Here is a 72,089-nt window from a genome sequence, read left to right as displayed (position 1 = left end):
TATAGATCCTACTAGGCCTAGGCTGGAAACGTTTTGGTAGATGTCCTTAAGAAATATATTTCATTTTATAAAATCACGGCATAACGTGTTTCTCAGTATCAAATATATTAAGTATATAATTATATAAATTAAAATGAAACGATATTTATTATTTATTGAGATTACTTTATATTTAAAAAAATCAATGTATTAAGTAATAAATCACTGAACACAAAATATTCATATCATTTGTAAATTACTCATAATTCACATAAAATGATAAGGGTTTTAATTTTTTCATGACAATTAAAATGAAAAATATTTCTTAAGGACATCTACCAAAACGTTTCCAGCCTAGGCCTAGTAGGATCTATATCGGAAAGTAGTGTGCGTTGTAATCAAATAGTATTCGCGTACGCGTCATGGCTTTTCTTTATTGCCACAACGCGTTGAGATCGAATAGCATGTAAGCCACGACACGAATTTCGCTATTTGGTCTTTCTTTGATTGCCACAACGCGTCGTGCGCGTTTTTATAAGAGCCATAACACGAATTTCGCTATGTGGATGTTTTACTGTGACCACATCGCGTTGTGAGCTATTTTTCCGCTCAATGAGCGTTTTCGATTTTTGAGCGTAACATATATAATTTGAATCGATCAATTGAAAAAAAATCGATTTCTCTCGAGTCTCAAAGATAAAAATCTCGCGTGACCTTTTAGTAACGCTTAAAAGTATCTAACAAAAATACATTTAATTAAACCGAATTATGTTTTTTAATTTTTTGTCACCTAATTAAAACATATTTATATAACTCTTGTAATGTATTTTTTTTTTTTTATTTAGGCAGGTACATCCCAAATGAAATGTAGATAATTTTACATATTCTTGTTCTTTCTTACACTCAAAAACGTTTTTAGTTAGTCTAAATAACATTTAAATACGTAATATATAGGTTTTCTATCTATATATTAGAGCCAAGTAATTAAAAAAGCCGTTCAATTTGGCTATCCCTTTCATTAGCCAACGCATAGTTTTTAAAGAGTATATATTTGTAATCAAATTATCAGATCATTTAAAACATTCAACATCACGCCAGATAGAAAAAGTTGTCTCAGCATTGAATCAGCATATTTTCCGCGAACGGCATCTCATTTATAATTATTTTTCTAATATTAAAATTACGTTATAATAAAGTTTTACTCTGACAAGCAGGATACTGCTACGAAACGCTTACTTTAGTCGCTCAACAAGCCTCCTAAACTGATCAAATACCGAACCAATACAAGTTTCGTGTTAGCCAATATAAATATATTTTTGAAACGGATTACACATTATTTTTATAACTACTAGGTAAACTTGCAATTTTATGTGTTAAAATAAAAAAATACATTCATAATTGATATCTAAACGTCCATTTAATGCTATTGAAAGGTAAGTAGGTCCATCCATTTGCTGCGATTCAGCCTGTAATATCAGCACATTGTCACTGGTCTCTTTCAGGTTTCGGGACGAGATGATGAGGGTGTGTTTGGGATGGTGAATATTGTCCGACTTCGGTATGGCGGCAACCTGAGCGAATGTGCGTGGACCGTTTTTGGGAGTGAGTCTCGTCACCCCCTCTTTGATCGAGTCCGGGGTTTGTTTAACCTCCTGGGCTACTATTTATGTATGGAGTGACTGTTTCATTGGAGAGGCAGTGGTCAAATTAGGTTTAACTTACGCGTTTCTTATGAACCATTAGCGCTAGCTACAGCACTAACTTCACCATTAACCTCTTTGCTAACGCTAGCCAGCCTGTAATATCCCACTCCTGGGCATAAGCTTTTCCCCATGTAGGAGTAGGATCAGAGCTTATTCCACCACACTGCTCCAATGCGAGTTGGCGGATATATTCACAACTATGAGTAACGATCGCTATCAGGTGTACATGATAACAACTGGGACCGAAGGACGGAACTCTCCGAGGCACAGTGAGGATACCCACAGACTGCACAAACACCCAGACCACAGCAAACATGTATGGCCAATAAAAATGTTTGTCATGTACGGGGATCGAACCCGCAACCGCCGGTTCCATTTCGCCAAAGCGTCGTCAATCCATCCATTCGGTTAACCAAAATTAGGAGTTTGGTTATTTGTTACTAAATATCAAAGAAAGGCTTGTTATAACTGTACGGCAATTTCAAGCGATTAACAGTGACTTACTACACATATAATTATTAAAACTAGTTATCGCCCAGAGATCGAAATTCGATCATAATTAAAAATTTAAATTAAATAAAACCAAAAATAATGAAACTAAAGAACTTTTTTTTAATTTTTAAATTTGATTACAAACTTTGACAATCAACAAAAGAGTATAATATGCTTATGTGGGTCAAAATGCATGGTAGTGTGTGTAATGTTTTTTACTGATTTAATATATTTTTATGCATAATTAAAAAAAAATAGTATTCTGCACTCCTTCTCTATGTTAACTACAATACAATATAAATAATACAATTTCATACTCCTCCGTCCGCGTAATTTTTGTAAAAAGGGGTACAAAGTTTTTGCTTCACGTATTAATATATAGATTCATTAGTAGTCAATAGTACCATATTTAGTAGTGGATCCTTTTTAGTACATTAAATATATTTTTTTAAACAATGTTTGTTAGATTTTGTAAATATTAATTGCGCTGCTTAGGATAAAGCAAGGGTGTCTGTTTATATATCATACAAATCTTAAAAACTACTGAACCGTACAATAAAACTCACTATTCTAGATTCTTACTTGATTTATATTATAGGCCATATAAAATAATATTATGGTTATCAAAGGGCTTATTAATGTTAACGTATTTAAATATATTGGTGCAATTGAAATACTTAGAACATTGCTAACCAAACCACCATCCAAACCTGGTAGATTAAGTTCCAAATCTTTTCACTCATGGGATAATATACCAATCATAGTATATACTCGTACTTTTCCATTAAATATCGTTATAAAATTGCATATTATTCACATATTATTATCAGTTAAAGATTTAGAAATAAATTGATTTTGACCATAATTTCACGGATACGAAAGTTTGCATTAATTTGGAAGATCTCGTTATACATCTAAATCAATTATGACCAAATAAGGTATTAGGTGTAAACGATACTTAACGATTCACAAGTTCTGAGACGTTCAACTTTCTCATAATTTAATACAAACTTTTATTATAACAGAAATCTCTATAGTTCGATTTTTTTAGTACATGCGATAAGCAGTACCTATGACATTTAAAGAGATGATAATTATAAAAAAGTTAGGAAAAAGAAGTTGTAAAAAGTTGTTATTACGAGTAAAAAAAGTACACATAACAACTAAACATACTACATATAATATGTAGTTACAAATATTTTATCATTGTTAAGATAATTGCGTTTTGTTAGTAAACGAAAAAAAAACCGACTTCAATTGCATAGATGAGTAATATAACGTAGGTGGGTGAAAAAATAGTCAAGTCAATGCGCACTATTATAGATAACACAAAAAGTACTTGTTAGACATAGACCACATTTAAATGAAATCACACGACAAGTATCATCTTTCGATGAAAATAAGAATTATTAAAATCGGTTCACCCACTCAAAGTTCTGTGGTAAAATACATTTAAAAAAAATATAGTCAAATTGAAAACCTCCTCCTATCTTTTTAAGTCGGTTAAAAATAAAAGCGTCATGAAATATAACTAATTAAGAATAATGTTATCAAACAAACTTGCTTAACTTATTTTTTGTTAGGGCATTATATCTTATTAGTTTCAAAACATTATGAAACATTAAACCTTTCCACCCAATCGACTGTTCAATGAACTTTGCTTGGCAACAAAAAAGGTCCTATACTAAATATACTATTTAAAATACCCATTCAACTAAACTAATCGCTAGACAAAGTCATAATATCACTCAATGGTGTGACACCATCAATTACTCTCGACCTTTAAACTACGGTTTCACCTTTCTTCGCCTGTGGACACAGACGACTAGTCTTATGAATAACCATACCACCTTTTCATTCCGTCCTTTGTGCATCGAGGGCAGGCAAACCCGTTGCTGCTGTGTGAATAAAAAAATTAATGGATGTCTGGACAATAGGAGAAATTGCGATAGCCGAGAATAATCTTTTACGGCCAGTGACAATTCTTGTTCTTTTTATTTTTCACAAGACCCCGATTTTTGAGGTTAAATAGGGTCACGATTCCACGATCCGATTCGAATTTTTGAATTGTAAATTATTTTTTTCGTCGTTATCGCGTTTAATGTTTAATTTTTATGATTATGTCATTAATATTATAGCTGGCCAGTTAGATGGGGGAACAACGACGTCTTTTTAAGCCGATTATGTAGGTTTTATTGTGTTTGATAATACGTAAGGGGTTATAGGGTATTTATACAGAAAAGGTGTTAGTATTTTTTAGTTAAATGTTTCATTTTTAACAATCAAAAATTCCTTACACTTTTTAACACGAGAAATTTGAAAGCGAAAATTTATTTCTGGAAGTGTTTCAATCAACAATTACTATGTATGAAAAATTTAACCCACCACGTGTGTGCAGATCTCCTCCTGGGTAGGGCTAGATAGGATCGCACGAGCAATGAAAAGTTTAATCGTGTCAACTTTCCTAATCCAAAATATAGGTCAACCTTTTTATGAAGTTCATGTTTCTGTATAAATTAAAAAAAATAGGAACTGTACGATAATACTTTTTAGATAATTTATTAAAAAAATTACAAATAGGCATGTACGTAAGTAAAAAATTCGTATAATTTGTTTGTCTTGATGCTTATAATTACTAATTACTTGATGCTTACAATGCTTATAATTATGTTCTCTTTTATTAAAGATGATTTTTATTTATAATTATTTAGGAGTTTTAAGTTATACCACCAGAATCCTCTATCAGAACAACACTATATTTCTTCACTTAAACAAATAAGGAATTTAAATATTGGGCTAACAAATTCTGGCAAAACGTATCAACATATAAAAACGTACAGTCAAGTCAACTATAACGTCATGATCTTTTTACAAAAAAAAACTGACTTTAGAGTACGCTTCAGCCTGTAATATCCCACTACTGGGCATATGCCTCTTTACCCATGTAGGAGAAGGATCAGAGCTTAATCCACCACGCTGCTCCAATGCGGGTTGGCGGATATATTCGCTACTATGAGTAACGATCGCTATCAGGTGTACATGATAACAACCGGGACCGACGGCTTAACGTGCTCTCCGAGGCACGGTGGGGAGACCCACAAGTACTGCACAAACACCCAGATCACGGCAAACACCTGTATGGCCAATACAAATGTGAGTCATGTGCGGGGATCGAACCCGCAACCGGCCGGCGCCACAGGTAGATACAATCCATGGCTATAACCGTTGCGCCAACGCGGCGTCAACTTTAGAGTAAACATACATTTTTCAAAATTCTTTTTGACGGTAAGGGTTTGTGAAGAAAATATTTTCAAAAAAAATTATGAGGATTTTATACTAAGAAAAGACTTTAAAAATTAGGTTATATATTTCAAACCACAATTTAGGTACTCCTATTGTACCAACATCAAACATCTGTTGATCTGATAAGTTGTGTAGCAATATCGAAAAGGATTTTCGTCATACTCGTAGACCTCGACAAAGCGTTCTGCAAACGATATGTATCGCGGAGTGTCCTAAAGGTTATATCAATTTAAAGCCATCCTGATAGCTACGCTTGCCCCGAAACGAGATCTCTGGCTGACTAATATAATAAAAGGCGGTATACCAGAAGTGTGTTTTATAAACCTCGAGAGTATTACAAGATTTACAACGTTAATATGTGTTGATTATTGATTCTATTGACTATCAAGATGACGGTTAAGATATAAGTTTTTTGACTTCACGGGGAACACCTTTTACTACGGGACTTATCGTTCTTGTCATTTTGAAACTCCCGATATTTTGGCGACGTTGATGGTGTCTTGGGAGCAAGTGAAAAAGTAAAGGTTGATCGAATTCTTCGATTATTCGATGCGGACGATAGGTACGAAGATCCTTGCCCAGAAGTCAATAGTCTATAGGTTATTTCAGTAAGTCCCTTTAAAGGTTGCCAAAGGAAACCCTATTAGTAAGTCTCTGCTATCCATCTGCCCACCTGTAATAGAACTGTTCTATGTCTGAATTATGGCAGGTAGAAACTTGAAATTTTCAGTCTTTATTGGCACTGGCACTTACGAAAATAAACAGAAAACAAAGATAAATTTAGTGTTTCACTTACAAGAAAAAAGATTTATCATATCGTTGCCAAGATATTAAAAATTATGTATGTACTCGTATAGTTAAAATTTTAAGCATTAGGTACTACTGTAATGTTTAAGAATTTAAACATGTACGTGTAGGAACACACACCCACACACTTTCTTAATTGATAGCAAATCTCTTTATGGCATAAAACTGGCTCAAAATAGGGTCACATTTAATAATAAATAAAATTAAATAATTTTAGAATTATAGGTGATATACCTACAGAATTCTATTATGATGAAGACTTAAAATTTGTCGGAATATAAATAGCGGCAGTGCGAATTTATCATTAATAAAAATAGTTTCACAAAAAAGTTTCACGACAAATAGGCGTTATAATACAATTGACTTATAACACCACCACCCCATCAATAATGTACTACAGTACCATTCGTAAGCGCGGTAAACCACAATTTTGAGAGCTCTTATGGTTTCCTTTCGTGTATCAAAGTACAGTTACATAGATAAAATTTACGCACGCTACACGCTATATTAGGTACATGCTGTTTGAGGGGAGTTATTACCAAATAATTTTTATCTCATTGTATACTTAGATATATAATTTTTCTTACTGCTATTATAAATGCGAGAATTTAAATGAATATTTATTACTCATTTACAGCGGAACAGCTTAACAGACAAGGCTTTTTGTCCTGAAACATTGTACAGTACTAGACTATGCGATAGATATGTTTGTGGTATTCACAGGGAAATGAACCGAAATGGAATTTGCAGAGTGACGGATTGGACGACAGAGAACACTCTCTTTCTCCATTAATCGTATAATATATCATACAAACTAAGCGTTGCTATACCAGTCGGTAATCGCGGAACTCACAATGCTTGTGCGATACCTGTCATAACAATTAACTAAGATAAAAAAATTCTAAGTCAATTTATTAAATAAAACACCTGGTCTTATATATAAAATTCTGGTGTCACAATATTAGTTAAGATACTCCTCCGAAACGGCTGGACCGATTTTTATGAAATTTTGTCTGTATATCGAGCCTACCAGATATGCAATGAAAATAGATGTTGGCCGATTCTCAGACCTATCTGAAAATTGGCCAGCATCTATTTTTCATACCCCTAAGTTATAAGGGGAAAGGGGATTAAGGGGGTTAAACGTATACGGCAAAACAAAGTTTGCGGGGTATAAATATTGACTGTATTAAATATGTTTTTCGGTCCAGCTTCATGTAACGTACTTAATTGACATTTGCTTACTGTCAAAAAAAAAAAAAAAAAAAAACAAATTACAGTTATTTTTATGCATATATATACATACTATTTTGTGACGACTATAATATATGTCAGACGTTAATAACGTTATATTAAAAAAGAAAACAACAACAAAACGCCTTTTATTGTCACTATCACTAAGTACACTATACAACACTTCTATACGAAGCACATATCATTATGACCCGTGTGAGAAGTTTATCAGTACAATATAATGTTGTATATTTGAAACAATGCACGCTATTATTGAGTAAAGAGTACGAACAAGGAACGCAACGTAAGTTATGAACACTGAAAAGGTTTCCCTTTGTGTCTTCTTATGAGAAATTGATACCATATTTTCTAGTATGACCGAGGATATCTTACATGCAGTGTCGGTTACAGTAAATAAATAAATATGTTTAATATGTACAAACAGCTTTCTTTGTAGACAGGCAATTTAATACCTGTTTTCGGCTCATATAGATAGATACACATTTAAAAAAAATATATTATAATAACATCGGAAAGTATTAAAATTATATTGTATTGAAACAATCGCTCTGGCGTGGTGGAGCGAGTAGTCGCCTAAAATATCGACCGTTAGCGGGTTCGATTCCCGCTCGGGATGGATATTTGTATTTGTACAAATATTTCTTTTCGGTACCGATGTCTGTCCTTGTGGGTCTCCCCACTGTGCCTCGGAGAACATGTTAAGACGGCGGTCCTGGCTGTTATCATAACAACCTGATAGCGATCGTTACTCATACTATAGGAACATATTTTTATTGTTTAACATTTTGATATAATATTTTATTTTATATATAACTAGCGACCCGCCCCGGCTTCTAATGGATGAAATGCTGATACTAAATATACTACAGAATGTTTTTGTATACAACATTCACGGCTTTTTTGTCATTAGACAATACAAACATGTTTTCTTTAGAGATTACTCTTGAATTGATAAATTATGGTTTTAGTCTAATCCTGTCCAACCTAATGTACCTACTTACTATAAACGCGTTTTAAAAATTAACTTTAATACCGACTAAAGTACGAATATACTATATCGAAACAATTGTCGCACCGGTCCCTAGGCCGGTACCGCCGCAACCGTTATGTCCCTGCATTTTAAATCTGTAATATTTTCGAAAATATTAAGTCATATTGATCTATATTAATGCACAATGCATTTATGGTATTTAATCAGATAAGGTTTAATGTTGTTTCGCTTAAAATTGCTTCGTAAATAAGCCATTATTTCTCGTATAAAGTAAAGGATAAAAAATGGTTATTGTGGGTTATTCCTAAGAGCTAGATATATAGCATCGCGGACTTTTTTGTAGACCCTTAATACTGTGGTAGGTACATTATTTTGATCTATCTCGTAGGGTTCAGCCAGCGTTTGCAATGTAAGCGCAAAAAAATGTATTTATTTACGACATCATATTAGAAACCTAAAAAATTATCAGTGTTTCTCTATTACATAATATTATGCATGTATTACAGGTGGGCCTTCTAAAGTGGAAGCATCGTGCAAACCTATATCTTTAACATTAGTTGTCAGATTGATTAATGACATACAGTATTGGAAGCGTCATTTCAGTAGAGTTTTAACCATGGAGCAGTACACACCAAAAGAAGGCGTTGAAATTGTTCAGCTGTGCATTCAAAATAACTTTTCAATCGTGAAAACTAAACGTGCGTTTTGTAAAAAAAAATAAAGAGAAAATTGCTCCACTCCACACTATCAGACGTTTATGCGCAAAATTGGTGGATACCGGTAGTCTTAGTAATGCCTGACACGTATCCAGACAACGAACAAGACGTTCTGATGAAAATATCGAAGCCGTACTAGACAGTATTGAAGAGACTCTATTAACATACGGTATCGTCAATGGTGAACGTTATCGGGCTATGATAACGGATTTTCTGATGCCAATTATTCGTGAAAATGACAAGGACGATTACTGGTTCCAAGAGGACGGCGTCATATGCCACAAAGCTCGAGTAACAATCAATTTATTGCGACCATTGTTCCCTGGGTGACTGATATCGAAAAAAGGTAATTTTACTGGCTACCGAGATCACCTGATTTGACGCCACCAGACTTTTTTTGTGGGAATATTTGAAATTCAAAGTATACGCTAACAAGTCAAGAACTCTAGCTGCCCTCAAGAATATTCAATCAATTCAATTCAATTCAATATTCGTCAAGAAATTGCCGCCATATCCGCCGAAACATTGGCCAACGTGATTGAAAACGCCGAAAAAAAGACACATTTAGTTGCCAAGGCCAGAGGTGGCCATTTGCGCGATATCATTTTTAAAAAGTCATTAGAACAAATCTCCTTAGATCAAAATAAAAATATTTTACAAATGAATGACAAAAAACAATATATTTTTTAATTTTTTTCAACAAGCAATTGCTTCCACTTTAAATGGCACATCCTATATATATATATATATATATATATATATATATATATATATAAACCTTCCTCTTTAATCACACTATCTATTAAAAAACACTGCATCAAAAGCCGTTGCGTAGTTTTAAAGATCTAAGCATACATAGGGACAGACAGACAACGGGAAGCGATTTTGTTTTATACTATGTATCTAAGGTGTTTGGCTATGGCATTAGCCGCCCCATCTCTTCCCGTGGGTGGCATGATGATGATGATGACACCTCCTATATTCTACATGATATTGGCCATAATATCGACGCTATTTTAGCATCGTTCATCTAAGCGTTCATCTAAATGAATTAATAACTTGATTAAAAAATAATTTATATTTTTAAAATTAGGTTTTATCGATAGCTTTGAGGTACAAACTAGTGGTCGCCCAGTGGTCGCAATTCGACCATAATTAATTTATAATATTATATATTTCATTGTTATGGTTCTGTTATTTTCTATAATAATAAACAAAAGAGTATAAGATATTATTTATATGCGTGTGATTGTCAAATACATGGTAATGTGTGCATTTTTTTTATTTAATGTATTTTTCATGCATAATTAAAAAAAACATATTAGCATTCTGCACTTCTCTATATAAAACATAAGTATGCGAAATTTCACACTCCTCCGTCCGCGCAATTTTCTTAAAAAAAGTTTATTTTTAATTATACTTGTAACTAACTGTGACCGCGACTTCGTCCGCATGGAATTTAACAAAAAAGTTAGTTCAGTTTGCAGAGTTATAAAATAAATAAATTTCTAAAATAAAAGTAGCCTATGTTACTCATTGTTACATCGGCTATCTGCCAGTGAAAGTCCCGTTAAAAACGGTCTAGCTGTTTTAGAGATTAGCCGGAACAAACAGACAGACAGACAGAGAGACAGACAAAAATTATATAATGCACTTAGTAAAAAGCGATTATTTTAATTCTACAAACAGGCACTCCAATTTTATTTATTTGTTTGATGTCATTTAATTACTTGAATATAAAATACAATAAAGAACGCGCGCACTAAAATGTTTTTAGTGCTATGTATTTTCCAAAATTATTATGTTATATATAATAGAAAGTTACACTTTTAAAAATGACGTTTTAAAAGTGCTTCTGAACCCACTTGAAAAAAATATAGATTAGATTTTGATTATTCTATTGGTGCGTTTTAAGTGTTTTGTTGATCACTCAGATTTTATAATGAACTCAGACTTTTTCGGATTTTATGGCGCTATATTGGGTTTTTTAGATGCCCGACGTTTCGGATACTTTACACCAACTATGGTAATTGAAGGACTCAAGGAAAGAGTGGTTTCGTTATAATGAGGGAAATTCGCGTAAACATTAGAAAATACTCAGACTTGTTTTGCATGTTAGGCTATAATACATAAGAATCATAATATAAAGTAATTGAAAAGATTTTTAATTGATTATTTTCTTCTAAAATGAGGAATCATTTATTAACCGACGACTTTTTTTGTTGGAAAGGAGATATCGAAAATGTGGTACTATGATAAAGAAACCAGGATCTGATGGTGGAATCCCAGAGAAACCGAGAGAAACTCTAGAAAATCGTACTGACGACTAGTGTACGTAGTAAGTAGTATTCGTTAATTTTTTTCGTCGTAAGTAACGTTGTATTATTACTTGTCGATGTAATCAAATATTGAAGTCGCTTTTTTTTTCGTTTGCTAGCAAACACAATTATTGCTTATTGAAATTTGTTATATCGTACATTAAGGACAGATAATTGCAAAAATTCCTACTACTACTATGTTTTGTCAAAAATAAATGTAAATCTGAATTTGCTAATCGTAATGACCATTGACTATATAAACGATCAGGACTCCTAAAGGATAAGTTCTTAAAATAAAAGTAAATGTAGGTATCTACGTGTGTTTGTAATACAGGCAATAAAAACAAATTTACGCATTATAAAATGATGTACCTTCCTGTTTCGGCCGAACAAATGCTTCTGCCATATGGTAGGAACACAGGAACTTATTCATTACTAGGCATCTTGTAAGTACGACTTTTAATCAACGCGGTTTCTCTGAACATGTTTATAATAAGAAAAGTTTGCATATTAATGTGGTACAGTTATTACTTATTAAGAAATAAGCATAGCGAAATAGTTGTTTTAATATTTTTGTTCAGTTTTTAGATGGCTTAGACTCCTGGAAAGAATTTACACACTATCTTTAATATTATCTGGACATAGGTAAAGGTAGAAAAGGTGTTCCAAACTCTTAAAAACTTATAAAACACGTTATATAAAATCCAATTTCATGTCAACAGTTAAGTTTGAGAATAGGCAATTACGTATTATATTATTTTATTAAGTTCTAATCTTGCTAAATAATTGCTGTGTGGTTAAGGCAGTAAATAATATAGCCACCGCCTCTCTTCCCGTGGGTGTCGTAAAAGGCGACTAACGGATAACACAGTTCCACTACCACCTTGGAACTTAAGAAGCCGACCGATGGCGGAATAACCATTTTACTGCTGGCTTTAAATTACACACGCCGAAGACGGGCAGCAGCGTCTTCGGTGCGACAACGCCAGCCCTGCGGTCACCAACCCGCCTGTCCAGCGTGATGGCTATGGGCAAAACACTTGAGTTCACTTCATTTTTTTGCGCGAACTTGGGCAGGCCTATGTCCGACAGTAGACTGAGATAGGTTTAAGTGATGGGTGTGATTCAGTTCTAATCAGATATCAGTATTGTACTTGATAAAAATGCTGATTCTAGTACGTACTACTGTTTCTTGTCGTGAAAATATACGTTAGACATTTTTGTTTTCATAGGTATAAAATATTTATTATTTATTTATTTTATACTTTATTGTACACCACAAATATATTACAAACAAAGCATAAAGATAGTTACAGACAGTGAAGTACAATGGGCGGACTTATGGCTAATTAGCCATTTCTTCCAGACAACCCATGTAATATTGCAATTGTTGTCCAAATATATATTTTAAACTGTATAATTTGGAATCGTTTCACAAAAAAAAAAAATCGTAGCCACTAACTATTTTAACAGGTTACAACGAGCGATTTTATCATTCAGTCTTTACAGTGTTTTTGGCAACGAATAAAATATTCTTAATAACCAGTCTTTTTAGTGGAAGATGAACCTATGATGATCATCATTGGGACGGTTAATGACGAAAAATCTAAAAATTAAGTCAGATGGTGAAAACAATAATAGATTAACATCAGAAAGTATTAAAATTATATTGTATTAAAATTATTGAAACAACCGCTCTGGTATAGTGATGCGAGTAGTCGCCTAAAACATCGACAGTTTTGCGGGTTCGATTTCCGCTCGGGATGGATATTATTGTATTAGATTATTTAACTTATGTTAAATAAAATTACGGTAAAAATTAAAAGTCAAAATATGTCTAAAAATTTAGCTATGCGAAAATCAGAGACAACAATGTGAACAATACGATGGAAGCAAAAAATAATTTGAAGCTTTGTGTATTATAATGATATGTACTCACTTGTATTGCTATTTGTATATCGCTTCAGCCTGTAATATCCCACTACTGGGCATAGGCCTCTTTTCCCATGTAGGAGAAGGATCAGCGCTTAATCCACTACGCTGCTCCAATGCGGGTTGGCGGATATATTCCCTATCAGGTGTACATAATATTTTTTATACTTGTATTTATGTTATTTGTATGACAATTTGTATAAAATGTCAAAATTCATAAACAATAATTAAAGTTAATATTTATAATACAAAAGCCTTTAGAATCGCGAGTACAAAACAAATCGAAAATTCGCCATTCCGTCAACATTTAGCCTATGACACGCGCAGACGCAAAAAAAAATCTAATACGAATTGAATATGCGGCGCGCAAAGGTCGAGAACCTCGATGACAATGGGATGAGATGACTCCACGACTTAATTGCGTTTTAAAAAGTTTGTATAACTTATGAAAAGAATTATTACTCTGTGGAAGGTTATATTTATAGCTAGCAAAGTATTTGCTAACTATACTGTTGAAAGATAGGTAGCTATTTTATTTAAAAAAAATACATGTATATTGACTTTAGAACAAAGAACATAACTTTTAAGACTATAAAAAATTAGGTTTATATGTAAGTATAATTATACATTTAGTAACTTTTTTAATATTAAATGAATAGCTCAGAGACCTTGATTTGTGTTATACGTTTCGTTTAAGTACCTATTCATTTAAATGATCGTTATATTTCAAGGACTTATAAGAAAAGCACAACGAATGTATTACTTTGTTTACAATCAGAAGTAATATTTATAGTTTTAAATAACACTACACAAACATCTTTACCCTTGAATTAAAAAAAAAAAACAAATAGCAATGACCTCGACACACATGTGTTTCGCGATTAGAACTACTACTTTACTATTCATAACGACAGGTTAGATTAGGGCAAGTATTATAATTCATAGTACGCGTTTTGTGAATATCGTATTATATTAACTAGAACTAGAAGTACCGGCTAGTTGGATTCGGAAACATGACGTCATCGTCATCTGGGCCCTCCATTTGACGTCAGGTAGTGCAGTGAGACGTCGTCGACCCACAAATCTACAGACACAATAAATTCGACAACGTACGGTGCGAAACGGGGCGGGTCAATGAACTGTTGACGTATTTAAAATACGTAAGTGCCTTATCGCTAATGTAGTACGCCGCGCGGCCACCGCGGTCTTGCGAAGCTATGTATATTTGCAAAATGGATATTTATAGACGTCCGTGACGGATGATTCGAGCTATTTCTAAGGTCCTTACGAGAATCGGTGAGTAAGAATTTTTCAGTCTACTGTATTGTGCGCTTAAATTAATTAAAATGTATATAATTATACCACAATAATTGTAATGTATAGAAATTATAATTTTAAAAAGTTTTTAGTTATTTCAAAATATTATTTATTATCTTTATTAATGCCAAGAATAGGTCGAATACATGTAAATTAAAAATAAAAATAGTCAAGCTGTCAAATTTCGAAGATAGTGATGTGCCGTTTCGAATTCTTAATTTTTTTAGAGCAACTCTGAAGTATGAACGAACAATGGGCTATACTATTCATCAGATATGAATAAAACAGACGTGTGAGGTGAGCGAAACCTTTCTCAAGAAGACTTAACCCGCCGGAAACTCGGGGAGAGTTCGTTTTACAGCTTGTATTTTAACGCTATTGATATCAAGAAAATGTGAGAAAGGAAGTGTGTCTGTCGTGCCGCTACACCATACATACTACACACGACTCTTTGTGAAGCGAGTCTGTCTTAAGTACTGAGCGAATCTCGACGCGACTTATGCCTCGTGTAAGATTCATATTCGCGGTAAAAGGGCCGCTTTGGAACTCTGTCCACACAAAGCGAGGCACCCGCAGTAGCCGCTCTATCTAAGTATCTACCCACATATGTATTATGCGGCGGATACAGATCCAAGTTTCTTACACATACACGCGAAATACGAAGGCCAGTTTTGTGTATGTGTCGCGAATACATACGGCTTCAATAATCAGCAGGTGAAGCGAACTAAAGCAAGGGGGTTATTGCGATTAACTCTTTTATCCCTTCGTTTCCATATCAAAGAGTAATGAACCTTGTTCCACTATTGGACGTTGTCGATTAGTAACCGTGTGATTTTTTAGGTCGTTTGTTACATATTTTGCTCGGTAGTTTATTTAGAACATTTACGATTTGCACAAATAGATTTGATATATTGACAGAGATTTGATATGATATAAAATTAACGTTTTTAATATTAAATTATAATGTTACATACTTTTCTTATGAGTAAATTTATATGATATATATAGTTAAATTTCTAGTTAGAAAGTTACTCTCGTTGATATCAGTATCGAATAGGTATGAAAATCTGATATATAAGTGTATAAGAATCTTACTGCATATAATTAAAGGTTATAACTCGTAATGTAGACGTTATGAGTGCTAAATTAGTGGTTGAAAATTTGCAATACATAATTAAGTTACTAGTGAAGTTTCATGTTTTACTTAAAGTTTCTCAGAGAAACTATATGTAACAAAGGTAAAACTCTTACACTGAATCGATTACGACTTACAAGTAACGAAGGTCAGAGGGTTTGCAAGTGTGAGTGCGTATGCAAGTATGCAAGCGAGCTCGGTGCGGCGTCGTCGCTGCTGCACGCCTGCACCGCCGGTTGCAACACCCTCCCCCCTTCGCTCTCGGCTTCTCACTCGTCGCCGTCTTGCCGCTAGCCTGTCTCACCTCGCGGCCGGCAGCCTTGCGCGACGCGCCGCGCTCTTTCGCATTCAAAATTATTCGCAATCATTGCAAAAACTCTCTGTGCAATAAAAATATCTCATCACTCGCTGCGGTCGCATTAATTCTGAAAACAGAGAGATATCCTCATAATTTTTGAACACATTACTTCTCTTTCAAAGTTTGAATGCACTCCTCGTTGCATGTCCCGCGCGCGTCGTTATGAGAACCCCGTACTGGCGGTCACGTTGACGTCGCGCGGTGCCGCCATATCTGTCTCGGCCACCAACTAGCAAAATTAATAGGTAATTATTTTCGTGTTCAGTGTTTCAGGTTAATTATATTGCAAAGTGATTGTGTGTTATGGTGTTTTCTATCTTCTGGCATCGTATGTGCTTATTCCAATTGGATTCTTATTGGAAATAAAGGCGCGCGCCGGCCGGTTCTTATCGAGTGCAATGCAGTTGCACTCTAAACTTATTGCAGTTTCTCATTTGCCAAAGTTTTATGCGCGGAAAGTTACTTGTGTTTGTATTTTGAAACCAAAGGATTTTAAAAGTGTTTTTACAGTGATTAATCGTTAAAAAGTGCTGTGTGTAACAATTTAAAAAGTTGTCTTCGCGTATACTCTGTGTTATTTCGGTCATTGACCGCCGGATTTCGCATCCTTTATGTTTAAGTGTAATTGTTAACTTTTTTATATTTTAAATTTTTATTTTAGGCTCAAAAAATTGTTTCACATCACTAGAAGAATGCGATGACCCACGCATTCGCTTTTTGAAATTACGCCTTACCCGGATGGAATGAGGAGTGCACTATCCTATTGTTTCACAGTTTCTTATGTTTGAACATCATTTGTTTTTTTGTTTTTCGGACAATTAGAGAGTTGTCATTTTCTTCCAAAATTACAAAAAATTGTAAAATAAGGTAAATATCCTTACTGTTCTCCCATAATTATTTAAGCATTTATATTTAATGAGTTGTTTGGTGATGTATGTGTAGTATCGTCTCGTATTTGTTGCTCCCTTCATGTGACATCGTTAGTATTCCGTAGTACGTTCTCAGGCCTCTGATCCAGAACCAGCTGGTTACTTTAATTTTGTTTGAAAGTTTTGAAATTGGTGCGTAGCTGTGCAAGAGTGTAGTGCGTGTTCAAAAAGTTAATAATTGTGCAGAATGGCGGAAGGTAATGGAGAAATATCCTTAGAAGAGGCCCCCGGGAAGGACTCTGATGTTGGCCGGACACCAGATTACCACAAACTCATAGAATATGGCTTGGATTCAAAGGTGAGCGTTTATGTAGCAAACTTATCTATTTTACGAAATAAATAACACTTTTAGAATATATTAACTGAATATAAACTTTACATATAGTCAAAATTTTTGTCAAAAATTTCATGCCGCTTGCAGTAGTCTGACTTGATACATATATTTCATAGTTAACATCAAACGATCATAAGGCTTTTAAGATTAATATATATTTAGCTACTATATTTATTAATATTAGTAGTATACAACTAAAATTATTTTGAAACATTAATATCCATGTGCAAAGCCATACATGGATTGACCGTCTGTCTAGCTTGAACCTCTGTTCAATATGGTTAAAATAATATAAATAATACTCAGAAATGTTGAAATTACCACAAAACTAGAAAAATTATTATTTACTTGAATTTGAAAAAAATACTTAAAATAAAAATATTAGAAAATATACATATACATTTTTTTTTAATTTTTATGCAATATTTCTAGAATTTTAATATTTATTACAAAATTTGCATTATATATACACAAACAAATATATTAATTTTAAATACTAACAAGATTCCTATAAGAATGCAAAACTTTGTTTATAATCTGTGGTTTTATTCTTATAAGAATTGTATTGGAAAGAGTAAGATTTCGGAATTTTTATAGGATATTATACAGTTAAGTTTTAATCTATTATTGTATTAAATTACTAGAAAGAGTTATTATTTATGACAGAAAGCAAGAAGTATTTAAGGGAATTACTTTAGTGCAGAAAGTTGCCGCACCTGAAAATGTCTAGAACATTCTCATAAATGAAATCATAATATTGTTTTAATGTGACCTACCTGACTTGATTGGGATTATCTCGAAATGGATTAACTAGCAGTTTTGACCCTTGATATGAGTATTATCTCTGTTAATAAAGATTTTTAATATTGTTACCATTGGTAATTCAGATACTAAGCTGTATTCAACAGTCATGTACATTAAACTTGGTTTTTTTTTATGTATTTATAATGTAAATGTAGTCTTAACTAGGTTACTTATTTATTGTTTTATTATTTTTATTATTATTATGTGACTGGATGTCACTCCACCCGCTTAATATATAATAGATACATGTATTATAATAAATACTTATATAAATAATATAATAATAATATAGTAAATTTACTTATACTTACATATATAAAAATAAGCGAGTAGAGGATTACACCCTATTATTAATATTATTATTGTTATTATTATTATTATTATTTATTTTATCAATTTATTTTTAACATTGTGTGTATTCACAAATTATCTTATATTTATATGTGTGCATTGAAGTATACTGTATGGTTGATGAGTATGTTTTAATATATATATATATATATATATATATATATATATATATATATTTGTATGTCATAAATGACTGTCATACATTTAGTCCAGTATAATATAAAATCATGTAACTCCATCCCTGGTGCACAACAGCTTGTCTGGTTAACTGGTATTTAATCTTTGTACTGGTTCACCTTCGCTCACGCCAGCTTCCTGTAATGTTAAAAAAAATAAGCCTCTCGACGGTGACTGTATTTATTTCGTCTTTATATACTTGCGATCTCGCTCTCACTATTACTTTTCATGTGTATAACAAAATTTCATGTGTTTATATCGTAAGATACATAAAAGGCTTCGAGAATACCTCGTTGTATGAAAATAAAGCTCTCGGCGCACTGCACGAGGCTTTGATAACTAATTATGAACTTTATTGAGGACGCTCTCGATCGCCACTATCTCGGAGACACGCTACACGTCTCTTTATCGTCGACGATTTCGCGCTTATCGAGTTAAGTTGCCACACTCGACTTGCAAACTTAATCAGCTAACCAACGAATAACTGAGCAACTTAAGTTCCAATTTAGCCAAGCAACCAATCGTTAACCGACCAACTTGACTTTTGGATGTAATTAGATGTGTTAAGGTAGTTTGTATTGTCTTTTCCAGGTAGCGGCCAAGCTCGACGATATTTATAAGACTGGAAAGCTAGCGCACGCAGAGTTGGACGAGCGTGCGTTAGATGCCTTAAAAGAATTTCCATCCGACGGTGCTTTAAGTGTTCTTGGACAATTTTTAGATTCAAATCTCGAACATGTATCTAATAAAAGTGCTTATTTATGTGGAGTCATGAAGACCTATAGGTGAGTTTGTTTTTTGTTTATGTATTTTTTTTTCAATCGCCAACCCTATCTGTTATTGGATGATAGCCAAATTGTCCGATCAGTATCTGGGTCATCTTGAAAAATTGATTTGACACTTATCGCCGTGTTGCGGACTGCAGCATTTTGAAATGATGATTTTTATCAACTTGTGCTGCCATCTAGTTGAATTGTAGATTACTTTCCGCATTGCATTTTGCGAGTGCCGCAGTACGCGACGACGAAATTCTTTAACAACTTCGAATAGTTGTTTGCTCGCAAACGAAAAAAACCGACTTCAATTTTAATCGACAAGTATTATAACGTATAGTAAACGGTAAGTAACGGTAGTCGAAAAAATAATCAATTAAATACGCAGTATCAGGAATAACTAAAAAGTATTAGTCAGCTATCAATCTTTAAATGGGACCACAAGGCAAGCACCAGCTTCGAATAAAAAAAGAATGGTCAAAATCAGTGCACCCAGTAAAAAGTTAAGAGGTAAGACACATAAAAAAATACAGTCGAATTGAGAATCTGGTCTTTTTTTGACTAGTTCTCAGTCATTATTGTGACAATATGGCTAATTTATTAGTCAATTTAAAACGGAAGCTTTTATATAAATATATGGTCAATCTTTATTAATTTGTAAAAGAACGTAATAAAATATTATTTGTTAAGTTGCGGTACTCGACTACGATTCGTATTGTTCAAGATTAGATTACTTGTGGTCGTTATCCTCTTTAAAGCATGACGCATATTTGAAAATTCCTATAGCATATAAACGCGACCTTGTATAAAGAGCTGCAATGAATGACAATGCAAACAAAAAAAAAAAACATGGTATTGCTCATTAATTTTACAAACTCGAAATAATATATTACCCGAGCCTCTATTTCAAATAATAAAAACCTCAAAGTTTATATCAGATAAGTTTGTCACTTGAAAAGGGGAAGAACCGGAATATCACTATTGAGAAAACCCTAAAAAACATACTTAAAATTTAAATCAGTATTCTTATTGGATTCTTACAAGAGTTTTAGAAACAAATTCTAATAGACGTCATGATTTCGTCGTTTAATTTTATAAGTTGAAGATTTTTTTGGTTGAATGCGCTTATCTTCGGAAGTACTGGTACTAATTTGAAAAAAAAAAGTAATATAATACATTTATCGATAAAGGCGATAGTTTATATAATATCGCGCTACGAATAATAGAAGCTGAGCAATTATGAAACATTTCTCAAAACGGAAAATTTTCTTCCCATAAATAATCAAAACATAACATATTGGACTATATGAAAATTTCTACGCAAATTTATTAGTTGAAATAAAAGTAAAAAGAAAAAAATGCAACTATTAAATATAAGTACCGAAAGGAAATTGCGTTTTTTAAGAGCACGTATGCAATGAATACTTAAGACTGTGTTTCCCAATTAGCGGAACGCACACCCTCGGGGTCTGGCGAGGTAACTCTTAAGGGGTAGACGAGCCAAGTGTTTTCATATTTTAAATCTATTCTGCCTTGCTTTGTTAGAAAACTACTTTTATTTCAGTCTTGTCTTTTTAGTATTATACAGCAGGGACGTGGAGTTTTCGTGGGGTTTTTTCCTAATTTATGTGACATGACGATACTTCCAAGAAACGTTAGCTGAATTTTAGTTATTTTTGGTTTTTAAGGGTAAAATCACATATAATTCTTATTTTTTTATATTTTTTTATGTCACTAGGTCGGCAAACAAGCGTACGGCTCACCTGATGGTAAGCGATTACCGTATCTTATAGACACGTGCAACGCCAGAAGCATCGCAAGCGCGTTGCCGACCCAATCCCCAATCTCCCCAGGAGCTCTGGTCACCTTACTCACCAACAGGAACACAATACTGCTTGAAAACAGTATTATTTTGCTGTGATCTTCTGTAAGGTCGAGGTACTACCCCAGTCAGGCTGCTCCATATTTTGAACAGGAAATTCCTGCTGTGCCCTACCTCAGTTAAAATGGATTAATGCCTTGTTTTTTTAATATTTTGACTCAATATTGAGTAAATAAGAAGTTGAGGTTTTATCTAACGCCTACTAAATCTACTTCTGTGAAATAGTACGAAGTATATGTCGCTTACTAGTGTTATTCCTTTAAGCCGACGATTATCAAGTTGGTATAAGTATTCCTTGGATGTTTATTAGTTTACAATATTAGACAAAAGGATTGACTGTTTTAGTGCATCAATGTGTAGTACATATAAATCTCTCAAGAATGAAAATAACGTTCATACATTTCACTACTGTGCCCTACGGTTATATTGTCACTCACCACGGGTGTGCCTGGAAGAGATCTCTCAAAGATAAGTTAGCCCTTGTTAACTGCCATTGGGCATCCTACATAATGGCATCCTAGAAATCGAGTGTTTTTGTTACGTGAAAGAAGTATATCAGTATACACAAAGCTAAATTTGAAAATAACGGTTTTACTGATAAAAAGCTAATTCACGACGAGAATGTACTTGTAATAAAATGTCCCATATCTTTAATATCATTACGTGTGAATAATGGCCGCTTATACAATCACAAAAAATGTATTAATTAACCGAGTCGTGTCTCGACTCATAAGGGATAAAAAGCAAAGAAACTAACGGCTATGGTTTTCATTTATATTTTAAAGTCGTAATAAAACTGTATGGCTTATGTTTCCCTCTATAGAAATCTGTATCCGAAGTGTATTTAGTATAATGATTTTAAAAATGTTATTGTGTCAGACAATTTCGTTTATTGAGTGGTTGTAGGCTTAGAAATATCATGATGTAACTCGTAGGAGGTAGTAACAAACGATGCGAGTATTGTAGCAACGTGTGTTGCTGTATGTATCGTATTTTTAACCGACTTCAAAAAAGGAGGTTATTCAATTCGACCGTATATTATATATATATATATATATATATATATGTGTGTGTGTGTATGTATGTTCGGGGATAACTTCGTCGTTTATGAACCGATTTTGATAATTCTTTTTTTGTTGGATAGGAGATATCCCTGGTGTGGTACCATGATAAGGAAACCAGGATCTGATGAAGGGATCCCAGAGAAATCTAGGGGATATTCGAAAATCCCCATAACTTTTTACTGGGTGTACCGATTTTGAAATTTTTTAATTTAATAGAAAGCCGAAGTGTATTATGTGGTTACATTTAAATTTCATCGAGATCTGATTACAACTTTTGGTGTAATCTCTGATAATGCGTATTTATATTCCGTTTTTTGGAAGAGTCTTATTTGGTAAACAAACCAACACACAGACAGGTCAATTGTAATTCACGTTTTATCCGCATTTATCACTCACTTTCACAACATATTAGCTTTGGGACACTTGTAAAACTCCATTTACTATTTATTTCACTAAAAACAAATATCAATTTATCATTTTAAACACATAAAAATTATTAAAATACGGATTTCGAGCGTACAGATACTTAATTAATATTTTCGAAAATGACATTTTAATATCTTTTTTTGTGACGCAAATAGGGATGTGGTCATAATATTTTTAGAGGTGAATGAGTATAAGAGAATGAACGACATGAGCGATAAAATGGTCCGTGTTTTTTACTTATATTTTAAATTTTCACGAATCATAATTTGATAGTAAGTTATAAAACAATGCTACCGTAAAGCGATTTGTTATTATGTTTTAGACCTTGTTTTTTTTTATTTATGTTGAGCGTAAAAAATGCTGACAAAATATTATAAATTTCAATCTTTTATAGTAAAGTGTTTATTGTAAGGGTTTTATTTTATATTATGAATATTTCTGAATATCAATTTCACTCTGAAATTTTTTAACGCTATCCCATATAATATAAAAGCACATAGCATTGGCATAAAAGTTTATTGTAGTTTACAGGAAAATTTTGTGGGACTTTAGTATGAGACTTAGGATTACCCAATGAGAGCTATGTGAGCAACAGTGTTATCAATCCTTTTGTTTACATGTTATAGTGTGCCGCCGGCGCAAGGCTTTATATTTATAGTGAATACAAATAATGTGACAATAATACTAATAGGGTCGACTTTTTTTCTAGACATAGGCGGTTCTATTTTGTTGTAAATTTTATTTTTGACGTCCGTTTTACCGACCATTTTACATAAACGCAATATAAATTTGTTGTCTTTTATGCTCGATGCTCGATTAATATACATTTTTTTCGTAATTATGTACCTCCACTAATTCTTAGAAAAAATATTTAATATATTATTAGGTTTTGAAACAATTTTAGCAATATGTTAGCGTTAAATATTTGAACATAAAATGAATTTTACTTTCGTCTATGGCTTATTAATATTGTTCATTCATTTGCTCTTTATGTCACTTTACTATACTTACAAAATTATTCTATTGTCTGTGGTCGGAAGTACGCCATATTTGTTTACTATTTAGGACTCTTCCAAAAAAATAGAATATACTTGACTATTTTTTCGTCTACCTACGCTCTATTACTTATAATATATTACTATATATAATTGAAGTCGGTTTTTTTTCGTTTGCCTGCAAACACAATTATTCTGTAAATGTCCCACAGCTGTGCAAAGGCTTTGTGACCAGACTCAGGGAAAATAATCTGAAGAGAAAAATATTAGTAGTATAAAAGTGTATAATTTGATATTCCAGACAGAAAAGCAGAGCGGGAGTGCAGGGTGCGCCCGCGCTGTCTACCTCTGTCCAGGCAAAGGGACCCGATGAAGAGAAAATCAAACAAATACTAGCGCGGACCGGCTACACGTTAGACGTGACGACGGGTACGTAAAGCGCACGCACATAAACATACACGTACATAAACACACCCACATAAACACACGCACACAAACACACGTACGCGGTCACGCATGCACACAAATATACACGTTCGCGTTCACGCACATACAGAAACAATTAAACATACTCGTATGCGTTTATGCATGCACACATACGAGTAATCTCGTATGTCGCATTACGTGTGCTCATCCAGACACACGCACACAAACTCACACGTGCACATAAACACATTCAGGTTTTAAGAAAAGAAAAACTTGGAAGTTTGAAAATTATAGACATTACTTTTGAAATGCTTTCGTGAAATCAAGAAATTGTTGCCATTTGTTAAGGAGTACGTTTGTCTGGTTGTATGTATAAACAGATGAGGGTAATTTTAGCTTCAAAATATTTCTTATATATTTTTTTTTTTATATAATAACTACAAATATTTCTAAATTAATTAGAAATATTGACCTAAATCGGAAATTTAAAAAGTCTGTATTAAATGTCTAATAGTTCTTTATGTTTTAAAATAAATGTCCAATAGTTCGTCAGTAATTTGCTACATATCGCTCGCTTCAGCCTGTAATATCCCACTACTGAGCATAGGCCTCTTTCCCCATGTAGGAGAAGAATCAGATCTTAATCCACCACGCTGCAATGCGGGTTGGCAGATATATTCCCTACTATGAGTAACGATCGCTATCAGGATTCGTTACATATTATTGCTTAATACAAACTGTGTAGTGCAATTATTTTCATAAGAATCCCTTATCATATTATCAGCGCTTAGCTAATTCTTAAAAAAAATAATTGTACTAATAAACTTAGTCAAAATAGACTTCCAAATTAGGTATTTTTTGCTAATATTTAATTGGAAACAAACGAAAACCGTATACTTCTAAAAAAAAAAACGAATTTCAACGAATTTTCTGATCAAAAATTACGAGTATAAAGAACCTCTTTGTTTTTAAATTTTGTTAAAAGACATTCAAACGAAAAGGAAATCCCAGTATAAATCTGTACTAACTTGTATATAAATCCAATACGATTGAAATATAATATCGACGAAGGTATTTGATTTCAAAACCAGTCGGGATGCACAGGATTGCATAAACTTCATGTTTGCATGATTTGAATACTAGAACGATTTGCAATATTAATAATTAATAATTGGATTTACGTACTATAAATTTAATATAAGTAGTAAGGGGCTAGTCGCACTATAAAATTAAATATAGTAGAAAGGGGCTTCCCCGTTAGCGCAGTTGCAATGACCCTACTTTCTGCTCCAGAGGTTTGGGTTCGATTCCCACCCTGAATCTGGGTATAATATATATATATATAATATTTTTTTATGAATAAAGCATTATTATTATTATTATTATTATTATTATTATTATTATATAGCTATATTAGCTAGCCGTAATCTAAAACTACTAAGGTTGTCTGTTACTAAGGCAGACCGCGTGTGTAAGTTGAAGATATTTATTTATTTAAAAGGGATATTGTCGTTTCTAATAAGAATTATCAATATTAGAATGTTAGTTGGGTCTGTGGAATAAATGATATAAGGAAAAGAATTAAACTAATTTTTAAATATGTTTTTCCTTTTTTAAATTACTCACCATTAAATATTATTTTTAGTTGTAGTTGTAAATAAGATTTAATAATATTAGTAAATGTATTAGATTGTACAATAATCACGCGATGTTTGCGTGATTCAATCGCTCTTACCGATTCTTTAATTAGGTGTGAGAATTCCTTTATTACTTGTCTGACTGCGATCAATTGGCGGTGAAATACTAAGCATCCCATACGGTTTTTCCCTGTAATAACGTATTCTTTTCTACGTCATACCTGTCAGTGTAATTATTTTGTAGCGTTTTTTCTTGTATTCAGTTAATAATACGAGTGACTGACTCCAAGTGCACGCTGATAGTCAAATTAAAAACTAACAATTGCGCATAATGGAATAATTGATAAATTGCTTGAAATTATATTTATGGTGCTAAGTCGAATATTCAAAAAATAATTTAGCTTAGCAAATGCCATTACTTTCCAGAGTCCACTTCTTATTAGCTTTACAATCAAGAGTCATTTTTATTATTAGAATCTGTTTCATCAATTGTGGATAAACATATTTTTTTCTAATGTTTACGCGAATTTCACTCATTATAATGAAACAACTTCATCGGATTGTATTAAGTTTTTTGAATGCCCGACGTTTGGGATACTTTACAGCAACCATGGTCGCGGAGGACGATAAAATCCGAAAAAATAAAAATAACAATTTTATAATATTATAAAAAAATATAAAAAATTGTTTAATTATAAAGTTGTGGATACAGTTTACCCTGTAAATAAGTTATAGCCTTTAACAGCAGGAGAATGTAGAATCGAAGGTAGAATATACCATTAGGACCTGTTTCGTTAAATTTAAACACGAAACTGCAATTTTTAGATTCTCAATTGCTAATAGAAATAGGGTCATTGCGCCTGTTCGCGTCCACTTAGTGCAGTTGGCAAGTTTGAAGAAGAAAATAAAAATGTCCCCGCACTAATTTCTATGAAAAATTTATTTACTGTGTTCATTATATAGTCTATTTAAAGATTAATTTTCAGTTTTGTTCGAAACGTCTTGTTATTATTTTATTTAAATACAAACTTCAGAATTAGGCGATTTACCCAGTTTGCGTCCATAAAATCCAATTTGCGTCCACCCGCTGGACCACTTCGCGTCCACCAGCTTAGAAAAGGAATAAAGAGGTGATATTTTTATGATAATGTAAAGGGAGGTTGGATTTTAATAATTTATTTATTGAAGAATTATAGTTATTTAAAAATCAACATATTAACATTAATAAATCACTATAAAGAAAATAATACACCTATTTACTCTTCTAAACATTGATAGAACTTAAAATTAAAAAACAAATTAGGTACCCATGTATTTAGTAAGTAAATAGTAATTCCACCTATAAAATTCAACAATTATCTGTTCTGTGAATTTTAAAGGAATGTAAGCAATCTAAAGGATCAGCCTGCAATTACAATCACAGCAGCCTTTCGCAGTCGACTACTGGACATAGGCCTCGACAAGTTCACTCCTGTGTTTTGCCCATAGTCACAACGCTGGGCAGACGGGTTGGTGACCGCAGGGCTGGCTTTGTCGCACCTAAGACGCTGCTGCCCGTCTTCGGCCTGTGTATTTCAAAGCCAGCAGTTGGATGGTTATCCCGCCATCGGTCGGCTTTATGAGTTCCAAGGTGGTAGTGGAACTATGTTATCCCTTAGTCGCCTCTTACGACACCCACGGGAAGAGAGGGGGTGGCTATATTCTTTGATGCCGTAAGCACACAGCACCACAAAGATCAGCCTTGATTTATAATTATGGAAACAAAATACGAGGTGGACACATATCTCCATTCGCATTAAATATTAATAATACCGTTATGTTTTCTTCTTCGTTACTTGGTTTTATTTGATACTAGCTGTGCTCGCGACTTCATCCGCGTGGAATTAAAAAAAAAATATTGTTCTGTTCGTAAAATTAAAAAATAAATAAATTTCTAAAATAAAAGTAGCCTAAGTTACTCCTTATTACATTAGCCAGTGAAAGTCCCGTCAAAATCAGTCCAGTCGTTTCAGTGATTAGCCGGAGCAAACAGACAGACAGACAGACAAAAATTCTTAAAATGTTTTTATTTATTTATTTACTTTATTTTCTCACATCTAATATTACAGGCATAACCCAATTCATTAGACATAGTTAAGGAGACAAAAAGCAAAAGGAAAAAAAAATGTTAAACTATAATTAAAAAAGAATTAGCTGACTTGAACATAATACTAAAAACAAAACAATATAACATTAATAAATATAAAAACATTAAATTCATTTCTCATAACATATTATATACAAAGTAACTTTTGCGAATTCACTCCACGAACAAGAAAAAAGGTCTAGTGTGTCAGCCACCAAGTTCAGCGTTCTGACTGAACGAGCAAGGGGTCCGTTGCGCACTAGCTCGGTTCTGCCGTGGGGTACTGCAAATAAGGTCGGTCGCCGCTTTCGTTGTAGATACCTATCGGGTACGCTCAAATCTATCCACTGCAGTAACCCTGGATTATTGACAACACCGCGGAATAATTTTAAAATATAAGTTGCCAGAGCCAGCTCTCTCCTAGTCTCCAACTTGTTGTATCCAACCATGCCCAATACAAACAATGTTGCATACATCAAGGGATACAAGGGATACACGCCATTAAGCCTAAGGTAAAGAAACCTGGTGAATTTATTTTGAATACGTTCCAGCATGAGACTGTATTTGACTTCATGTGGAGACCATACTACCGCATTATACTCAAGCTGACTTCTTATTAGGGCATCATACAGTAAAGAGATTGTTTATTTTGGTATATGTACCGTGTATAAATCAATATGCATTTAGTAAAAAGCTGTTACTTTAATATTACAAACAGACACTCCAATTTTATTTATTTGTGTAGATAAGATTTGTACCCTCTTGGTCTGCACCCACTGATTTTGTCCAATATCGGAATAGCATATTTTTTTCATAGGTGCTTGTCTTACCGATTTCCTCTTCTCTTGAATGTCATGCAAAACTTCCCTTAAATCTTCCTCTGTGTATGTTCTTTTTTTCTTCTTCTTATCTGTAAAGAACTCATCTTAAACAGAAAAAAAAATAAGAAAGAAATTACTTATTTCATTCAAAGTAGAATAGGTATTAAACTTGTAGTTATTAGTTTTATGTATTAAACTTATAGAATTAATTTAAGAAATCGACGCGATTTAGTTTTATTATTAATCCCTTTAGGTATAGTTTGCGTCCATTGCGGACGCAAAGTGGAAGTTTTATAAATTCGGTGTAGTAGTTCGCGTCCACCTTATTTTAACTGTTAACTATAAAAAAATAAGCAAATTCATAATTATTATAATTCCTTTTATCATAACCAACGCCTAGAAACAGCTATGTATTCAAAATAGACATAAAATAATAAAAGACTTACCGTCAAACTAACCGCTGCCCACTATTTTCTTCTCATTATTCCGTGCCTTCGCGCTCTCTTGTTGAACAGCCCTCACTAACTATTTTTTTACCCAGGATTGCTTGGACGCACAGAACTTTTGTCTATGCGTGCGTGCCTCTTATACATTGAGGTATTGCCGGTAATTACTTTTCGACTTATTGGTGTCTTAGTATACTTAATTTCGAGACTTTTGAAAGTGAGATCCGTAAAATGGACGCGAATTGGGCGATGGACGCGAACAGGCGCAATAACCCTATGTCATAAATATAGAGGAACTCAAACTCGGTAGTGATAAAGAGAGATGGATACCATCATCTGTCAAAGGGCATTATTCAAAACCGGTGACACGTGTCTTTAGTCTTCAGCATACATATGCTGTTCGTTATAGTTTTAAATTCTCAACACGTTCTCTGGAACAGTTTACTATGTAAATAATGTGTGAGCATGAATTACGAAGAAATGTAAATTAGCGTCAGCGCTAAGACGGAGGATTCGCCTCTATAGTTGGGTAAGTATGTGAGTTATAAGACAAGTAAACTTGCAGGTCAGCGTAAATATGGGGGTCCACCGCCCGGGTGGGAGGGAGGCACGCCCGGCGCCGGCTGCGAGGTGTTCTGCGGGAAGATACCCAAGGACATGTACGAGGACGAACTGATACCGCTGTTCGAGCGCTGTGGGACCATCTGGGACCTGAGGCTCATGATGGACCCCATGACGGGCACGAACCGAGGGTACGCGTTCGTTACGTTCACGACGAGGGAGGCGACGCAGCGCGCCGTGCACGAGGTGGGTCCGCTGACCGCGTTCACCGACCGTCTGAGGGTGTCCCCGATTGAATTTATTTTTTTTTTGTAATTTTTTTTTAGTTTAGACGGTCATATGTTTAGACGTTTTCAGCCTAGTTGTATTTATCGTTGTTATAGAAATGTTATATTTTTTTTTTGGAAATCGAAAGTTGTTGTTATTCATCAAAGGTAGTTTTAGTTTTTGTTGTGACGTCTAAACTATATAAATAATCTAAAAGAAAAAAATAAATTCAGATTAATGGGCTTATATACTAGGGTGTTGTTTTGAGATAGTGGTAAAAATTGTTTGAGATTAAGAGTGATGCATAATTAAATCATCATCAAAGAATCAATTTTTAATTATTTTTTTTTAAATAGCATCAAAAAATTATTACCACTTTCAAAATATCTTAACGATTCAACATAAAGTTCAGTCGCTAAGAATTGACTCAGGTTGGTGGCAACAAAGTGCTGGTTTAACTGTATCTTTTGCTTAAATATAAAGTTTTAATTACGTTTGCTTGTATTTGCGTTCATTATGTTCCGCTTTCGATGTCGACGTTAATAGATAGTACGCTGTATTTTAAAAGTCTCATCAAAATTGTTCAACAAATGCTAAAAAATATGAAAGATTGTAAGAGTTTATTATGAATAATAGAGCTTGTTGCCACAAACCTTAGTGAACAAATGGATGTTAAAGCACATCTGTACCAATATGCAAATCTTGCACAGCGTTATTGCAAAACATAAAACATTTAAAAAAATAACTTAATTGGTAACACTAAATTGTGTCTAAACTGAATGAACTATTCCATCTTTGTAATTGGTGAAGAATCAAAATGAACTAAATTCTAATTTGACATCTACTTTCCAGGTGACTCGCCGAATGTTTAAGTATAATCCTTGAAAAATAATCGAAATGATATCACAGCACATTAGCTGACCGCGATTTGGAGACTTCGATTGTTTGTATGTTGTAATTGTGTTTGGGTGTAATAATTTTGAGTTTAAATGTTTTGATTTCGACTTCACATTCAGATATGGGAAAATTTTGTCCTAACTCGAAAATAATAACGAAATAATTTTCGTTCCATTGTGACGCTCTGCGTTTGAAAATCGAATTGTATGTTGGTCATTGGGAATCGGAGGGTAGACGAAAATTTTTAAGTCAGTCTGATTTTAAAAGTAATAGAAAATTATATTAAATTTAAGGACTAGTTCCACGAGCTTTAAGATATGTCTGTTAGATGTTTTTGATCAATTTCCATTGTATTCAAATTAAAAATAATTTTAAATAAATTTTCTTTGATGATGATATCATTCCAAAATCGAAGTCTTCAAATTGTGGTGTCACTTGCAAAACTACTGTAGTGCAATCACTCGCTGGTATTTTTGCAAGATGCAATCATTTGCCTGATGAATATACGTATTCACAGTCACACTTGGGAGATTTAGAATTTAAGCTTTTATCATTTAAATAGCATGTCATTAATATCCCTCGGGCGGTGGTCATACACATTAATCCTTAATTTCACGATTTGATGTATGTTTTGTATGGAACACACACGTGTTTCACGCATCTGAAATAGGTTGTTTGTAATGTTCATGGCCGCCGCCCCATATAAATGTAATCACTGAATTTGTTTAAATGTGCCAACATAACACCTGTAATCTGATCTAGCCTCGCTTTTCCTGAGATATCATCCCGTTCTTTACTGTGCACCTCGTTCAATTTTAAGTTGCTTTCATTTTTTTTTTGTTACCATCACACTTTGTACTCGCTTTTTTTTTATTTTCACTTCATCAAACGGTCCACTTACAGGGTTAACTTTCAATTGGCTTCAAAAAGTTCTCCGGCTGAGAATTTAATATATCTCAGGCTCTCCTCTTTGCTCCGTAAAACACTTTCGGCTTATCATCCAAAGTACAGTTAACTCATCACAATTGGCTCTAACCGACATCATCTCACGCCGTCGCCGCGGACCCGCGCCGCTATCGGAACCGACCGCGATCGCAGCTCGGCCCGAACGATTCCGAAACGAAACCCATTTTTCAAAATTTTTCCCTTATTATTTTTCCCACAGCTCGATAATCACGAAATAAAACCGGGGAAGACTCTGAGAATTAAGATTAGCGTTCCGAATCTGCGACTTTTCGTCGGCAACATTCCCAAGTCTAAAGGCAAAGAGGAGATACTGGAAGAGTTTGGTAAATTAACAGGTAAAGTTTAAATCGAATGACTTAAAGAGTTGATAGTTGTGGGTTGAGTGCGTGGGGCTTGGTGTGGACCGCTGGGGTGCCCCGCTTGCTCCCGCTTGTCCCGCGTCCACGTCCCTCTCCAGTCATGGGCCGGGCGGCCGCAGCCGCTCCGGCCCGGGCCATTGGCTATTCTCCCTCGAATTGTTCTTGCAGCTGAATGATTATGAAATTCGAAAGGGGAAAAAGATTGGCGTAACGGTTTCCTTTAACAATCATCGTTTATTCGTGGGAAATATCCCTAAGAATCGAGATCGGGACGATTTGTTTGAGGAGCTTACTAGGCACGCACGTAAGTCCTTGTCGAATTCATAATAAGTGCTATTCAGTTGGCGAGGGCCCGCGAGCCGGCGCGCGGGGGCGGGCTCGCCGCGCGCGCGCCGCCTCGCCCCGCGCCGCGCCGCCTCGCGGCCTCTCGCGAAGTAGATCGCAAACGAAGTGTAACCTGACAATTGGCCTCCGCCTCGAGAATGCTCACTGGTAATGACTGGAGAATCTTGCTGTTGTTCTCTAGACTTCTTCAGTACCGTATATGTTCTCCTGGAATATCGTTTGATTTGCTTCATATTTTGTAGCGTTGAAATTGAATTTAAGCGAGGGTTGGAGGGAGCTTTATATTATAATTTCCGCATTTGTTTTGCCCCTTCGTGGCGTTATATGTGAGTTGTATGATTGCAGCCGGACTCGTAGAAGTAATTATATATAGTTCGCCCGATGATAAGAAGAAAAATAGAGGATTTTGTTTTTTGGAATACGAGTCTCACAAAGCCGCGTCGTTAGCTAAACGTAGACTTGGAACTGGTAGAATAAAGGTGAGAACAATACCATTGTCACGTGCCTTAATAATATTTATAGAGTATGCTCTCTAACTAATCAAATCTTTCTGACAGGTATGGGGCTGTGATATTATAGTGGATTGGGCCGATCCTCAAGAAGAGCCCGACGAGCAAACTATGAGTAAAGTAAGTCACTAACCTTTATGCAAATATGGAATGTCGGATCAAATCATAAAATCCTGTAATCTAATACATTGAATACTAACAGGTTAAGGTGTTATACGTCCGAAACCTGACCCAAGAAATTACAGAAGAGGCGCTGAAAGAAGAATTTGAACGTTACGGAACCGTCGAACGTGTTAAGAAGATTAAGGATTACGCTTTCGTCCATTTTGAAGACCGGGATTGTGCTGTTAAGGTTTGTACAGCGACTTTTGTTTGTCCATGAAATTAAGATAGAGATTTATTTCGTTTGAAAACCATGTTTGTTAATTGCCCTCTTTTTTTCAAATCAATTAAGGTAATTGGAATGTAGTGCTCATTGCTTAATGCCCTATGTCTGCCTTTTGCACTACTCAATAATATATTGTGCAACTAAGAACAAAATAATTTATACTAATATTGTAAAGACTAGATCGATTATAAACAAACTATCATCAGGAAAATTTAACGTAATCACACAGTAACATAGGTTAGCATAGGCGAAAATCGAACAGCCAAAATCGTGTAATCAACACGGGTGAAATCGCAGATAAAAAACTAGTTAATAAATTACAAATGATATATTTCTACTGTTACCGTTAACCGTCAGAACTATCAATCATATCCATTGTTGGTCTAAATAAGACATCCAAAATAGAAACTAGAATAATTGAGGACGCGAAGATTTTATCTACGATTGAAATTCTCGCTAGCTATCTGATTTCGTGATTACATCAATAAAAAAATATTAATGTAATTTGTATTGACCCATATTTTATGAACGATTAATTTACTATCGATTCAGATATACAGCTATCTTTTCTGATAATTATAATTCGTGCTAAATTTAAGCATCGTCGAACCGTGATACTTTGAAATCGTATAACGAGGTCAAGATTCCGAGATAAGCTTATCTATACCTAAAATAAAAACTTTTACTGGTGAACATAGAAGATGTTTTTTGGAAAAAACGTATAAAGGGTCTTTATAGGTCCAATAGAAGTCAAAAATATTTTTTTTAGATTTTTTTCTCTTTCTGTACATATGTTTGTCTCCGCATCATGCAAAAAGTACTGAATGAAAGTTAATGCGTTTTCTTCCTTTCTGAAATTGTATCCCTGGAACATCTAAATTAAAAACTAGTGTATTTTTTAACCATAATAAATAGCTTAGAACCTGAGATATTGAAATCTTAATGCGACCAGTCTCGGCGAATACTAGCAGGGTAAAATATTTCTTTGATGTCAGGCGATGGAAGAACTAGATGGCAAAGACATGGGCGGTGCCCGGTTGGAAGTGTCGCTGGCGAAGCCCCCGTCCGATAAGAAGAAGAAGGAGGAGATCTTGCGCGCCCGTGAACGTCGGATGACCCAGATGATCTACGGCCGCGGCGGGTGAGTGGTCTTCTGATAAATACTGTGATATGTGTTTATGATCTGGCGGACAAAATGGCGTAATCGCAATACGAGCTATTTCAAAATAACGGCAAGAGAACGCTAGGGCCATCCTTATAGTAAGCAGTTTTTAAATTCAAGCTTACGAATTGTCGTTAATAATGGGCTTGTAACAAATAAAAAGCAGTTTAGAAACAAAACGGTAAAATTAGTGTAAGAAAAGATTCTAACTTGTTTTATTTGCGAGCTCTTTCTATGACATACTGGCGAAAAGTTAATTGTATTAATATTCACCCTAACCTTTTTTTTAACCGACTTCCAAAAAAGGAGGAGGTTCTCAATTCGACTGTATTTTTTTTTTTTTTAACGTATGTTACATCAGAACTTTTGACCGGGTAGACTGATTTCGACAAATTTTGTTTTAATCGAAAGGTGGTGTGTGCCAATTGGTCCCATTTAAATTTATTTGAGATCTAACAACTACTTTTCGAGTTATATCTAATAATGCGTTTTTACTTGACGCTTTTTTCGTCGACCTACGTTGTATTATACCGCCTAACTTTTTACTGGATGTACCGATTTTGATAATTCTTTTTTTGTTGGAAAGGGGATAACCCTAGTTTGGTACCATGATAAGGAAACTAGGATGTGATGATGGAATCCCTGAGAAATCGAGGAAAACTCTCCAAAATTCGCAATAACTTTTTACTGGGTGTACCGATTTTGATAATTTTTAATTTAATCAAAAGCTGATATTTATCATGTGATTACATATAAATTTTATCGAGATCTGATAACTACTTTTTGAGTAATCTTTGATAACGCGTAACTTGACTATTTTTTCGTCGATCTACGTTGTATTACTCTTCGATGTAATTGAAATCGGTTTTTTTTTTCGTTTGCGAGCAAACACAATTATTTTATAAAGTACATGATAGAATGATTTCATAAAAAGGTTTTTTGCTATTAGTTGTATTACAACATTTTGTTCGCCACATGTTCCTAATTAGTGAGATATGTAACTCATAGTCTTCGGATAAGGTTTATATTATGCTGTTCAATTGCCACTGGTGGTGATAATTTATCGTCAAAATTACGTTTTTATCTACTGGTCTTACAGATAAGACATTTAAACTTTAACTATTTACAAATGTAATTTTAAGTAACTTGGAATAAGCTTTTAAAGCTTGTTTAAAATACGGTGCTTTATGAACCTTATCCTACTTTTTTATTATGTGTGTTGAATTTATAGAACGTTCAAACTGTAATTTTTAGGATAGATTTTAGTATGATTGGTTATAGTGATTTATCATCATCAGGCATTTGACTACTTCAAATATGAATAAATATAACTCAACAAGAAATTGTTTAATTTTGTATGCGTTGTTTGCGATTCGTTGAATTTTATTTTAACTATTTAGTAATCATGTTTGTAACATAATTTTTTGTAAAAGGGCATTCTTTAAAGTTTGATTATATGTAGGTCTTCTCCAGTAAAAGGTTTTTGTTAATGAGAGCATTTTTCTAGTAATTATCATCATCATTAGATCTTTACTCACCATTAGTTACACTAGGAATTTTAAGCTTTTATGTAGTTTTGTGTCGTCGCCGGTCGTTTATTTTATTTTATTTTTAATTTGGAAAAAGTTTATTAAATTGGAAATAGTTAATGATCTATTTATTTCTAAATTGAAATAAATTAAAGGACATTAGATTGCAAAGAATATACACTACAGAAGGTTATATTACATGACACTACAGAAAATTGCTGAATGTTCAGTAACCCGTACACTGTGATTTTATTATATGATTCGAAATCTTAAATAATTTCGCGTAAATAAAATATAACGAAAGAAAAAGCAATCCATTAAAGGATGGCGGTGGAGTTAAGTACTTGTCAGACGACCGGCGACGAACGCAGTCCAGTAGCGGTGGGTAACGTGTCGCTGTGTAATGTCAGATTTGATTGGTGCAGCTGCTCGCCGGTGCACGGCGCGCTGCGCGGCCGCACGCCGCAGCCGCAGCCGCGCCCGCCGCAGGCGCGCGGCGACTACGGTCAGTATGAAAGCGCCTTTACACCGCCACACACACACACGTACTAGCGACACACGAAACAGAACATATTCGCGCGCGTATGCGTATAAGAGCTTTGATAGATCGACTTAGATGCAAAATTTTAAGTATGATTTGTGTTTTTTAATGTTTTTGAAAGAATTGGTCGTAAAGATCTTTACAGAAGAATTTAGGCTTTTTAGCTATAACAATTTTTAAAATTATTGACTGGTCCTAAAATTTATCAATTAAAATTTATTTATACGTCTAATGAAACAATTACATTTCTCACTCTGCGTCATCCAAAGAAAACCTCAGTTTACCAACATGTTGTCCATTAGAATGAAGCTTCATGTGTAAAGGAACTCTGATTATACTTTTTGTAAGCAATTGTTCGGAACAGATGTTTTTTCAATCATTCCAGCTGCTCTTACGTCACATTTTCTTATTTTCTCGCAAAGATTACCACCTGCTGTGTTCACACCTGCGTTTTTTTTAAATGTCGCTATGACCCCTCTGACGACACGTATTGTAATGTTAAAATTGAATCGTTCGCCTTGATCAATGAACGATTTACCCACACTTTGTAATGGAATGTTTGCGCGTTTGTAAATTAACATAATTGGGGTTATCAGTGACCTTACAATAATGTATAATCGATTTGGTCGAATAATAGAGGAAGGGGGACGATTTCTTTGAGTTTGATGTGAAACAATATCAAAAGAACACGTGGATATATTAATCGATCTTTTATTGGTTAACAAGTCTATCTATCTAGCTCTCGGACTCTGACAAGAAAGAGAAGAGTGAAGACATATTTACTGAGAAAATATTGTAGCGTTGCTTAAATACGCCAGATATTTCTTCACTAGTTCTCCGTTTAAAGGAACCTGGTTTTACACAAACACAACGTACACGGTGTGGTGTCCACGCGCACACGCAAACTATGCTACTGATCCCCTACTAACAAATGAGGTTGTGACAATACACTGTAGTTTTTTGTTAATTGGTAATATAAAATAGATAAATTTTCCCACTCTTCCAGTGTATTATCGCAAGCCGACTCACATGTTTCATAACGCTATTTTCTAGGCTAGAATTAATAAGAGCTAGGTTTAAGTAGGTTCTGCATGGTTTCGAACTAAAGACGTAGAAGAAACGGAACACTGTTTTTAAATGAAATCTACGTTTATAAGAAAGGGCTATACTTTTTTTCTATGTTAATAACAATCTTAACAGACTCCCGAGTGCATGCTTGAACATGAAGTAATCATCGTCATTGACACCGCAGCGTCTCTACGCCGACCCTTGAGATATCTAATATTTGATCACCTGTTTTACATCGCTTTCAGTATAGGTTGTGGTGGTGGGAAAGAGGAATGCAAATCAGAAACCATATTTTTCCTAATTCAAAATTGTTTGTGTTTAAAAAATTCAAGTTTGAAAATTAGACAATTGAAGATGCATGTTTTTTCCGTGTGTCGATGATATATTTGACTGCGCCGTGTTCGTAGCGGTGTGTGTGAGCTAAGGAGACAGGTGGAGTTCCCCGTGTGCACAGCCTCCTAGTGGAGACGTTCGTATGTAAATGTTTGGTCGGCGGCGAGTATCGCAGAGGCTCGGATACCGCAGCCTACGGTAGCTTGTAAGTTAGCGTTAGTTTAGCTTAGCCTCTAAAAGGCCTGTGTTGTGTGTTTATAGATTATGATTACGACTATTACGGGTACGGGGATTACCGAGGTGGCTACAATGAGCCATTTTACCGGTACGATGAGTTCTATTTTGATTACGCGGGGCCACCGCAACCGTCCGCCGTCCGCCAGCCTCCCAACAGAGCGCAACCGGTGGGTCCCACACACACTAACTAATGTTATCATATTATTTTACTAGTCACTAGACGCTGTACTCATCATTGTTACCTTTCGGTTTTTTTGATTTGCCAAATTTTTATCATCTACTCTTCACTTTTGTTTTTTTTTGGTTGATTCCCATCCTAGGAGTCAGTGACTCGGTAAAGACAGTAGTGTGTAGGCCTGACGGTGGTGATCGGGCGGGGCGGCGCGGGGCGGGCGGGTGGCGGTGATCGCACCTTCAGGTCTGCATGGCTGCGGTTCCTCCGACTAACGCGCCCGACTCACCCCTCCCTGTTGTCTTCAGTTGCCATTACACGTTTGCCTCGCTTAGCATCATCCCGCGCTTACCATTCCTCATGTAGTGCTTCGCTTCGCTCGCTCTGTCACTAACCCCGTAACACGCTTTGAGCTTGGCCACCTCGCATATGTAATTAGATCAGGAATGTCGTTTTCGTATTTCGGAAAGCCCGTGTAACGTTCTTTATATTTCTCGTTGTTGTAACGAGGTAGAGAATATGTTAAGAAGACTTACTGACCCGCTTGGTAAATGCCTCACTCAGGACGAAGAGCTCGCTCTCGGGCCCAACTCGCTTTACTACGATCTAACTGGAGGCATTCAGGTACCCGCCTGCGTTAAACGTATTATATAGCGACGTATCGATAGGAATGTGCATTTTGTACTTGCGTTGGTTCTATGTTTAGTTGTCGACTTTAGAACGATTTTTAATTTGACTGGTAAAGCACATGAGTTACTAGTAGCGTAGATGTAGGTACCTGATTGTTTCTTATTATATTATTTATAAAAACGTCAACGATACTTTAGCATATTTTTTATCTCGTATGATACGTATTTATAATAGACAAGGCAGATATTTATGTGCAGCATGATGTTTTAGAATTAGATGAGGATATCCATACACCAACGATATTTATCTTAACAGAAAAAGCAATTTATGGTTGTGTGGATATTTTCAATAACGTATAACTTTTTAAAGGCATTAAATTATTGTATAAACGATTTGATCACTTAAATATCATTACTATTATAAACATCAGCCTATTCTTATGAATGATGAATGTGATTAGAATTCTAGATTCATCGATTTTTTTCGCTTTTAATAATAGAATTTATAATAACTAAAATTTATCAAGCACTTTTTTAGCAATATATGTATTGATTCGATGAATAGAGGATTCGTTAACATTACAAAATAAAATTATTTAATCGCTGTTATAGATTATTATTATTATTTAATTTATTATGCCTTAACATCAATGGTCACCACTGTCTTAGTAGAATTAGATGTTACATAGATAGTGAATGTAGAAATGATGGTGGCTCTTGATGAGAATATTATTTATATATTATTGTCTGACCCTCGCCGTCTAAGGACTGGTACTTCTCAAGTAAGCTTCAATTGTATTGAAAAGGAATAGTTGTAGTAGTACTTTGGGAGTTGCAATCTTTAGGCTTCTAATATCTTTTTGAAGACTATGAGATACATCTTAATCAGCCACATATCTGATTTTGCAGATTGATAGATCTTTATTACCCAATTCAAATGTAACACGCTAGCTATTAGGAAATTTGATTAAAAAAAACTGCAATATTCAGGATGGATTTTAATTAATGTAAGGAAATATAGACCATGAAATTGCAAATGTAAGGGTGGTATTAAATAACTTAAGCCAATTTTATAATTTAATTTAAATACTCGGAATCGCTTCGGCCGTAGATGTACTAAAATTGGAACGATACTATTTTAGAACCTCGATAGCAATTATAAAATTGAATAGACCATAAAACTGCAAATTTGAGGGTAGATTTCAATCAAGGATTATAATAGAATTTCATAATTTACAAATTGATGTGGATCTTTACTTTTTATTTCAAATATAACCCAATAGCAATCAAGAAATTGGATAGACCATAAAATTGCAATGCTAAGGTTAGTTTTCGATAAGTTAGCCAATATCGTAATTTATTTGAGGACCAACCAGATATTATATAAACTGCAGTTTTGAGGGTAGTTTTGAAGTCACAAACGAAAAGTTATTTGAGAGGTACCAAACTGAGCGGGGGTAACGGTGTAACGACAGTAAGGCAAGCTAAGTGTTGGGTCGCGCAGGGGGCTGGGTCATGTGGGACGGGCGCGCGCTGGGCGCGGCGCGGGGCCGCGGCTGGGGCCCGTGGTGGTGCGCGGCGCGCCGCTCGTGGCCGCCGCACGCCCAGCGCCATGCGTGGCAACCCGCGCGCCAAGCCAAGTTTACCAGGTGAGCGCCCCTGTATTGCTTTTATATCGCTATGTATGTATTCAAAAATCTCGTATCGCGATATGTACGATTTTATTTTTGTGTTACCCACACATTAGGAATTCTAAACATTTTTTTGAATATCATATCCAAAATTGACCATTCCAGCGGGGATCGGCCCTGCGTCTCCGCCTGACCGTGTCGGCGCTCTAGCCAATTAAGCTATGGAACGATGTACCCGTTAAAAATACCGTTAAAATTTTTGATGTGATGATTTTATTTTCGGTTTAAGCGAAAATAAATCAAAATAAATAATCATCAAATAAAAAATCATCATATCCAAAATTTCGATCTAACGGGTACATCGTTCCATAGCTTAATTGGCTAGAGCGCCGACACAGTCAGTCTTATCACGATGTTTATCCGGGCTAATCTCCGACATATAGGCTATATTTAAAAAATATATATATTACAAAAAGCGAACGTCTTCGGTGCGACAAAGCCAGCCCTGCGGTCACCAACCCGCCTGCCCAGAGTGGTGACTATGGGCAAAACACATGAGTTCACGCTATTTTTGGCGTAAACTTGTGGAGGCCTATGTCCAGCAGTGGACTGTATAGGCTGTAATGATGATGATATTACAAAAAACGAGTGTGTTTTAGACAACACGACTGAACTAAAACTTAGGAAATCTAACTTTCTCTCTCTCTCTCTCTACCTCTCTACCTCCCTCTCCCTGTCTATCTTCACTAACTTGTATCTCCTTCTCAACTTCCGTTTCCTCGCCCGATCACAATTTTCATAAAACTCTCCGTCACGAATTCACTTACTCCCCAAGTCAAGCGTGCGTACGGAAGTTTTACTTCAAAAATTAAAAATGATGGTACAAAGTTTGCAAACCAATTTGTTTATTATATATTACCAGCGACCCGCCCCGACTTCGCACGGTTGTAAAAACTATGTGTTCCTCTACTATATCATTGATGATTATATATTATACATATAAACTTTTCTCTGGGATCACTAATTTAATTTAGTAAAGAAAACCGCATCAAAATCCGTTTAGAAGTTTTAAAGATCTAAAATCATACAGATAGCGGGAAGCAACTTTGTTTTATACTATATAATGATGACAATTTATTATTATAATTTTGAGTTCTTAAACTTTGAAAGTCACTATGATCTGTTTCTATCTCTATAATTTTTGCTTAACTAAAAAACAATCAAAATTTTTATTAGAATTTCTGACATTTGTAGTTCTTTGGTGTTAACGAATACATGTGATAGTTGATTGTGTAGACCAGCGGCGCTATTAGTCCGTGTCTCCTATTAAACATTTTCGAAAGGCTCATTCAATAGGTTATTTTTTTTTCGTCTTGAAATTTTACTATGAAGTAGATAAATAAATTCCGCCCTTTAAAAGGGGAGGGCGTTACTAGATCAAGGGTTCATTTATCACGAGGGAGCCCTATATCAATAAATACGACAGATGTGGTTGATGGCTACGCCCCCGTTTTTTTTGTCTTTTTCCCTTTGTGCATTGACGCTGAGCTCCTACATACATAAGGAGGGTACACATTTACTTTTGAAATCGATAATTTCGTAGAGAACAAAAGATTGACATATAAAAATAGAACTTTCATTAATTTCTTTGTTGAAAAACGTTGAAGTACAGAAGGGTACGTAATTTTTGAATACGAAAATAATATTATTTGAATTAGTAAGTAATTATTTTGTTAACAAAATTGCTTCAACAAATTGTGTATACGCTAGTTTATTTATTACGGAATCTAATACTTTTGTATACGTCATGTAGTACGCAAACATTTGTGTAAAAATGTTAAGTTTATATTGTTACTGGCAATGTAACGGTGAATATTTTTTTGTAATTCGTAAGGTTAATGTTAAAATGGTGCGTGATAAACATTTTAGTAAGATTGTCAATAAATCGCTGTAAATATAAAAGCGTATAACTACAAAAATGACTTAAGAGATATCAATAAAAGCTTTTGTGATACTCTTATAATCGATTATACTTCTGATATTTCTACAATCGTTAATCGCTATTAACATATAAAACTAACCTCGACTATGTTACCCGTCATACCTTAATATTTTCCCTATTTTTCTCATTTTGCCATGTTTTTGGGATATAAACAATACAGATTTTGGTTTTGACAAATTTCACGCTTTAACAAATCCTTTACCGGAAAATTGTATTTAATCTTTATATATATAAAAGCGAAAGGTCACTCATCACGAAATCAGCGAAACTATAACAGCTACAAACTTAACATTTGGTAGGTAGAGGTTCCTTATAGAGCGTAGACATCTGCTAAGAACGGATTTTACGAAACTCGACCCCTAAGGGGATAAAACTGGGGTTGGAAGTTTGTATGAAAGTCCTATGTTTTTGAAGTAAGAGACCTGAAATTTAAAATGTATGCTCTATATAGATGGTGAGGAGGTGTCCAAATAATGTATCTTTAGAAAACAAGAATTTTGCGATATTCCACCGCTAAGGGGGTTTAATTAGGGTTGATAGTTTGTATGAAACATATACAACAGCTATAAGTTCGCCCGATAGGTTAATTATACTGCAGCCTGAAAATAAAACTAAAAATGTGGTGTATAGAGAGGTTTTATAAAAATAACTATTAAGTTATACTAAACTGTGCCTTTTAAAAAGTTACTCAGGGTGATAAGCATTTCAAGTGACTGAAATAAAAAAATAATTTGCGTTAAACATCTTGATAGTAATGCATATCTTCATAACCACGCAGACGTAGTCACGGGCAACAGTTAGTGTATTATAAAATAAAGTCCCCAAAAGTGTATGTGATCGATTCCCTCAAAATCTACTGAACGGTTTCATGCGGTTTCACCAATGGAGAGAGGGCTTCAAGAGGAAGGTTTACGGAACGGCTAAGCCGATTTTGATAGAGTTTCACTGGAAGTTTGCCGGGAAAACTTTGTGACACACTGATTTCAACGCGGGCGAAGCCGCGGGCACAGCTAGTAATATATATATTATTGATCATATCATCAATAACCCGTATATTTTTACAAACTTAAAAATTACCCAAATTCAAAATTTGTTAAAAAAATTTGGACTCACTCTCGGCTATCATTATTTATCTGATCCATCTTGTTTGATTTCAGCATGTTTAATGGTTTGCGTGTAATCTGGATTCTTATGTTTTTATCGGTAACTATCCCCTCCTTTCCTTATCCTTCCCGTCCTCGAAATATAAGATCTCCACAAACTTTTATAGCTCAGTCGAGTAGCGAGTCCATATTTTTTTATTTGATTTAAAAAGTTTGTGGAAGATCTTATTTATATAGCTAGTTTAGTTGTGTAATAAATATGTTGGTTGCAAATAGTTAAAAACTGTTTCGATTGGCTGTTTGAAATTGTCTCAATTGTTAACTTCTTTTTTTTTGGATCTTGGTCACATTGATTCAGTCACTATTTACTTATCAGTTTATGGTCAGATTTGTCTAATAAAATTTTTAACAGTTAACATTTTCAGTTTTTAACTATTTGTAACCAGAGTTAATGGTAGATAATAATTCTTATCATATAAAAATATTAACTATTGATCAACATAAATGGGTTCCAAAATAATAACTCAATTCTTATAAGATAATATTCGACATTCATTCAAGATACTCAATCTTTACTAACTGGTGGTGTTACAATTTGGAACTCATAATCTGACCACTCTGCTATTAACTATCACCACCTGGCCACGTAAACAACTGCTAGACGTTTACAAGTAGATTAAATTACATTTTAGTAAAATAAATACATATAGTCTAACACACTAAAGGTATACTCGTAGAATCGCGAAAATATAGATGTGGTATTTCCAGACCACTACTAAACCTAGCACTACAATTTTGTTACTGATCAGTATTTTTATAAGTTTGTAATTTATTTTGAAGATTTTGAGTTTCCGAAGAAATGAAAAAGACTGAAAAATAACTGTCGTCTTGAATCATAGGAAAGCTAATAATTTAATTACCTGTGCATAATATTAGTATAGCTGTCTCGTAATTACAGCGTGACCAGATTTAGTAGATTTCTACTTTTTTGGTAGATTTCGAGGTACCGATAACAGTATCTAGTAGGTAAAAATTATTTGGTATATTTTGGTAGAATTCACAATTTTCAAATATACTATATTTAAATATAGTATAGTTGAAAATTGTGAAAATTGTGAATATATAATAAATATACTACTTTTTTTCTTTATATTGCAAACCTCTCGAAAAAATGCTATTATCCTTTTCATCAAATGGATTGTAGCTATCTCTTTATAATATTAATTATTCGAAAGCTGTTGGGGGAATCCCACATGTATTGAAAAAATTGACTAAGTAGGTATATTTTTAATTTTTATTCTTTTAGTAACTATTCGTGCCGTGAGCCAGTGATGTAAAAGTTACCTATTTATCCGCGGAACTCCTGATTTTGGCGAATAAATACAGATAAAACGATTTTAGGGTATAATCTCCCGATTTTACTCCATTTCAGCACATGAAACTTAAATTATACGAATTTTGAGGTTTGTAGCACTCTTTGTACCTAAATTTAACTGTACATCATCTTCCTGCCCTTATCCCACTTATTTAGGGTCGGCACAACATGTTTTCCTCTTCCATTCCTCTTTATTATTCGTCACTTCAGCGCTTACTCCTTTCTTTCTCATGTTTTCACTCACACAATCCATCTGTTGCTTTTTTGGTCTGCCGATCGCTCTTCGTCCTTTGCCATTCAGTACATAAATGGTAATTAATGGTAATCTAACCTGTATTATCTAGGTTCTATGGAGTGAATATTATTGTCCTTCGAATGTAGAGGCTTCCCACAGTTACCAATTCCGAGTGAACACGAAATTTCAATAAAAAGTAGGATAGGTTAAAGATGCTAAGAAATAGGGCATTCAAATCAAACTAATGCACTCAAAATTGCTTTATGACAATTTTACCCAAACATAAAGAACCATAACTTGATCACAATTTAAAAATGCCTATATTCCTGTAGATTTTAATTTTACGTAATAAATATTGATTTAGCTTTGATTGATTTATGATGTTTTCTTTGTTCATCTTGTTGTTTTATCGTTATAATCAAGAGAAAAATATTATGCTTCTTCGTGGAGACAACAGCGAAAAACTGTCATAGATTTTTAGTATTTTCTCGTTCTTTTTTGGTAGAATTTAGTAGTATTTAACCTCTTCAAGCAGTAGATTCGATAAATGAAATCTGGTCACACTGCCGTAATTATCTTGTGTCAGGCTTTCGTGTGTTACAACATAGGTATTTATGAGAATGGTCTCAGTGATAGCGAGTGGCGGCAGGAGTGCAGTGTAGTGCAGAGGCGGCGTGGTGTTGCAGGTAAACGTAAACACGACGGGGGTCAGCAGAACGCTGGGGGGGAGAGCAAGCGGCGGCTGGGCGCGGCGGCGGCGGCGGCGCGCGGCTGGGCGGGGGGCAGCTAGCCCCGCCCCGCCCGCGCCGCGCGCCCGCGCGAGCCCCTGTCCCGGAGACACTACAAGCTGCGCAGGGGAGCACCTCGCCCGCGCCGCGCGCCGCGCACGCTCCGCAGCGTGAGACGGTCACGTTTACGCGTACGCCCGGCCCGCCCGACCTAGCGAGCGGACCGGTCCACTTTTTTCTATATGTGTTTTTTTTTATTTGATTTTCACGTTTTCGATTTTGTATCGCGACGATTCCGTAAAAATCTTAAAGTAGGACGTTATGAAATGTTTCGAATGTAAGTTTCCCGTTATGCTTATGTTTTCACTGTCGTATTAGCCGTATATATTTAATATATACTTTATTTTTTTTGTAAGGGCGCGCGGCCGCGGTTGCCTGTTTGCGGCCGCGCGTCGGGTCGCCGACCCGCCGACTGTCTGTTTTTTTTAATACATGTTATTCGATATATTTTATTCCTGCGAACGCATTTTGCGATGTGATGTGTATTTTAGCAGTAATTATTATATTATAAGGAGTTTGACTGTTGTTTTTTGACATACTTACAACTTAGGTTACACGAGAAAGAATTTATGGAATGAATCGAACTCGACGACTATCAATTACGGCTAAAATAATAGAACACCTGTAATCGATAACATTTCCCGACTGTGTTCCTGCTTTAGTTTTTTGCTTTATTTTTATTACATATGTCCCTTTAAAATACATTAGTGTGAAGAAGTAGTAATGTAAAGTTCAGGATTTCTGCAATGTTTATTATTATCGCTGTACTACTAAACTTTTTTGTATTTCGACCACATAGCATGTCCGTACTGTTAGAACTCTGACTTGTATCAATATTGTATCAGTTAATATGTGGAATAAATTTGCAAAACTGTGTTTGCCTTATTACCTGCTTGTTTTCTTTTATTTAAGCACTACCTTAATAACTAAATTTGTATATAAGTATTTTGTTTAATTAAATAAGTATTGGCATAAAAATTAGTACTTACATTTATTCGCTATATTACATACACATATTGTAAATACATACTTTGGAATTTAAAATTCAACTATTGGCAGTGAAATAATCGAAACAATTCTTGCGATTCACGGAAATTGCTTTAACGAATTCCGAATCTGTTTTGATATAATCCTTATTTTTTTAACCTATACAAATAAATAAATTTGGAGTGTCTTTGTAATATTAAAATTCGCTTTTTATTAAATTTATACGTATATATACACCCTACATATAATAATAATAATAATAGTTTAATTCAGAGATGTCCATATTTTTGTTAGTTACATTACTGTTAGTTTTAACAATTGTGACAAAACAAATTATACCAAATCAAAATCCAATCAAACAACACTAAAATCAAAATCAATATACTAAAATTCAATCAAACCTAAAATTAAAATCATCACCAAATTCAATCAATATTACAATAAATAAATTTAAAAAATACTAAAATTAAATCAAAACTGGAATTAAAACAAAAAAAAAACAAAAATCAATATTAAAATTAAAACAAAATTAAAATTAAAACTAAAATCAAAATTCAATCAATCAAAAGGTTAAAAATAATGACTTATTCAATTTAAATTCAAATTAAAAAATTACAAATACAATTATCACCGTATTCAATATAAATTCAAAATTAAAACCAAAATAAAAAATCAAAACTAAAATCAAGACAAATCAAAAATCAAAATTAAATGTCAGTTACGATAATTCTTAACAACTATGTTAGTTAAAAAAAAGCTATCTCAATGTATTTATTTAAGCTCGCAGCTACGTGTGCACCATCCCAGCGTCTCCAGGGGGGACTGTCTAGCTTATTTATTATATACGAAAATAACATTTTTTATATATTTTTTTGTCTGTCTGCCATTCGGTCTGTCTGTTTGTTCCGGCTAATCTCTGAAACAGCTGGACTGATTTTGACGGTACTTTCTCTGGCAGATAGCTGAATTAATAAGGAGTAACTTAGGCTACTTTTTATTTTAGATTTTTTTTTATAACTGCGAATTTTGATAATAAACTAACAATTTTCTTGAATCCCACACGGACGAATTGAAGTCGCGGGCACAGCTAGTATCACATAGTAATCGTCAATAGCTACTGTTCAGAAATATTAGCATAAAGAATTTATTCCATATTACCTAGCTCGATGGCGCAGTGATCCTGCTTTTTAATTCGTGGCTTGTGGGTTCGAGTCTCGCTGTGTTACTATTATCAGTCGGCTGTTACGTAAAACACACTTGCTTATTCTAGGTACAGACGACCATGTGTGTATGTTAAACATTTCAAATCTGAACGAAAAGTAAGTAAGAAGTTCGAGTATGGCTGATACTAAAGCAATCTTTAGTATGTACCCGAAAAGTATATAGTTATATTTCATTACTGATTAAACTTTTTACGTCTACACTAAACTCAGTATGAAAAAAATAAATTAGAATTAATTTTTAGACATTCACTGTACTTACATACATCCGCTGCCTTAATTCTAGATTCTCAGATATTAGCAATTACATTGTACTAAGACAAGGGCTAAAATTTAGGCAAAATTTTACTTGTACAAAGAATTGCTAAGTTGTTTTGTAAGGATTATAAAATATATCAAATCAGTGTCTCGGAGTATTAATTTCATCGTATTCAGCCTGTAACATCCCACTGTTGGGCATAGGCCTCTCCATGTAGGAGAAGGGTTAGAGCTTAATCTACCACGTTGCTCCACTGCGGATTGGTGGATATGTTCCCACTATGAGTATGGAGCTTAATTCACCACGTTGCTCCACTGTGGGTTGGCGGATATATTCCCTACTATCAGGTATTCATGATAACAACCGGGACTGACGGCTTAAGGTGCTCTCCGAAGCACGACGGGGAAAACCACAAGGACGGACATCCAAAGCGGAAAGAAATATTTGTACAAATACAAATATCCATTCTGATCGGGAATCAAACCCACAAACCGTCGGTGTTTTAGGCGACCACTCGCACCACTTCACCAGAGCGGTTGCTAATTCATTTAATTCAATTTATTTGATATTGTTTACAATATTCCCCACAACAGACTTAAAAATCGGCCATTAGAACATAAGTCAAGCTAGTATCTACTATCTACTAAAGTAATTTTACATACCTACTCTTATCAGCTAGTTTCTGAGAATAATTTATTGGTACTGTTATAAAACATCTAGAATCAGTATTTCGAGTTATCAAACGTCTGTTACGCAAGATATTGCTAGCTGCACTTGATAATCAGCTGTGCTCCTTTGTCCACCATTAAAATGTGTTAAATACAAAAGAAGAACAAGAACTTTCATTTACGCTGAAATTTTTTTTAAAGTAGAATACGAAGGGTATTAAAAATGAAAGACTTGTAGTACGTTAAAGTGTTGTATTGCGCGTCACACGGTGTCGGGCGGCGCAGCGAGACGCGCGGCCACGGCGCGGGGCGGCGGGCGCGGCGGCGGCGGCGGGCGGCGCGGCGCTCGCCTGCGCCGGCGCCAGCACGCCGCCAGCGCCAGCACGCCGCCGCCCGCGCACCCCACCCCCCACCACACCGCTCCACTGCCCCCGCTCGCCTGGCCCGCCACCTCGCCTGTACGCGAATACTCCTGTCTCCTTTCTCCGAAGTGGTGTTCGGATGTTTTCATCGCGAGAAAATTTCTTTATCCAAATTTAGATCGAGAATAGTGATTGAAAGTTCAAAATTCTTAGTTTGAGAAATTTACTGGCGATGAATTCCGATTTATACATGGTAGGGATTCCTCCAAAATATACCCAACTAATGCTTAGTTTTAACTTGAAGTTTATTTTAATACACACATTATTTAACGCGACAAACCTGAACTTCCACAATTAGTGAATATCGTATTGTATTGTATTATCTCTTGATCCCACCTAGTAATAAAATAGTTACAAAAAGAACTTTTATCAAATTCAGGTTTATTTCGCTAAATATTAAGGCTTTATAATATTTTTTTATCTTTCTTTTAACTTTATCAATTTACTTTTAATATTTTATTTCATGCAAAACTTTAAGTCTATTTTAATATATAGAAAGCTTTTCATGGTGCTGCAATGATAACTACTAGGCGACGAGAGCCTCTAGCGGGAGCGATGCCGATATTATCTGCTGTGTGGATGTACGAAATGTATGAGTTAAACCAGAATTTTGATCTTCAAACGCACAACAGCGTAAAAATGGCCTTCGGGAACATGTTCATCTAGATCTGGAACTCGATCGAACTCCACTAGCAACCTAGCGTCCTATATCGAAACAAGTTTAAGATGAGATAGTTTTAGCAGAAGAGAAAAATGAAAAGCAGAACGGATGCTCGGCGTGCATGCGACAGCGGTGAGTTGGAGGCAGGGGAAAGGGTGTATATATAGACTCACGTGTGCAGCGCCCGGTCAGTGCGGGGCGGCAAGCACAAGCGAGAGGACGACGAGCGCGGCGCGCGGCGCGGCCTGGCCCGACGCCGCACCGCCTGCGCACACCGCCGCGTCAGCCCGGGGACCGCTCCAGTGAGCGTCGTAACGCGTAATCCGGTACGTTTCCACTCCAGGAAGTCAGCTCAAGAAGGCATTAAAAATTTTTGTCTTCCATAGAAACGCACGGATTTTAAAGCGTGACACAAAATCGACCACTTTGTAAATGTCCGAGATAAATGCCAATGTTGACAGTATAAGGAAGACATTATCGTTTTTAAGTGATTGATTTTGTAATAATGCTTTCCAATAATAAATATCGATAAGGATTTACAGGATCAAGATATCCAATTCATAAGAGCACGTACGTAATCAATTATTGGAAAACATCCACTTTATTGCGAAATTCACACAAGAAATACTTGGCCAAGCTATTTTATAATGAAACCAATACTAAATATTCGCTACACAATTCGCAACATCACCAATGTATTTAGAAATATTTCAAATTGATGCAAGTATTTCTAGCGTTGGACGCGGTACCCCGGGCCCTATAGTGCGATGACTCAATGCAAGCTTCGTCCCATCGGAATTCAGACCTATTTACCATACAATAGTCAAAAAATCAAGAATTATGCTCACATTACAAAAAAATTCATATCTTTTTACTCCTGAGTCATCACAGTATAAAAAGAAAAAAAAGACGATTTTAAACAACTATTTCAGTGGAGCACAGTTTATGGATGTTTATGAAGAGACATGTTTTATGAAGAGATTTATAAAGTTTTTAAAAGGGACGAAGATCGTAAATAAAAAGATCCATAATCTTCCAACATCGTCAATATATTACGCTATACGGTAAACAGTTTAAATTTCATCTTCTAAACACCTACCTACATTTAACATATAAAGATATTAATCCTCCGAGACAAAGATTGCATTGAACCGTCAATACTGAGAAGTAAGATTACAGTGAATGTATGTTATATATGTTATTTAAGTAATATCATTTAACAGTTCTACAGTGTTTAGATACAATATCTTACAATTAATAGAAGAAAGCAGGAGTAAGCAGCAGAAAGCGCTTGCACAATCGGACACACACGTCACTTACAAATTACCTTTATACTATTAAAACTATTTTACTTCTAATAAATTTGAGCATATACAATATTCAATGGTAAGTTTTTTAATAAAATATAATCAATAAATGCTTAAATTTCAACGCAAATAATAATACTGCTTACTCCGTAAGAAATCTACATTTTAATTTTTTTTTTAAATATTATATTAATTGCAACGACAAAATGCAAATGTGTAGATAAATTATCATCTTAGGTACATGAAATTGCAGAGTGCGAACAACATACGGTTACCAAATTTAACTATCAAGTGTACATGAAAATTTTGAACATTGGATAAAAATTAGAATTATCAATACAAGCTTAATCATTTAAAAAGCCAATCAGGTTCCTATTTAAATACTTACTGAACTACCATGTATAGTATTCGACAGATATGGATTCACCGTAGTATCAGCAAAAAATTAGCAAATATAAAACACGTTTAAAGAAATTGTGATGACAAGCCATATCGCATACAATGAGAAGAAAATGACGAACCTCCGTGAAAATTCATTTTAAAAATGAAATTGATAGTTAAGATAATAACGGTACGAACTCGAGTGCACCAAAAGTATATTATACTATTAAGTAATAAGCCGCGGTAAATATACTCGTACTATATTATAAATTAATTATTTTTAGGACCATAGCGTCCCAGCTTGGGCGCCAAGTTTACTTTTACACGTGAAATTTATCGTTTTAAGTTCGATACTAGGGTGATATCCATTCTATCGATTACGTTTGTATATCTAATTAATTAAAAAGTCAAACTCCGATATGTAATAAGTTTTAAAAGACAGGTACAATTTGATGCTTTCGAAAATTATAGTTTACTGGATCATTTGTAATCCTATGAGTATAACCACACAATTATATTTAAGAAAGTAAAATATTTGAATAAGTATGCATTAGACAAATTTATAGCACAATAACTGGTACTGCTCTCTCTCTTTCAATTAAAGGTTTTCTTATAACATATTTTATTAATCGTTACAAATATAAAGTATACCAGGTGCGATTTTGTGCGAGTGTTTCAGTGCGAATATTACTGCATTTATGTGTTTGGCACCAGCACAATGTTGTGTGTCAGTTGAAATGATTCTGTGATATGAGTGTTACGCAGAAGCGGAGTCATACTTGTACCTATCCAAATACTTATCGTCTTTCGGTAAATGTTGTATACGAAATTTAGGTGTGACGACTTTTTTTGTTTAAGAAAGGAAACTTGAAATGCCAATTATTATAATAATAATAAAATAATCGTTAAAGAAATAAAAAGGACCATAAATTATCCAGGCTCTATTAATTTTGTAACTTTATGCTGTTTCGAATTCTGAATAAAGACATGTAAGTTTTATATGACGACGTACTTCAAAGCTGGAGTGTAAAGAAAAAAAAAATGTGACCATTAATTCAGTCAATATGCCGCATTTTTTTGATTAGGAAATCGAATAAAAAATGTCTTGTAAGAGCACATTAAACGAAGTGTAAACGGAAACAAGAATCGACAGATGGTACGGAACCGCAAAAGTTGATGATGACTGACTTTCCTACCATCTGCCTTTAACAGCCCTGTTGTCATGGCAAATGGTAGGAAAACGCAATGTTGACGATCCGTAATATCTGTCATTAGCAGTCCTCTATCACACTGCGTTTAACACGCTGAGCTCCTCAGTGCCCTAAGCCCTGCCCGGTCAGGCGAGCGCCGGTATACTAACAGTGCGCGGGGCGCGCGACGGGCACGCCCGCGCAGTGCTGCAGGCCGGAGCAGGCGGCGCGCGGCGGCAGGCAGGCGCCGGCGCAGGCCGCGGGGCAGTCCCCGCCCGCGCCCACCGTCACCTCCGTCCACACGGCGCGCCAGCCGCCCGCGCCCACGGACTTGTCCGCTATTATGAACCTGAAGTCAACGTGATCGATAGACGCTTGTTCTATTGCATTACTTATTTTTCTATGTAGTTCTATTACATTATATTTTTAGTCTTCATTGTACACTAAAATACATTTTGACATAGAACACGTTATTATAGCAACTGTTTGAAAGTGTTAAAATAATAATAATAAATAGTGTTTAACAAAACTATTAGCTATATTTGTATCGTATTAAAAAAAAGTTATATTGTTATAGAAAAATATTTTAAAAATATTTTTATAGTTTTCGGAACTAATTTATATATTAACATTATAACCACGTGTTTTTTATATTTAGTCTAATTTGAATCATTAACAAAAAAAAGTTAATGTAGTTAAATTAAAAAAAAAAAAACTTGAAAATCAAATTTCGTTTTGACTAACAATGGTAAAGAAATATTATCATATAGACATCCTGCTCAAAGGACCTGAACTACCCAATAGACTAATAGTAGAATATAGAAGGTCACTAACGACAGTCGTATTGAGTTGGAGGAGGAGAGATACTGCCAGCGGTCGGCCGGGGCCTTCTCTCCACACAGCTCGAGCGGCGGCCCGGGGCTCTCGTACCACAGCCGGAGCACTGCCGCGGGGCAGCCGCGCTCTACGACGAACACGTTAGATATATTGTCTAATTAAAAAACTATTTTAAAGAAATTGAACAAAATTATCGCAAAATTCAGAACAGAAATAAACATTTAAAATTAAGTAAATAAATTATAATAAAAATATTTTAATCAAAATTTAATTATAGCTTACAATAAGACGTGTTCGCACGTTTTACAATTAAAGTTTGAATATCAAATATGGCAAAACGCAAAATATATTATAAATGCAATTTTTAAGTATGTTACGCTCAGATGTTTGTTTATGGAAAAATAAAATATAAGACTATATATAGTTATGGTTGTTAAAATAAAACATAAAAATGTGTCACAAACACATATTGTCAAGTAGAAGAAGATTAATTCATTTGAACGTACTTATATTTCGATATAAAAGTTTGGTTTATTCAGGTAAGCTACAGGCCATCACGAAATAATTAATGACAGTGTAGCGTCAAAGCAAGACCCAGATGCAAAAGAAAACACACCAGTAAGATGTCCTTCAACGGCGAAGTGATCAAAGTTGATGAGCAGTCTTCGTCCGGGGCGCGCCGTGATGAACCAGTTGCAGACGCGTGACGCGGCGCCGCGTGACGGTGCCTCGTATGGCAGAGGGTAGCGCGGGGATGATACCACGCCCCATGATGAGCCCGATACATTGCCACCGCAGTCACCGAAGATTGACTTCGCCGGCTATAACGATAATAACACTATTGTAAACCAAAAAGTAGCAATAAAAAAATTCATTAAAAAATTGTTTATGTTGCTATATTGTACCGTAACCATTTCTCAAAATTACTGTTACTTACATATATAAAACGTGAAATAAATTTGAATTCTCGACGGCAGATTAAAATAAAATAATCTTTATTTTTACCAACCTATGATAAAGAATAATTATAACTTCACTTCTTAACTTTCATCATAAAGTTAAGTATAAGTATTAATGGTCTTATACACAGACCGTGCAAATACAGTAGTGGGGGTACGTCGGCTTAACGGTAGCGCTTTACGGCTGCCAGAGGCATGACGATCGATGGGTGTGCTGTGCAACGAAGACAGATAACCAATTATAAAGAATCACTTCAGCCTATCACAGTCCACTGCTGGACATAGGCCTCCACAAGCCACAATGGTGTGAACTCATGTGTGTTGCCCATAGTCACCACGCTGGGCAGGCGGGTTGGTGACCGCAGGGCTGGCTTTGTCGCACCGAAGACGCTGCTGCCCGTCTTCGGCCTGTGTATTTCAAAGCCAGCCTTGTGATGGTTATCCCTGTATATAAGACCGTGTATTATCTTATATTTAACAAATTATTCTAGACAAATTACCTGCATTTGAATTGAATCGGTCTTTTCAAAAACCTTATATGCCACTCAATTAGATTTTTTGTATATCAATAAAAACTGTTTCATTCACAATCAAATGAGTTTTAAAGGACTTTTTTATCTTTAATTTAGTATTTGAGTGGTAAGAAAGTAAAATAGCGAATAACTTTTACAGTTTATTAATAAAAATAATGAAAAAAACCCTCAAAAACAGTTTTTGACTTATGTTGTTTTAGCAAGAAATATTGTTAGTTGTATATAATTTACAGAAAATAATCGTAGTAATCATATTTTTAATTGCTTATTATTGGGAATTACACTTAAAAATTAAAATGTTGCTTTTACAGGGTTGTTAGTGCAAAATTTGTCAATTAGCTGCATATTAACATTGATCTAGTAGTCCAGTCAAAACAGATATTGCAAATAACAAAAACTCCGACAGGATGTAAACACGTACCTACAACTTTTAGAATCTTGATACCTTAGGAATGGTGATTGTCAGAAAACAAAATGTTAGAATCACAATTTTACGATCTACAAATTTTATCTGGATTATATTTTTGACAAAACTAGCCGTTTTCGAGAAAAAGCCAAAAAAACCGAAAGTTTTGACATATACAAATTATATTGTATCGATTAGGACTTTTGACAATGTATTTCTCATGGTGTACCCAAGGTCTCTATCAAAATTCAGCTCTGTCGGAGTTTTTGTTATTTGATCACTATTATTATATCTAATTTGACTGGACTATAAGGATACATCTAACAATGTCAACTTTCCCAAGTGTGACAAAATATGTTTATCAACTTCTTAATAATAATATCACACCACACTCACTAATTTTCGATACTTTGAACCCTGAAGCTAGAGAAATATAGTCCATTTGCAATGTAATAATCACTCTCAGGGCACATCAATCACAACCACACAATTTCTGAAAAACTACGCACTGACCTCGAACACATATCTCGCCTTGAACCCCGAGGCCACGGAGTCGTAGTCGGTGTGCAGCGCGATGAGCAGGCCGAGCGCGCCGCGCGGCGACTGCAGCGGGCCGGGCGTGGCGGCCCCGCACCAGCGGCCCAGCGGCACGCGGCTGCCCTCGCGCCCCGTCCACCACGCCTCCACCCAGTCCTCGCTGCACGTCGCGCCCCTGGGGACAACACCGGATTTATTAGTGCAGCATTTTAACATCCTATTAACATAAAACCGGTTTTATCAGTGCAGCATTTTAATACCCGGTAAACACCACCGATTTTATTAGTGCAGCATTTTAGCACCCGACCAAAAACGATGCGTGGTATTATATCAATATTGTCTTTAAACGACTATGCCGGTAAGCAATGGTAAGCGGTTACCGTAGCCAATTGTCATCTACATCACCAAAAGCATCGCAAGTGCGTTACCAATCCTGCCCCTGACCCTCCCCAGGACTTCTGGCCACTTTACTCGTCACAGGAACACAACACTTCTTGAGAACCGTATTTTTAACTGTGATCTTCTGTAAGGTTGAGGTATTTCCTTCAACAAGCAGCTCTAGATTTTGAGCAGGATATCCTGCTGTGCCCTACTCAATAAACTTTATTGAAGCTAGGGCCATACAATAATTTATATATAATATATATATATCAAGTCTTATAAATAAAATGCTCAGAAAAACATGTCGTGTAAACCTAAATGTGTTGAGAATATTTTTATTTTTATTTTAGAGATATAAGTAGTTGGTTTTAGGCTAAATGTATTATGATAATATGTATATAGATTTAAAGTAAACGGTGACTTTTAATCGTAATATAAAGATTTAAGCTATGTTTTATTTTTTTATAATTGTGATACTATTACTGATGAGCAGGACTAGTTGCTCGAGGCCACGTAACTATGCTATTACTGGAACTACCATCAATAAGAATTCAGAACCATAGCTCAAGTTCTTGCTGCATTAGGAATTAAGAAGAGTTTGTACACTATGAGCAACATTTGAAATTAAAATAAAATGTAAGCCATTGTTTATAGCTCAGTCTCCTTGCTCGTTTATAACCTAAAATAATAACCTAGTTTTCGATCGAAAAAAATGTGTACAAAAAATTACCCATATAAACCAGCAGTAGCATTCCACGAGTCAGCTCTAACTTTGAAGTGGTCGAAGACGACGGTGACCTGCTCGTTTGGCGTCGCGACCAGCGTATACGTGCAGTTAGTGCGCGACGGGTAATTGGAAGGGTAGCGCGGAGAGTTGAAATCGCCGCGCTTCTTCGCCTCCGAGCGATACGTAAACGCGCACTCACCACCCGGCGCCGCCGTGCCTGGTACCCGATATTCTGGAAATTAGACCATAATATGTATGATAACTACTGCACTAGCTGTATCTCGCGGATTCACCTGCTTTATTTTAAATATTATATAGACTTTAGCCTTCCCTAATTAAATGGACTATCCAACATAAATAAATTTTTTATTTTGAGCCAGTAATTTCTGGGAGTAGTTAAATAACAATCACAAAAAAATCTTTAACTTTTATCTTTCTCGAAATACTTAAGAAATGGAAATTGGTAAACGGCGATATACTCGTAGAAATGTGGTATTTTTATTTTATACGACAGGTCAAATGGTGCAAATAAGTATACGAGCTGATAGCAAGCGGTTACCATAGCCTATGGAGACCTGCAATACTACAGAAGCATCGTGAGTGCATTTCCGAGTCTACCCCTGACCCTCTCCAGCAGCTCTGGCCAACTTTATCGCCGCAGGGACAACACTTCTAGAACAGTGCTATTTAGCAGTGATCTTCTGTGGTTGTTATATTTTCCACAGGCTGCTGTCTGCTCCAGATTTTGTGCAGAAGATTGAACACAATCGTGTTTAACATGTGATTTAATTTAATGCCTCTCGCTGTATCGATCCTTTACAGTTTACCTATTTAATACACTTGTAAAGATCAAAACTTTGTGTATCAAATATAATTTCATAAGAAAGTTTAACTATGATTTAAGCTTAACTATTGATAAGTTCTATCTAACTCACCAGTCTCAAAAGTATATTTCGCTTTAAAACCGCGACCCTGGAGTTCACCAGAACTGAAGACCATAACTAGGCGAGGTCCGTCTGAGAGTAATGGTGGAGGGAACAGAGGATCCGAAGAGCCCTCCCCACACAATTCCGCATCGTGCTTGTCATAGGAATCTGTGGCTTCTTGGCCACGCAAATATACCTTCAGATAGCCATCTGCACATACGCTACTGAAAATTGTAAAATAATGTGTTGTGAGATGTGTTTGTTCTTTATTCTGGCAAAAGCAGCTCGATTTTTGGATTAGCACAACATAAAAAGAAACAATAATCTTGGTTTTTAAATTATCTAAAGAAAGCCATTCATTTTTTAATATTCTGAACAAAACATTACTTACTCTGGCTTTAGTTGGCTTTGGTTTCCTTTTGGTATAGAAAAATTCTGAAACTCTAATCGTACTCTCTCCAAATTTTGTGAATCTTGCATACCGTATATAAAATATCTACAAAAAAAGCAAAAATTAAAACAACCATCGAATAATTTAAATAATTTATATGTATATAATGTTTTAGTGTGTGTGACTCACCTACAAACAACTTTTGGTATATAAGGAAATGGATAATTTGGATGGTACACGAATCCTGTAGATTCCTTTTTACTAAGAATTTTCTGATCGCACTCCGAACCCCTAATGTGCTCGGCATCGTGTTTACCTATAAAATCTGAAAAAAAAAACGTGTCTATTTTTAATCTTTAATTCAATTAATTTGGATTAATAGTCTTCAATGACACCAAAATACCACGGCTAGTATTGGAAATTTTACGTAAAATTGAGGAAACGTGAAGGGTTCTTCGTTGTTTATTCCTTAAATTTTTCCTTTACGAGGAAACTATATTACACCAAAAATTTATTTTTAAACCTTCACATTAATGCTTATTTAAAAGTAGACAGTAAGTACTAAAAAGTTAGTAATGCATTAAGAAAACTCGATCCAAACTTACCTAACTTAACAAAACTCTCTGAAAACTCGAAGATACCCTTGAAACCGCGGTTCTGCGTGTTGGCCGATCGCGGCAAAGTAAAGAAGGTGACTAGTAGGCGCTCGTTGCTCGAGTACAGCACGAGGTTGCGCTGCTGCCCGCAGTACGTGCCGATGACGGCCGACGAGTTGTCGGGCCCGTCGTACACGCGCACCCAGTCGAACGGGCAGCTGGGGTTTAATGTTTTTTAATAAACAAACTGCAATAACAATCAGAACTTAAAGATTTAACAGTGATCCTCTAGGATGAGAGTTCCATATAGGAGGACCGGAAATACAAAGAAAGAAAGAAAACTTCTTAATAGACAGATTAATATGCCAGCCAGAACTTAAATGCTAAACAGCGTTCTTTACTAGGGTTTCGAGTTCAGTATAGGAGGAACGGAAACACTCACAAATAAAAAAATAAAAAAGTAAATTTGTTTATTGGCCATAAATATAATAACACAATCACAAATGCCCAGACCATGACAAACTTCTATATGGCCCAGGGCCATGTCAATAAAACATTTGTTATGTGCAAGTAACGAATCCGATCGTCGTATTATCAGCTGCTGAGGCACTTGTGTGAACGTCGTTACAGCAGTTGAACCTGATATGTTTGGTCTTATGTAATATCTAGAGAGTCTATTGTTTATAATAATACAGGAGGCCGTGCTGATATTATCACCATTCATGTCTAAATAAATATAAATTACGTTTAGTTAAATTAGTATGACTGTATGAACTCACTGAGGTCCGCCGAAGAACAGGTCGAAGTCTCGGAATTCTAGCCGAATGCGTTGGCCCGCCTGGCCGACGAACTGGTAGTTGCATGTTATGTCCTTGGGGTAGACGCCGGGGTACGTCGGCGATAGCAGCAGCCCCGTCTTCCGCTTGCTCGCCTCGATTATAAACGAGCACATCGTGTTCGGGACTGGCGTCCCTACCTCGAACTCCGCTGTTGGACAATTTATCTCTTTTATTATATCTAAATTTTCAAATATTTTTTACACACTTTCAGAAGGATATAAAGATATTTTATGCATATCTAATTATTTAAAATATGACTTCCTCCATATAACTTATAGGGGACTCCCTTTTCAATTAAAAGTATATTTTTTCCTTTCATAAATTAATCATGTCTAAAAGTGAAGTTGGGTATAATTAACTTGTACCCAATTCCATATGCAATAATAGATAAACTGTTATTTTATTACAGTGGAGCACAGCACAAATCTGCAGCAACCCGATTGGGCAAGAGTCTCAGCCTTATAAAAGATCGTAGGTAAATAATACTACTATTAAATAGTGTTACTGTAATAAGATGGCCAGACCTCTTGCAAAGTGTTGGGGGTAGGGTCACAACGAGCTTGTGATGCTTATGGTATTGCAGGCGTCTGTAAGCTACGGTAACAGCTTTTCATCAGACGGACGCTTTGTCCTCCTAGTCATAAAAAAAAAACTATAACTCACAAGCGTTGATGAAACGATAGGTTCCTGCGAAGAGCGTGGGCGGCGTGTATGTATGATCTGTAAAAAATGCGAGCGCGACTGCTCGGTGAAGGGATACGCGGCGGCGTGGTGGGATCGGTCCACAGAAACGTCCACCGAAGGCGGAGTTGACCAACTCCCCCGCCTCCAGCGAGGCCATCTCGGAGTAGATGTCCATGTACTCGTGCATGCATCTGCGAAAGAGTATTCCCAAATAATGACTTTTAAAAATATTAGATATCGAAAAAGTTTATGTTTTTATACGATATGCCTGATTCTTGACGATCATGCATGTGTAAAATTGTGTGCATACGTAATATAAAATATATGTATCGTCAAATAAACAAATAACTACTGTGTTCGGCTTTCAGAAAAAGCTTGATGTATTGTATAAATATGGTCTGGTTGTCTCATCAATCAATTTTCAACCATTGTTATTTGAAAAGTTATTGATCCATTTACTTCCAAATATCTTGACCGAAATTAAAAATAGGAGTGGAGTAATTTCGGTTTAAGTTTATGTATCAACTAATTCGATTGGGAGAAAATAGTGATATATAGTTTCAAGATCATGAATAAATCAAAGTATTCCCGAGTTGCGATTTAACAAACGTTCCTCAGAAAATATACAGCTTTCTCCCTTCATTTAGTAATAAAAGACAGTGATAGCAATACTTACGTTGGTAGCTCTCCCACTGCCGCTCCACTGGAAAAAACAAAAACCATTAGAATAAGTAATGAAATGTTATGTTTGTGTAAAACTTCGCTAATGGTTATTGATGTTGATAGAAGAGTTTTCGCAAAACACTTTGATTTGACTTGAAGTTTCTTCTGGCGTAACTTTTAGATGCTATTTCGTGATGTCTTTGGGGTACTAACACAGTAAGTAATTTTCTTTTAGTTTCAATAGCTTGCGTTTGATTTGTATATGTACATATATGTACCTATATCTGTTCTTGATTAATGGCTTTCAATAGTGCCAAATGAGCACAGATGATTTCGCCAATGTCAAATTTGCACATTAGTATTTGCACATTCTACAGACTAGACAGTGTGACGAATTTTATAATAGGCCTCTGTGACAAATAAATTAGCCCTTAATTTAGTGATGTTTCATAATAGTCATAGTGTATTTTATAACTTTATGAACTTTAACGGTCACTATCAACGGAACTTTAAATTTTGAGTCACCAGTGTCAATGGCATTTGTAGCGTCACCGAAATATCGGGAGTTTCAAAATGACAATCGTCGTAAGTAAGTTAGTGTTTAATATTATATTAGTCAGTTTTTGGAATTTACTACTTAGTTCGAAATATGAAGAAATGTGGGAAGTGAAATCGTGTGAAATAACGAAACAGCAGTGAGTCTAAATTGACGCTTTACAGCACTCTTAGCTATAGCAAAATATAGATATAATAGCAGCCCTCCCGTGACCATGGTTGCTGTAAAGTATCCGAAACGTCGCGCATTTAAAAAACTTAAAAAACCGCAATGAAATTCGAAAAAGTTGTTTCATTATAATTAGCGTAAGTACTAGAAACCTAGCTGCAAGCGTCAGTTTTTGATTTTAGCTGATCTAAATCTTCTAATATTATAAATAGTTTTTTTATTGAAACGCGCTAATCTCAGGAACTACTGGTACGAAATGAAAAATTCTTTCAACCATAACATCACGCTACGACCAATAGGAGCTGAACATTGATAAGAAATATTACAAAAACAGGAAAATATATTCTTTTTGAAAGCTTCCGTTGCGTGCGCAGCTTAAATGGTAATGGTATTGGGTAATCTGGAAGAGATCGCTATTTAGTGATAAGATCGCCCATTGCACTATATGTGTCTAGAATTAAGGTTTGCTATGTATACTATCTTTAGTTGCAATAAAGTGGTTTATTATTATTATTATTATTAAATGGTTAAAGGTACCTAACAATTATGTGCCATAGAATTGATAGCCATTAAAAGTTTAAAAAAAAGTCCGCGACAGCATATGTCTAGCTTTTAAGGTTCAATCATTATAACCTTTTTTATGGTAATTATTTTTTTTAATAATGCAATAATTGCATAGGTGTTTTATAGGCATGATATAAATCCTCATCCAAATTAAAACTTTATTAATCACAATTATTTCTTATTGAAAAAATATTGTCTTGCAAAAAATTAATAATAAATAAATAATCACAAAAAATAAAAAAGTGATTTGATTTTATTGCATTTTTATTAGGGAATTATTAAAGGTTCATACCCTTACGAAAGAAAAATACTTCATGGACAAGCCAATTTTATGAAAATAAACTCTGTTTTTTTCTCATTTAATTTCCACGCATAATTTAGGAGATAATGTAAAATCAAATGAAACGACGTGAAGCGTCGCGCCGCGCCTGTGTAAAGTCGTCCGGGTTTCACAGTAAAATGGTTTAAAAATCGTTTAGTACGTTTTTTCGTCAAATCGACGTGGGACCACGGGGCACAGCTCGTTTAATTATAATTTGATTAACTTATAGACAATTTTAATTTTAAATATCACAGTAATTGTTATTACGAAGAAAACTCAAGTTGCGTATCGAAGCCGACACACGCTTTTTATGTGTATAAAGTGTTAAAGGCGTTAACTTACTCTGGTGGCTTCCCTCGAAGGTCGAAGGTCCTCCTGAACTCGACTAACACGCGCTGCCCCGGCGCCGCGAGGAACGTGTACAGGCACTGCCGGCTGTGGTTGTTCGGGTTGAACAGCTCCGGAGCGTGGAAAGTGCCGTTGCTGGCGCCGCCGCGGCTCACGAACGTACGGTCGCACTCTGGAAATAGTATTCATCTTGTCAATATACTGCAAAGCACTACGGTGGTAAACATGTGTACAGGCTACCTGATAGTAAGCGGATATCAAACCCTATGGACGCCTGTAATACCAGGAGCACTGCAATCGCGTTGCCGACCCTACCCCCGACCCTCTGCTACAGCTCTAGGAACCTTACTTACCACAGAAAAACAACACTACTGGAGAGCAGAATTAAGCTGTATTCTTCTGTAAGCCCGGTATATCTGCTATGGCCTACTTCAAAATATATATATATATATATATATATATATATATACTAGCTGACCCCGCAAACGTTTCTTTGCCATATATGTTATTAACCCGCTTAATCCTCCCCCCCCCTTATAACTTAGGGGTATGAAAAATAGATGTTGGCCGATTCTCAGACCTACCCGATATGCCCACAAAATTTTATTAAAATCGGTCGAGCCGTTTCGGAGGAGTTCAATGTTTAACACCATGACATGAGAATTTTATATATTAGATTAGATATATATATATATATGTATATATATATATATATATATATATATATATATATATATATATATATAAGATAGATGGCGAAAACATTTTAAACGCTTGATATGTAAACATTTTAGTAACCGGAATACCAATTGTTTACGACGTCTTCAAATATAAGTTGCACCAACTGTAAACTCAACAACTTCTATGAGTGTAACTGGCAGCTATTAACGATAAGCTGACAGTTGTTTCCACTATAAATAATAAATAAATATTTTCATCATAAGAACACGGTCGTCTATTTCTAAATGTAGGCCACTTATAGCCGTTTTTAAAAATCTATCTATCTCTGGCTCTGTCTACAAAAAGGCTTTTGACACAATTTGTATGGAGTTAACGTCAAAACTCTTTCTCCAGTAAGCAAATTCAAACATAGATAGAGTATTAAAACTGGCCGTTAATGACTGTAGGTAACAGCAGTTTTTTGATAAATGTACATATATTATAAATAATACATACATTAACAAATATCCGGAGCTAGAAGCAGGGTTACCGCTAATGACACAAATGGGCTAATCATACTATAGTAATTAATTGTGTGCAGTGCCTATATGTCAACATTAAGTGTACGCGAATTTCACTCATTTTAATTAAACAACTTTTTCGGATTGTATCGCGGTTTATAAAATTTTTTAACTGCCCGTCGTTTCGGATACTTTACAGCAACCATCGTCACGGGAGGACTGACCTCACATCGGGCATCTAAAAGACTTAGTAAACCACGACAACATCCGAAAAAGTTGTTTCATTATAACAATTATGTGATGAGATTGTAATAAATTAAATTAGGAGTAAGCGGTGAGGAGCTAAAATCAAAATCAAATACAACATTATTCAAAAAGGTTTCAAAAGCACATTCGAATCGTCATCTTACACTACAAATTAAATTTTTAACTATCGTTAAAAGTGAATCTACTACCGAATCGGAATGTAGATTTTGCAGAGAAGAATCGACAGAAATTCCGCAGTTACTCTTTAAAAAAATTAGTGGTGTCGCTGTGTCTGTAGAGTTCAAAGATGCTTTTTTTAACGTGACAATATACAAAAGACACAAAAGTGTAGGTACTTATGTATTTTATAGATTTACGTATCTAACCATAAGTAAGCGGATACCGTGACCTAAGGTCCCATACAATATATACATATATGTTAAGTCGGAACAGCTAGTTATTTGAAAAAAATATGGCAGACATATTTATTATTGAAGTGAAATTTCTTTAGGCGCATGAGGGTAATTTTTTTTACAGATCAAACGCAATAAATAATTATATTAGCGTCCCGAAGATGTGCAACGTTTTTGTCGAACAACAGAGCCACCTAGCGTATACCATAGAAACTACAAAGGTTGTTACATTAATATCGATAGTATTACATTGCAAACTAACTAGATGGCGCTGGAACGAAAATCTAAAGCTTTAGATTTGTATAAATATAAACGAGACTTAAAAATTAGTTTGCCAAAAAAGTTTCACTTCTGATATCTGTAATTTGTACGCACGCACTTTTTTTTCGAAAATCATAGAAATATGACTTAGATATAATAAGTTACTTTTTAATGAAATTTCATTCCTAATTTTTACTTCAAAGTTACATTTATATTTATTGTCTTATAGTTCGACTTTAAAAATATTAACGTCATTATCTTTAATCTACCTTAATTACGAATCTAAAACTGATTAGCGATTGTCCGGCGATGAGGAAAAACTTTCAATAAAATGAAGTAGGTACTTTATCTGATTTTCTCTCAAGTCTTCAGCGGCTTATAATCCATCCCATCTTAGAACTATAGGTATAATATTTATATTGAAAACTTGAAAATTGTAAAAGACAAAGAAACAGTTTTTTAACGCAATAGAAATTAATTAAATTGGTAATTCATATGCACGTTAAATTAAACAGAGAAATCAGTTCTAACCTGAATTATTTATCTGTAATTTCCGATAATTTTGCAGTAATTGCTCTACCGATTTCTGTGTCAATAGAAGCAACATTGTCACGTATTACGTTTTTGAATAGCAATTATTTTACCTGTCTTATTTATTATCTTTAGACGTACTTATGTCGAACTTTAGTCAAAGTCTAAACTGTGTTAACTAAATCTATAAAACACTCTTTTTTATACAATCGTCTGAAAAATAAAACACATGAAAACAGCCGTATGAAATGAAACTGTGGGAAACTCGAACACGGTTAAATCCCTTCGTAAACAAGAGCAAATCCGTCTTTTGTTTTCGGACTTCTGTGTACTGAACAACCGAGATAAAATGCAGGCGGCCACATTTTAAATTCCTTTTACATAAACCCTTTTTTAATATGTAAACTAAGTATTATATTCAAGGTGTGTGTGGTAGCTTTTCTTTTCACTTTTCAAGGATTAAAATGAAATTACCTAAAGTGTTTTTAAATGCAAAATTAATTTAATTTTTAAAATAATTAAAAGTTAACTTAAACTTCTATAAATATTTTTTAATCTTATCTGCAGTCACTAAAGTAAACACTTTCGATGTAAAAAAATTAGCCGTTTTAGTATAACCTACAAGTCTTTTATTCTTGTTATAATTTTTTTATTTCTTTAAGTGTTTTGTCAAGTGGACCATTCCATATGTACCTACTCCATCTCACAATACACACACTAACATAATATTGTCAACAAAGACAATATTAAATATCCTTTGCAAACTTGAATTCATTATATACTTGCTTACAAAAGCATTTTATTATAAGAATAAGCGTATGTATGCAACTCCGGCTTCTTAAGTTCTGAAAGGAAATTCTTGCCCACTTTGTAAAGCAAAGTAACACACGTAAACCAGCACAAAATAGTACAAAGTAAAAGGAAAGCGCGTTTTCGCCTTGCAATATAAAATTCTTTAATTGTACGAGCAGGAATAATTGCGATAGTCTGCCGTATAAGTTGCTTCTCAACGTAATTATTAGATTTTGGTGAAAAATTATAATTGAAATTTAAAAAAAATAGTGGTTTTATTTTTTTAAGTAAATTGTAATTTTTCTTCGTAAATTTTATCTTTTCTTATAAAAACATGATTCAAATTAATTTTTGTACCCAAGATTTCACCATAGAAAATGTTACAACAAACCTTTGTCTTTCTTACTTTATAATTATATAATTATTAAAATATTACTTTTAGAAGAGTTCGCTGTTTCTTCACTTTTACATAAATACACATGTTTTTGTACCGTATTGTAACATACTCTGTGTGTCTATTCATTAAAACTTCTGCGCACCGAGGCAAGGTTTACCGCATGAGTCGATTACCGCCTACATCAAAGGGGATTTATGTTGAGTAAGATCTTATACTTTTTTTTTATTTTTAGAGTATTATTAACTGAGATTATAACAGCTAAGTTTTATACCAGAATGTAATTTTTATCTCGAGATAGGTTGGTTTAAAATAAAGAAGGTCGATTATATTTTAATTAAACTTCTAATGAAAGGGTTGTTTCATCTTCCATTATTTTAATATCCACATAACAATGAAATGATAAATTATAAGCGATAAGAAATACTATGATGATAATCATAAATATTTTTTTTGTACGGATGTAATTATTTAATGTTTTATTGAGTACAAATTTAGGATCAGTGCTCGGGATGAACTTAAGCGTGCAATAGCTGTGAATAATCACTATAGCTAGAATAAGATCTCTAGAAAACATAATATTTGAAGTTCTAACATGATTCTTTCATAAATTCTAAGTAATAAAATAGTAATACAGGTGCCGTTAATTTGATAATAAGATTGTCTCATTCATAGGTATATATGTACTATTATTATTAAATAAATAAATTATAACGGAAACTTAGACTAAAAATTTGGTTCTGAATTAAGAATACATTCATCTAATTCCGACTGTACATTAATTTAATGCTTTCTAAGACTTAAATCTAAATCCAAATGTGTATGTTATTTACGTATGTTTGTTTCGAGATCTTATTGAAGCTTGATTTTTTTTTATGTGAAACATACTTGGAAGTTTAGTAGGCGAGGGTTCGGCGAGCGAGGCCAGACTTGAGAGCTGCGTGGTCTCTCCCGCGAGCACTGCACAGAAACAACAACCGTTTATTGCTTCAGCGAACACACGAGTACTCGACTCTGATGTTGAGCCTAACTTTTTTCGATTAACCCTGCCCTGGTTGAGGAAAAATATGATAACAAAGTGAAACAATAACAATTAAAAAATTATAAAACTTTAACATATTTGTTGATTGTTGTTTATGATATGTTATGACTTGTACACCTATGCTGACGCTAGACCATTTCCTTTGCCCGATCGCTTTTTAGCGATAAGGCCGCCCTTTGTACCTAATGAATATATTGTCAATATTTTTTCTTTCTTTGATTTGTATCATTTCTGTTTTTGGTGTACAATAAAGTGTATTATTATTATTATGATTTAGTTACTGTGAAATGTGTGATGGAAATAATATAATCCTTCTTAATAATCTCAGAAAAGCACACGTTTCCGAGAACTAAGATATAAGTTTTATTTCGAAGAGAAGAAGAAATAAATAATCTTTATTGTGATCCCCAAAATCATTGGGTTGAAGACAATTTCGCTCCGAATTCATAATGTCGTAATACATAAACCTATTTAGAGTTAGCCTCAAATATAATATTCGTTGCTTGATCTTATCAAGTCAGATTTTAAGTCCAGCTAATCTTAGTTTGAGCACCTGGGCCGTTTGTCTAGATAATTGCCTATTAATTTGTTATACTTAAAACCAGGTCAAGCATATTTTAATTATTAGGTTTGGTTATTAATTTCAATTTTTCTATCACATTTCGCAGAAACATTTAAAATGAATAATATTATTTTGCAATTTATTTTAACCGCTAATGGATCCAGGATATCCAGCTACAACCTCGGAATAAAGGAAGAAAAAAAAATTAAAACGTAACGTTTTTCTCAAGATGAAAGCGAAGTCAAGTGAGTCGCTTGGAAAAGTGATTGCATCAGTGTATTGGGATTACAAGGGAATTATTTTTACAGACTATTTTCCCAAAGGAAAAAGTATAATATGTCAATATCACGCCAACCTATTAGTTAAATAAGCTGGATAAATATAGAAAAACGAACGCGATTTGAAAAATAATGATTGTTTTCGTCAAAACCCCCAAATCAATTGCAAACTCCATAAGTACCAATTTCAAAGTTCCACCACTTGAACCACCATTTTTTCCACATTTAGCATCCTCAGCATCTCCAGAAAATTGCTCTTAGTACTTAGTAGACAAAACGTGGAAGAAATAATCAAAGAGTTAATATGGTAGTGAACGTGACGGCACGTTGGCGCTACGGTCACAGCCATGGATTGCGCCTGTTGTGCTGGCGGTTGCAGGTTCGATCCCCGCACATGTCAAACATTTGTATTGGCCATACAGGTGTTTGCCGTGGTCTGGGTGTTTGTGCAGTCCTTGTAGGTCTCCCCACCGTGCTTCGGAGAGCACGTTAAGCCGTCGATCCCGGTTGTTATCATGTACACCTGATAGCGATCGTTACTCATAGTAGGGAATATATCCGCCAACCCGAATTGGAGCAGCGTGGTGGATTAAGCTCTGATCTGATGAAAGAGGTCTATGCCCAGTAGTGGGATATTGCAGGCTGAAGCGTAGTAATATGGTAGTGAGTAGAAGAGCTACAGAAATATTCATCATTACAGCCTATACAAACACATGAGTTCACGTTATTTTTGGCGTAAACTTGTGGAGGCCTATGTCCAGCAGTGGACTGTATAGGCTGTAATGATGATGATGATGATGACAGCCTATACAGTCCACTGCTGGACATAGCCCTCAAAAATAACGTGAACTCATGTATTTTGCCCATAGTCACCACGCTGGGCAGGCGGGTTGGTAACCGCAGGCTTTGTCGCACTGAAGACGCTGCTGCCCATCTTCGGCTTGTGTATGCAGAAATATTAGACCACATAAATCTTAAGTAATGGATAGAAGCTATGGAACAAAAATATATAATATACAATTGAATTGTAAACCTCCTTTTTGGGACATCGATTAAAAAAAGAAATAATCGTATTCCAGTTTATATTGAATAGTTCATTTAAATATGATATTGCAATGGCAGACAAAAGAAAATAACATTATACTAAATATATACCTAATTCTCAATGTTTTAATTGAGCAATATATTCCAATGGTATTAATAACTTACCTATTTATTAATTTATTTGAAAATCAAGTTATTTTTAAATAAAAATACTGACGATAATGTGAAGTGATGACGATAATATACTTGAGAACTGTGTTCTTATTTTTAACAAGTACGAAAAGTTGTAAGTATATCAAGTGTTAATTTAATGAAATTGTCGTCGACGCATCTGCACGTTTCCAAAATGGCGGTATATTGATATTTGACTCCAACAACTGCATGGCCTCATTAATTTGAAGTTTTTGACACAATTTAGACGTAAAGTTTCAGAGTTTCAAGATACTAGTAAACCTTGCTAACTTATAGTGACAATCTAAAACCAACTCGGCTAGTTTTCCCCAAACAAGTATTCATGACTGAGTAGTCAACTCACTCGAAATACTCTACCTTAATGTATTTGACAAGGTTTGGCAATAATAAAACTTTTTATTTTATTTAATTTTGTTTCGATTGTCGCGTATGATATTCCTTCAATGATAGTACTAGTTCATATTATTTTCTAGACACTTACCAAATATAAGTCGTTACTATAAATACGGTCATGATGAAAATAACACTGTATCTTGTGATTGATATTGATTTAATGTCTCCTGTAATATTTCTAATTTAAGTTATTTATGACGTACCGGAATCTTAAGACGGTTTTGTTATATTTTAATGTTATTATGGGTAACAATAATTGTCCAAAAAAAGACCATACGATAGAGACAAGGTATAGTGGTGTGGTAATCCCACACAGAGTACTTTAGGGTGCGTTTCCACTGACGCGAAACTGGAAGGAGTTGGGCGCAGAAAAGCAGTGAAAGGTGTCAAGTGTTTCTATTGAACCGAAACGAAGGAGTGGAGCAAAGCTGATCAGTTGTATATCCTTATGGATGTTTATACAACATACACATACGAACATCTGTTCCTAAAGTAAGCAACATAATGCTTGTGTTATAGGTAACAGCCGACTGGTATATCTACATATATATTTTTTCGATAAACATATATATAAATAATACATATATAAATAAATATATATATTACACCCAGACACGGGGTGGGAATCGAACCCAC

The 72,089-nt window shown here is 34.8% G+C and overlaps 2 protein-coding genes across 2 annotated transcripts; one reads left to right on the top strand and one right to left on the bottom strand.

Moving 5' to 3' along the window:
- Positions 1-16,152: 16,152 nt before the first annotated feature.
- LOC123657640 (heterogeneous nuclear ribonucleoprotein R) lies at positions 16,153-46,594 on the top strand. The gene is made up of 16 exons (XM_045593162.1): positions 16,153-16,550; positions 16,967-17,172; positions 17,421-17,532; positions 19,492-19,685; positions 24,342-24,469; positions 30,061-30,302; positions 32,386-32,521; positions 33,236-33,369; positions 33,448-33,519; positions 33,602-33,751; positions 34,783-34,928; positions 36,889-36,983; positions 38,682-38,824; positions 39,394-39,453; positions 40,963-41,107; positions 46,491-46,594. The coding sequence occupies exons 3-16, from the start codon at positions 17,422-17,424 to the stop codon at positions 46,592-46,594; spliced, it is 1,860 nt and encodes a 619-aa protein (XP_045449118.1). The 5' UTR covers positions 16,153-16,550; positions 16,967-17,172; position 17,421.
- A 7,258-nt stretch (positions 46,595-53,852) lies between these two features.
- LOC123657877 (dorsal-ventral patterning tolloid-like protein 1) lies at positions 53,853-61,693 on the bottom strand. Its single transcript, XM_045593373.1, has 11 exons — positions 61,483-61,693; positions 60,760-60,967; positions 59,990-60,198; positions 59,574-59,709; positions 59,385-59,489; positions 59,003-59,214; positions 58,071-58,299; positions 56,936-57,134; positions 55,141-55,345; positions 54,522-54,651; positions 53,853-54,036 (listed from the first exon to the last, which is right to left on the bottom strand). The coding sequence occupies exons 1-11, from the start codon at positions 61,688-61,690 to the stop codon at positions 53,853-53,855; spliced, it is 2,025 nt and encodes a 674-aa protein (XP_045449329.1). The 5' UTR covers positions 61,691-61,693.
- Positions 61,694-72,089: the final 10,396 nt, after the last annotated feature.

Source organism: Melitaea cinxia, chromosome 11 (assembly GCF_905220565.1).
Source record: "Melitaea cinxia chromosome 11, ilMelCinx1.1, whole genome shotgun sequence".
NCBI lineage: Eukaryota > Metazoa > Arthropoda > Insecta > Lepidoptera > Nymphalidae > Melitaea > Melitaea cinxia.
The sequence above is the reverse complement of the archived record's forward strand: the minus strand, read 5'-3'. Positions and strand labels throughout refer to the sequence as shown.

What these genes read in the sequence shown, in the direction of transcription:
- LOC123657640 (XM_045593162.1), top strand. Translation starts at nt 17,422, where the DNA reads ATGGCGGAAGGTAATGGAGAAATATCCTTAGAAGAGGCCCCCGGGAAG. An exon ending in CTCCCAACAGAGCGCAACCG is followed by an intron (nt 38,825 to 39,393) that starts GTGGGTCCCACA and finishes TGCCTCACTCAG; the next exon opens with GACGAAGAGCTCGCTCTCGG. An exon ending in CGCCAAGCCAAGTTTACCAG is followed by an intron (nt 41,108 to 46,490) that starts GTGAGCGCCCCT and finishes GTGGTGTTGCAG; the next exon opens with GTAAACGTAAACACGACGGG.
- LOC123657877 (XM_045593373.1), bottom strand. Translation starts at nt 61,690, where the DNA reads ATGCACGAGTACATGGACATCTACTCCGAGATGGCCTCGCTGGAGGCG. An exon ending in AGAGAGTTTTGTTAAGTTAG is followed by an intron (nt 59,710 to 59,989) that starts GTAAGTTTGGAT and finishes TTTTTTTTTCAG; the next exon opens with ATTTTATAGGTAAACACGAT. An exon ending in GCTACTGCTGGTTTATATGG is followed by an intron (nt 57,135 to 58,070) that starts GTAATTTTTTGT and finishes TGTTGTCCCCAG; the next exon opens with GGGCGCGACGTGCAGCGAGG.